General features: G+C 44.6%; 2 protein-coding genes across 2 annotated transcripts; both read right to left on the reverse strand.

The window, feature by feature from the left end:
• Positions 1-21458: 21458 nt before the first annotated feature.
• Positions 21459-27276, reverse strand: SCG2 (secretogranin II). Its single transcript, XM_071437491.1, has 2 exons — positions 27154-27276; positions 21459-23815 (listed from the first exon to the last, which is right to left on the reverse strand). Exon 2 carries the CDS (start codon positions 23799-23801, stop codon positions 21924-21926), a length of 1878 nt encoding a protein of 625 aa, XP_071293592.1. The 5' UTR covers positions 23802-23815; positions 27154-27276; the 3' UTR covers positions 21459-21923.
• A 36194-nt stretch (positions 27277-63470) lies between these two features.
• AP1S3 (adaptor related protein complex 1 subunit sigma 3) lies at positions 63471-70296 on the reverse strand. Its single transcript, XM_071437493.1, has 5 exons — positions 70027-70296; positions 67297-67475; positions 66001-66109; positions 64890-65027; positions 63471-63953 (listed from the first exon to the last, which is right to left on the reverse strand). Exons 1-5 carry the CDS (start codon positions 70192-70194, stop codon positions 63918-63920), a joined length of 630 nt encoding a protein of 209 aa, XP_071293594.1. The 5' UTR covers positions 70195-70296; the 3' UTR covers positions 63471-63917.
• Between the last annotated feature and the right edge of the window lie 1793 nt (positions 70297-72089).

The following is a 72089-nucleotide window of genomic DNA, read 5'->3' on the forward strand; positions in this document are numbered from 1 at the left end:
GGCTGTCTGCAAACTTCTGCCCATCTCCCAAGCAGCAGGAGCGGCTCCAGCTCCTGGGCTCTGCTGTTGCCATGGCTTTGCCCCGGTGTAAATGAGATCACAAACTGGCTCCCTGCCACTGCACATGGGTTTTGGTGAGAAATGAATTATGCTTGTCATTGTTTGCTTGGGTGTTTTTCCCCCAGCAAGCCTGAGAGTAGCACTGCTCAGATAATCCTCACCTTGAGGAAGATGCGGTGTTGATGTTTCTTTTAAAAGGGAAAACGAGAGGAACTAAAATGAATTAGGGAACCAAACTGTCCCTAAATTTGGGCACCATGTCTCAGGATGTATTTTCAGTGGTTTTGTCTTCAGTGACATGTCTAATAACTTTTGTTGGCACTTGGCTAAACAGAGGGCTGGGAGGCACAAAGTCCAAAATCAGCTCTCCAGATCTGCCACCAGTAATCTGGATAGATGGGGGTAAGTGGCTGAATCTTTTGATGCTGATGCTTCCCTTAAAAACAAAAACAAAAAAACCAAATAAACAAACAAGAAAAAACCTCTGGATGTAATTTTTCTATTTTGGCTCTTTAGATGATCTTGATGAGGCCCTGGTATGGCTCTGCAGCAGCCCTCTAGCAGGAACATCTTGGGCAAAAATCTGTCTGATATCTAAAGTGCTCAGGGTATGAGTGGAGGCAGGTGAAGTAGCTGTAGGCTCAGTTACAGGAGACATATTTGATGTGCAAAGAAATTTTTCTTTTCCCTTATCCACCTGGATTATGTCTGGGAATATTTTTCTAAAAAGGACTTTTCTATTTTGTTTTGTATAGTACTTATGTACTGTATGCAGTACATATCATATATGAACAACATTCAGAACTTGTAGGCTATGAAATAAATCATTGGATTGTCTGAACAAAAACTACTCCTTTTAATACATTGCAATGTCTTCTGAAAAAGTTAAAATTCAAATATATTCCTAAATGTTGCACCTCTAGAATTCTTTATGTGAGGATGTGTCTTCCTGTAAGAGAGTTATTTTTTATTTTCACCATCCTTTTACGGAGGTTTAAATTATCTTGAGTTATTCAATAAAACCCACAAAATTGCTCTTTACACAATTACTCAGAGAGAATGTTCCGTTATGTGACAGTCACAGAGCCACATAATATCCCTTTCATCATAACTTTCTGCTGCTTTTTCCCACTAAGTGTTTGAGAAAGTAAGACAAGTTCAAAATATTCCAGTGCTTGTGTGGCCTGGGTGCTGCTGATGCCAAGGGAGAAATTCTGGGTATTCCTGCCTGGTCCAGAGAAGCCTATTTATTAGGATAAATAATGTGGATGTGCCTCACCACCCTAACCAGGATTCTCTGACCCGACTTGCTTTCATAATTTCAAAGCATCTGATTTCCTTTCTATCCTGAGCACTTTCTTTCTGACTTTCATATGAAAAAGGTGATGATGCAGTGATGATGGCAAGCATTTGAGACAGACTTAAGTCTAAGGACTTGGTGGATTTTGAGGAACACTTAAAGGTGTGAGCTGGAGGGACTCAGGTTTGGGGTCTAGTCCTTATGGGTCCTGTAATTCTTGGATCAGACTCTTTGGTGTCTCTATGTCCAAGTTTTCAGCCTACAAAAGGAAGAAATTTCTCTGTTGTAGGGGGGTGCTGTGAGCATAAATGTTAAAAATCATGAAGCACTCTAATTCTGAGATAATGGAGGCTCTATAACAAGGATGGGCAGAGACCAAGAAAGCTTTTTACATGGAATCTAATGAGATGGAACAAAGTCCTTGATGGCAAAAGTCACAAGTTTCACTGATTCCTTGAGAATCAGCCTGGTTGTAAATTTTGCAGATGTTTCTATGCTTAGATCTTCCTAGATATGAGAGGAGGACTTTTCCTGTGTGAGCCTGAGCACAGTGCACCAGCAGTGGGAGGGTTTCAGAGCTGGTCTCCTCACCCTGGGTTCCTGCTGTGCCTGGTCAATAAGGGCTCAGGTATTTATTAAGCCTTGAAAAGCCCACAGGAAGGAAAAAAAGGTTGAATGTGTATCTACCCCTGAAAACAAATGGTATTTTATGATACATCAAAGTTTTCTTCATGGAAAATTCTGGTTTTACTTTCTATGTTTGCAGGCTGAATGCTTTTCTGCTCAAGATCCTTTAAAGGGTTTGTTGTGCTGATCTGGCTGAATGAATAGTTTAATGATAAACAGTCAAACATGGCAAGAAAATATGAAAAGCTGCAGCTGCAGGTCCCCCAGCAGGTCTCTTTGAAGTCAGACTCACTTCTGAAGTGCTCTTTAGGTTTTACTCTCACCTTGCAGAAACCCTCCTGGCAGGAAAGGAAGATTTTCTCTCTCAGAGCTGCTGGCAGGAGGGGATCTGCTCTTCCTTACCTATATCCATGATGCTGGATTTCTGATTCCTTTCTGCTACTCAGGGTTCCCCTGGGATCCCTGTTAAACTGTTTATTTGGTACTCAGGCTGTGGGCAAAGTGTGAACCACATGCATGGAAGCTGTAGGTTGCTGTGAATTTTTCTCACACTACTAATGGAAATTCAGTGCTTGAACCCAGTTGTGAAAGCTAATTTGGTTCCATAATTTTGGCAGAAAATAATGTGCTAGGAGAGCCAAGGTCACCTTGCCTCGTGATGAAGAAGTGTGTGAGGTCTGAGGAGGCAGTGGGGGATCTCTCCTGTCTTGCATGGTGACTCTGAGCCATCTGCTTGGGAGAGCTTGTCCTCTGCAGTGCTGCAACAGGGCACGGGCAAGATGAATGGGAATGGAGAAAAAATCACCTTGTTCCCCTTCCCCTGAGAAGATAAAGCTCCTCACAGCTGCACACCGGGGCACAAATGCCACTGGGGGTACCCTGGGGGCCTGTAAATTCAGGGAACTTAATAGCCATGGAGAAGGAAGCAACAACATAAAAGGAAAAGTTAGAACTCATAGAAGGGAAAATTATTTTCTCCTGAAAATTTACATGCAAAGCAGGAATTATTCCTTATTTGAACCAAAAATATGGGGAATGAAGTTGTAATGTGTTTTTTCTCTTATCAGAATAGAAAATAATTCCAAATGCACTTATAAAGAACGACACTTTTATTTATTTATTTATGTTTCTTGGAAGAAAAAGAAGGCATTTCCAGGTTTTTTTCATTCTGTAGCTAAGGCAGGTGTTTGGAGTTTTGCTGTCTGCAGAAAGCCAAGCTCTCTGTGCCCTGTGCTGCCTTTGCCTGGCTCCCTGCACTGGCACACCAGGCTCTGCAGGGCTCCTTCCCTTCCCTTTTCTCTCCAGAAACAAAGGCCTGCAGGGGTTCCCTGCTCCACAGAGGAGAGCCAGAGGCTTTGAGCCAGCCTTGAAGGAGGCTCCTCTTTCTTGAATTATTTGCACCTGAATGGAGCTACCTGAGCAGGTGCCAGTTCCTGGGAATTGGGCACTGCCCAGCCTTGGCACCTTAGCCTTATTGTTTAGCTGGTGCCTCTTTCTTAGGAGCAATGTTCACTTTGGCTTTGGGTTAAGAACATTCTTGAAGCTTTCTCTCTTTTATGGTGAAGGATATGTTATAGTTAGCTTTTAGTAAGTTTGATTTTTTCCATGAACTTTTTGTGTGCTATTACTCATAGCAGTGTGTGAGAATACTTGCATGTGTAATGAAAGCTATTTGGCTCCTTTATTTAATTCAATAAGCATTCATCTAAGAATTAAGATTTTTGTCTCTATATTTGAGAATCTGACTTCATAAATGGCAGCCTTTGATATAATCAATGTTTTCACATGTCTTCAAGATCAAACACATCAAATAAATCATGTAAGTCTGTATCTTGTTCCCCAGTTGGCTGTTGATTGAATGTGCTAAATCTAAGCCCTCTCAGGGCCAGAGTTTTGGTCAGAGGCATAAACAAATGCTTCCTCATCTAAGAGAAGAAATGTTTGTCACTGGATAAAAGTTAAAAAATATTAAAATGTGAAACCAAACTAGCAAACAAAACCAGAAAAATGTTTTCCTGTGTATGTAATTAGAGTTCTGCAGATTGTGGAACCCACCAAGATAAAAGTATTTGCTCCCACTGCACAAGACAGGCAGGACAAATTGGTTGTTCCCTGTTCCCTGCAAGCCAAGCCTGTGAATTCAGGCCAGCTGCCTTGTGTTAATTGTGTCCTGTGCTGACAGGTGAGCAGGGGAAAGGGGCTGGAGGTGCAGACCTCCTGGGCTCTCCCCAGAGATGATTGTCCCACAGGCAGCAGAGCAGATAATGAAAACCTGGCAGGGAGGGTTGGAAGTGAGAGCGGTGCAGGTTAACCAGTGAGTCACGGTGTAACGCTGGAAGCAGCAGGGAGTTTGCCAGCATGAGTCAGAGAATGGCAGGATAAAGGTTCCTGAGACTGGGAGTGGTGGTTAGTGGCTGCCTCAGTAGCTGAGACATGTCCTTGAGCTGGCTGTGCAGAGAGGAGGCAGCTGGGGAAGCCTTGCTTAGGACACTTGGCCTCCAAGGTGGCTGGATAGCAGCAGGATCACAGCAGAAGGGCTGTCACTGGCTTTAGCCTGACCTGAACTGAGATGTTTCCCTTGGTGAGATGTTTCCACTTCAGACTTGCTTTGCAGCATGGGGAGAGCTGACCTGCTCCTGTCTGCAGAGCCAAAGTCAGCTACTGCCCTGAAAGAAGTGGAAAATTCAGAGCAACGTGCTGCACACTTTATCTGCCTGCCAAAATAAAGCTCTTGGGAACAGAAAGGCACAAGCCTGGAGGAAGGATGATACAGAAGCAATAACAATGCTGTCTCTGATCCTTCACCACCTCTTTAACAGCCTGGATGCTGACTGATTAGGAATTTGAAGTGCTAGCTCTTCTTGCCCATGTTTCTCTTTGCCATGCCTCCTGGTGGTACAGGACTGAGGTGTTGCCCCTTGTCTCATGCAGCTCCTGATTTTCTCTTTACAGCATGCCTCCCATCAGAGAGGCAAATACTCATTTTTCTAGCCAGTAAAAGAAATAGAATCAAGTCAAGATACAGAAATGTGTGGCAGGAAAAACCCTAGAACATCTCAGATCCCACTACTGCCCATAGGCTCAGATACAGCAGAGACCTGCTGGCCAGTGAGGGTCACAAAGGATTGTGCAGGATGGGATTGTGCTCAGGATTTTTTTATCCACAGAGTTCTCAGGGCTGTTTTCAGTGCCCTGAGCTGCTCTATTTGTTCCACTTCAGCAGAGTGACTCCTGGGCCAATACTGAGGTGCTCCAGCTCTCATCCCCTCCCCACTTTCCTCTGGGTTCCTCTTGTCACCCCCTGTACCCATGGCCACAAACATCAGAAATCACCTTTGTCACTCCAGTGCTCAGTGGGTGCAGACTGCTTCCCTTGGCAGAGCTGGGTTCATAAACCAGGCCAAGGGAACTAAATCAAAAGTGGTCTCAAACAGTTTCCCAATGCAGCCCTTTGCCTGCTGACACACTCCTGATTCTGCTGGGGAGAAGGGTCTGAGGGGCACACAGAGGCTCCAGGGCTGCCCCATCAATGTCTCTGGCTGGAGGGGCTGCTGCTCTCCCTCCCTGTTGCTAAGGAAGGTTTCTATGGCAAAGACCCACCAAGAAAGTGAGAATTAGAGAGAGTTAATGCTCAAAAAGGATGAGCTTGATATTATGGGCAGCTGGCTTCTACAGGGGAAATAATCTGCTGGAAAGGAAGAGTGGCTGTCTCAGGTGCTGTGCAGAGCAGGAGGTGCAGCTGGTGTGTTTGTCAGGTTGGCTCATTTTAATGTTGGTAGCTTGTGGTAAATGCAAACCATTAAACGAAATATTGGCTGTGAGATATTCTCATTACAAGAGTGGTCTTGTAGGATGATAAGCTGCAAGCTCCAGCCACGCTTCAAAAACTCTTGCTGTCCTGTAGGTGTACCCCCATCAGCTGGAGTACAGGCAAATGGGACTTGAATCCCCTGAGTAAAAATGCTCCAGTTGAAGTGGAACTCTGACTGCACACAAGACATCAAAAAATCTTGGCATCCCTTAGGCTGGCCAATAGCTCAGAGCATCCTCCTTGGTGGCCTGGATTAGTCCCAGAGTGGTGCTGTATTTGCAGGGATCCTCATGGCAGGGAGGAATGGTGAATCTGACTCCATGTTCTCAGAAGGCTCATTTATTACTTTATGATACTATATTATATTAAAGAATACTAAACTGTACTAAAGAATACAGAAAGGATACTTACAGAAGGCTAAAAAGATAATAATGAAAACTCCTGGCTCTCTCCAGAGTCCTGACACAGCTTGGCCCTGATTGGCCAATGAGTGAAAACAACTCACAGCAGAATCCAATGGAACAATTACCTGTGGGTGAACAATCTCCAAACACATTCCACATGTGAGCACAACACAGGAGAAGTAAATGAGATAAGAATTGTTTTCCTTTTTCTCAGCTTCCCAGGAGAAAAATCCTGGGCAAAGGGATTTTTCAGAGAATGTGAATGTGACAGAGTGGTGCTGGTCTGTCTTCTGTGTGTGCTGCAGAAGGACTCATGTCCCATCCCTTCTCCTGTGGGCTGTCAGTGGTACCACCAGTGGTGCCACTGGGTTCTGAATCTGGTGTTTGGAGCACCCCACAGGAGTGACTCTCCCACCCCTGCACAGGTTTGAGCACAGAGAATTTCTTCTCAAGAGAGCATTTTCACCCTGTGCCAGCTGGAGGCACTCTGGGAGGCACAGAGCTCCTGCACTGGGACCATGCCCTGCCAGTGGAGGCAGGTCACTGGGGGAAGGTTACAGAGAACAAAAGGACACTGGTCCTTCTCCATGGTGGGCATCACATTCACCAGGGGTTTGCTTCACCTGAGACTGGACCTGTCTGCTGCAGTTGTAGCTCAGAGCAAGGACATGGTGGCTGATGGGCAGATGGGGACATGTGAAGTGGCTGCCTGGGACAGCAGGAGGACAGCAGCTTTGGTGCAGGAGGGATGCCCCAGTGCTGCAGCCACAGGGATATTTCACAGAGCTGCATGGGAGATCAGGGAGCAGGGTGAGCCCCAGCAGGGTCAGTGTGCTGCAGTGAGGGCCAGCAGAATGCCTGCTTATCAGATGTTATGTATGGAAAATCAGCAGATCTGGGTTCAGAAACAGGGCTTCAGCCAGCTGGGTGGCCCCTGCAGGCTGTGGCTAACCTTGTGTAAATGGACCATCATTTATAGTTTCTCACTGAAGTGGGACTTCTGAGATTGGGGATTGCTTCTTGACAGAAGGTATATGCAGAAAATCTCATATGACAGAAATCTCATGCTACTGAAACCAGTTTTCCTTCTTCAGCTGTTTCTCAGTACTGTTGGTCTCCCACTTTCAACAAGCTTTAAATTTACTGGGGGAAAAGGTATTATAAAATGGTATCTGCTATGTCCTGTGGCTGCTCTGATTGCCTGTAGCCTGCCTGCCCTTCCAGACAGCTCAGGATAAGCTGCCAGAAGTTCCTTTCCTTGTGTGGTACTGATTTTCTTTCCTTCTGCAAGCCTATGGATGGTGCTGCCACTTTACTGAAGACATGAACCTGGCCAGAGGCTGTCCCACTCCTTGCTCATGGAGGCAGAGTAAGAGGATTAAACTCTTGAGGTTAAATGAATGACCTGGCAGCTCTGCCCAGCATTTCCATCTTGCTCTGTGGTGAATAGATGGTGGCTGGCCTTTATGCAGCTGATTAGAAGAAAGTGGTTAGAGAAAAACCTACATTAAGGCCAGCTGCTATTTTTGGTGTGTGTGATGAGAGAAATACCAGCTCGGCCACTGTGCCTGCCCTTCACCCCTCCCAGCTGGAGGATGGAGGGAGGCAGGGGCAAGCAGAGCCACAGGGGTTTCCCCACCCACCCCCAGAGCCTGCAAATCCCCCAGATTGTCTGTGATCAGAAATGTCCCTGTGGCTGAGCCCCTCCTGTGCTGCTGTCCCTGCCCTGTGCTGCCAGACTGCACATTTGGGGTTGGAAGCCTTGAATCCCTCTGGTGCTCAGCCCAGGGGTCTCAGCACCATCCTGCAGACCCTGCTGGGCTGGAAGCATCTCCTGTCCCAGCTCAGTCTGTGCTGTGAGGGCTGCACTGCAGGGCAGGGGCTGGGGTGTCCCTGCCAGGGACAGGGGCTGCACCAGCACAGACCTGGCCAAAAGGAGGCACCTGCTTCTGCTCTCACTGAAATTTAGGGACAGATGTCCTGTAACTTCAACATTGGCCTTAGCAATTTGTAACTTGAAAGCTAGATGCACTTCAAAGCTAAACTGATTTAGCTCAATTCTTACATACCCTTGTACTGCTCAGAGGCTTTCTTTCACACACCTCTTGCACTGCTGCAGAAATGCCCACACATTCATGAGCATGGTCTCAGGGACACAGACCAAGGGCTTCTTCTTTGCTGTGGGGTCAGGAAAGAGATGTCACACTCATCTCACATTGCCTCAATGTTACCTTGCTACAAGATAAATAAATCCTTGTAGAGGAAATAATTTTCTCCAAGTTACAAAAGACTTTCTTCAAATGTGCATCCTACTGATTCCTCATGCTCTTGGATGCTCAGACTTGGAAAGGCTTAACTCAAATCCAAGTGGAAAGATTGTTGGTGGGAAGCACTTTTGCAGTGTGTTGGTTTTAAGAGGTGCAATAAACCACTGTAATGGTGTGCCAGTCCTCCACACTGCTCCATGGGATGAGGACAGGTACTGCATCTATGATCTGGGCTCCAATCTTTCTGACATCTTACCCAGACATGCTTACCACAACGAAGAGTTAGGATTTTTAATAGGCACTATTCATAGTTTAAAGCTGTAGCTTAAAGACATTTTACAGCCTGCTGCCAGAGCTGTGATGCATAATCTGCAGAGCTCTACCCCCCATTAGATATTACTGCAGAAATGACTTAAACCTCCTCCCCCAGTTAAACAATTCTCTAAATGTCATCACTGTTTACAGTATTAGCAGAGCACTCAGCAATGATGATGTGTGCTCTGACAGCCTGGGAGCCCCTACAAGCAGCAGCAGATTTACTCTTTGCTGAAAACTGCCTCATTATCTGCAGCAGCAAAACTCCTCTCATATATAGTCTGGGGTGCTCAAGCTGCAAATGGAGTGTGTGTAGCCTGTAATAAAATCTACATCCTGAATGCTCTCCTAGGTGTTTTAGCACTGATTTATTCTCCTGCCACACAGTGAGTGCTCCAGGTGGCAGCCAGAGGCTCTGGGCTGTGGTGCAGGCTGAGGAGCTGCACTGGGATGGGCTCATGGCTACACCAGGAGTGTCACAGAGAAAAGGGCTCAGGGCCACCACAGCAAAGCAGGGCCACTGTCCATCTCCTGAATGGGTCTGCAGCAAATTGGGTGCTCCAGGCACCTCCCAGCAGCCTTGCATCATGTCCACACACACACACACAAGGCTGTGAACTGCTAAGGCTGTTATTCTCGTTACACAAATTGTTCAGATTTCACCATGTCCTTCCCTGGATGCCCATTCAGAGAACTGAGTTCTTTGGTCTGATTATGTATTAGATGAAACAGTTTTTCCTTCCATCAGCTCTGTGTTTGCTGCTTTTCATTGATTGCTCGTGTGCTCTGAGATGGGAAGGACAGGACTTCCTGATCTGCCTTCTCTCTGTTCTTCCTCACCTGTTGTGCTTCAAGTTTGTTCTTTCTCTTCTGTTGTTTTTCTCCTTTTCTATTTTTTCCCCTTCGAGTTCCTGAGCTGGAAAAAAGCAGGCAGCAGAAAATGCAAGAGGGGGAAGATCAGTGTTGTTTACAAGAAGAACTAAAGCCTCTCTAGCATCAGCCACAGAGGGGTTTCCTGTGTAATTGAGGTAAATACAATTCCTTTGGGAGGGCTTTTTTCCTGTGAGATCCATTGCTTCTGGTTAGACTTGGCCTCTTCCAGTCTCCAAATGCTGAAACAGCCTCCAGTCCCTTCTGCAATGGGGATCTGCTGCCATGCCTTGTCCAGGTGGGACAAGGAGGTGGCAGAAAGTGCTGTGGCAGTGAGGCTGGGTGGGTACAGCAGGGACAGCCCATGACATGTGCTGGAGAGGCAGGGATGTGTGGGGCAGTGACAGGGTGTGCCAGGCCCTGTTTCCTGCCCTTCCTTCAAATGACCACCAGCCATGGCCCTGCCTTGGGCCAGCCCAGAGCTGTGTTGGTGTTCCTCCAGCTCTGGTGCCAGGGAAAATGCTTGGTTCCTGCCATGCTGGTCAGTGCTCCTGTGAAGGGGTTTGTGTGTGGAGCAGAAGACAGAGGTCCCAGCAATCATGCCTGGCTGAGCAGCACAGGCAGGCCCAAAAGCTCTCAGAGAGCCCCAGGGTGGGAAACCTCTCACCCAAGCAATTCAGAGTGGCACGAGTAGCCCTTGGAAAACAGCTCTAAAAGACAGAGGGAAGCTAGAAACACCTCTGTCTTTCCATGAGTACCATGAAACAGTCCCTGGTGTTTGCACAGCTTGGGTGCATTACAAATGAAACCCCTTTTGGCTGATGGGCTGTGCTGGGGAGAGCTGTGACCCCAAGGCCACCTCCCTGAACCAAGCAGTGCTGCACTGTGAGTGACTGGACACTTTTCCTTGTCCTTTTTTCCTGTGTGGGTGTGAGTGCATGGCACCAGAACCTTACAGCTGCTCTCACCCATTTACCAGCAAGGAGCTGCTGATAAAGCCAGAATACAGGGAGAAGGTTGGATACTTATGGAGAAGGGCTGGCCCTTGGCTCCATTGTTTGTGGCACAATGCTTTTCATTCAACAAGAAAGGCACAAACCAGTTACAGTTCAGCTAATCTTTCTGATCTTCTTTTAATTAATCCCTTTCAATGGAAGTTCATTTCCACTTGCACAATCAGCCTGGCAAAGGCAGATACTCCTGCAGGAAGAAATCACCTCAGCAGAAAAATCACTCTTGAGATCAGGGCTGGGAGACATGAGACAAACAAGCAGACCAGATGCACAGAGATAGCAAAATAGGAAATTGAAGAACAGTTTATGCTGCTGTCTCTCCTCAGTTGGCTCAGTTGTTTTGCCTGTGTGACTAATGTTGCAGAGGCAGCTGCTGCTGACAAGAGCCAGCATCCCAGCAGGACTGATGCAGCCCCAGCCAGACTCTGCACATGCTGGAAAACAGCAGGAGATGGAGATGGCTGCTGGGAGCCTCTGAAGTGACCACAGAGGCTGGGTGCTTTCAGCCCTGTTGCTTTCCAGTGAGCCTCTTTAGGCTGTACCTCCCTAGCTGCATGTGGAGCTGCTCCTGGGGCTGTGCTCTCTGATCAGCTCCCACATCTGTCCTGAAACAGCTACATTGGTTTTACTAAAAACTCCAACAATGTTTCTATTTTAAATATAGGAATATAACAAAATCCTTTCCAGGTTTTTGGAACAGGTTTGGAACTTAATGCTCAGTTAGGCAGATTTGAACACAAGATTTAAAAGCTTAGAAACAGCATTAGAAAAAGGAGGGGGCTTTAGAGCTTTGCCTTAGGGATGGGACATATTTCACAGACATGGTCTCCAAAGACCCATACAAGGTCTGGGAGATACTGATGGCAGTGGTGGACTCCCACTGAGCTCAGAGCAATCAGACTTTTGCCAATAATTTCTCTGTAGGCATTAACAGAGCACAGCTAGCAATGTGATAATGGACTCTGCTACAGCTCTGCAAAGGGTGAAACCAGAGTGTAGTAAAATTTCATATTTCTCAATAACAGCAAATACTCTGAATCGTGAGGATGCCATAGATATTGCAGAAACATTTGGTAACTAATTGGCCAGAATACTTGTGCATAGTTTTAGCATTTCCTCTGCTCAAAAGGGAACTGAAAAGGCCAAGGCTGATGCAGTTATAATCCCATTTCTGTATTTACTGTGTTCTATGACCTCAGGCAAGAGCAGATCAGCCAGTTCCTGACTGTGTGTGTTGCAAACCATCATCTCTCACTCAGCCTGCACCTCTGAGACATCTGCTGGGTCGGTGTGGGCTGCAGCACTGTGTTCAGGCAGACCAGGAACAGGCCTGGGTGCCTCCTGGGCTGCTGGGGACCCTTTGCAGCAGCCCCCAGACTCCCAGATGCCATTTCCTGATGGCCAGCACAGGCAGACAGGTGCAGGGAGCCCATGCTGAGATGGGGAGCAGCACTGGGGGTCCCAAGGTGTGGGTGAGAGGAGCTTTTACTCCTGGGGGACGTGGGGCACATGAAAAGCTGGCTTGGCAGTGCACAAAGCTCACCCCATGGGTTTGGGTTCATCTTGGGTGTGGCAAAGAAATCAGCAGTGGAAAAACCTCCAGAAATTTCTGGAAAGCCTCCAGCTATCTGTCTTTAAAGGTAACACAGCTGTTTCCTCTTTGCTGGCTCATGGTTGCTGCACTGCAAACTTGGCATTCTAAAGGCAGGTGAGGAAAGTGGGGACCAGGAACTGGACCAGGGACAGAGCAGGGACAGATGAAAACTCCCCAGGTCAGGGCAGCCCTGGCAAACATGCCACCACTCTGCTGGGGAGAGTGAGAGGGGATTCAGCTCTGGGCTTGGAGGAGCTGATCAAGTGCCCAGAAAGGGTCAACTCACCTGAAGGGGGCCATGGACTCACCTGAAGTGGTGAACTCACCTAAAGGGGTGAACTCAGCTAAAGGGGCCATGAATTCAGCTAAAGGATGAACTCAGCTAAAGGGGTGAACTCCCCTAAAGGAGGGAACTCCTTTAGTGGAAAGGAGCAGATAAAATGGGAGGCTTGTATCCCCCTTTGGTGGACCCAAAGCTCCAGCTGGTTGCTCCTCCAGCCCTGTGAGCACACAGGAGATGTTTCACCAGGAAGTCCCTTGGGAATTGCTTCCTCTGACAGATACCTGCACACACACACACACACACACACACACACACACAGATCTCCTGCTGCAGCTCTGGGTTACACTCAAGAACATTCTTTGCAGATGCAGTGACCTGACTCTGTGATTCATTTATCTCATGACTCTGTTAGCATCAGAGCTGCAGCAACTTCAGGTTTAAGGAAGATCCACCCTGTAAGTAAAAGAATAATTGACATTGAAGTAGCTAATTGGCACCTCAACACTTTAATATATCCACTTACAATTGCATTTGGTGTTAGAGAGCATTCTGTGAGGTAGCTAATGACACTGTCTTCCTTCCCCTTTCAGTTTTCTGCAATGGGCACAAAACCATGCTGCAATGAGAGGGCTGGTCTCTGTAAATTGCTTGCTAAATTGAACTGGATTCTCAAAATTAACTTTAAAAGTCCATTGAACTGCTCTCCCAGAAAAGCTGAAAATTATATCAAATTCTAAATTACATGTGAAGAAAGCAAACTGGCTAGTTCTGGGGAGCAGAACTACAGCTTTTATATGCTATTATCAGTAATGGTCCTTGACAGACTTCTCTGGAATAACAATACTTCCATGGATGGGAGGATACCTTATTCTGGATGCAGGATATTTTGCATCAGGCTGTAGTTGTGTCTCAACAAACTTATATGATATTTAATTCTTCACTAATTCCCTTGCCAGAAGGAATGCAGAAAGCCTCTTACAGGTGCTATTGATCACAGAAATGCTGAAAAGATCTTATTTTCTGCTTTCTAGCTTAAGAGAGGAGAATGATATTTTCTTTTCTTGAAACAAGATTTTTTTTATCCTGAGAAATGAAAGTCTCCTTTGAGTAAAGCAGTCTGCAGATTCCTGAACAGGTTAAAAACCCTTAGAAGCTAAACAAAAAGGGAATTTTCAGAAGAGGATAGAGTTCATTTTATGTTCAGATGATTCTTACCTCCAGTTTATACTTCATTTTTATAGAAGAGCTTTAAGAAAAACTTCAAGAGCTGTATAAAAATTTGTGTTGTGTGAAATGAAGTGTTTGGGGTTTGATAATGTTTGGATCCATCTAAGTGTTGGAAAGAATGCAGCATGGATAGACCATAGGTGTGTTTGTCCTTACAGGGCCCCAGCCACTGTCCCCTGTGCTCCCCAAGCTTGGGGACCAGGCTGATGAAGAAAAAAGCCTTTCAGAGCCTGCCCAAAGACAGTGCCTGGGGCAGGGGAGGGCAGGGGAGCAGCTCTGTCCCCTGGGAGGGCTCTGGCCAAGGTGCAGGCTGGCCCCAGGGTATCCCAGCTCCTGGGGCTGCAGGGGTGGCACAGGGCACTGGGGAGGTGTGTCCTGCCCATTCACAGCAGGTTTCCAGTGCTCAGGGTGGCTCACAGGAGCATATTCCTGTGGGGCCCTGGGAACCAGTGCTGGGTCTTCACAGAGACCTTGGACATTCTGTCCCTTGGATCTCCCCTTGCTTGGGCTGGGGAGGTGGTCCTGTCACAGCTGTGCTGCCACAGCTCTCAGTCCTCTGCTGCTGCCTGGGGCACAGGGAAGAGAGGCTCTGCTGGGCAGGGACTGCCAGGTGCTCTCCAGAGACCTGGCTGCACATGGAATTGTCACACACACAAACAGGACACAGACAGGGGATTCATTTGTCTCCATGTAATTACTGGTCTAGATGGCCAAACCTCTGTGTACAGACATATTTTATGAAAAATCCTTTCCTTAGGATTTTTTCTCCTGAGAAGCTGAGAGGCCTCAGGAACAAAATGTAAGCAATGGTTATCTGCTGCTGTGGAATGCAACAGGTGCATCTGGGATTGGGCTCATGTGGTTGTTTCTAATTAATGGCCAATCACAGTCAGCTGCCTCAGACTCTGATACAAGCTTTTGTTATTCATTCTTTCTTTTTCTATTCTTAGCCAGACTTCTGATAAAATCCTTTCTTCTATTCTTCTAGTACAGTTTTAATATAATATATATCATAAAATAATAAATCAAGCCTTCTGTAACATGGAGTCAGATCCTCGTCTCTTCCCTCATCCTCTGACCCCTGTGAACACAGTCACACCTCTGTACTCAATGAAGCCAGCAGGGCTGCAATAACTTACCCCAGTATAAGTTACCCCAGTACACAAATGTGGCTATTTATAAGGAAAAGCCAACCCCAACGTTTTCTTAGCTTTGCCAAGGCACAGCAGCTTGGAAAGATAAGCTGTTTTAATGTAGGTGCCCAGTTTTAGGCAGCCAAATTGTTTCAGTGCTCCAAAAGTCATAATATTTTTAGGAGAACAGCATACCTGGCTTTAGTTTCTTTTGCCAGAAAGTGGATAAGTAACAGACACTGGGGAGCTAAGGCTGGTGCCTTCCTTGTGAGAAAGTCAAGCTGAAGATCTGTCTCCAGCTGCCCAAGTCAGATCTGGTGGCAGAAATGGCCCCCCACACCTCATTCCTAACCTGTGAATGTCCAGCAGGGTCCTGCCTGCTCTCCTTCCATATTTTCTGCATCTGCTGCACTGTGCATCTCAGTAGCCTTTGCTGAAAAGGGGGGTAAATCACTGCAGTGCCTGTGCTCACCCAACAAGGCTTTAGAAAGCAGGGCACTCCTTCTCCTTAGGCTCTTGAAAGATGTAAAGTAAAAAGGTCAAGCTATAAATCCAACTTTGTACTCATAGGATATGTAGGAGGACAAATAATCATATCTTGTCAGGCTAATGACTCTTTGAATGATTTCCATCTCCACACATAGAAAGTCACAGCTACTGAAATGTACAGCTCAGTAGGTAAAATGTGCAGCAGCCCAGAATTGCAGTACATCTATTTTCAGGTGCCACAAAACACATGTTCATCAAGAAGGCTATTAAAAATTTCATTTCCTAAAGACATCAGCAGCAGGCTATGGAGGAGATCAAGTACTGGGTAATGAATTTCACAGGCAGCATAATGTGCACTATAAAAAGGTGAGCTATAGGCAAAGTCATTTCCTTAGGAAAAAGGCAAGTGTCTCAATGGTCTTGGCATAGAATAACTATATTCTACTTTATCTCTGCAGTTTGATATGTAAAGTGTGTACTTTTGAAAGGTCACTTCCTTTTTATATTTATAGAAAAGTCTGCTTTTGGCTGCTTCTTTGGAGAGGTGCTATAGGGCAGGAGTTAATTTTAAAAAATACCCAAGCCAAAGGTGAAGTTCCACTTTTTTTTTTTTTCCATTCTGAATATTTAAGCTGTAGGAGCTGGTCAGCAAGAACTTTATCCACAATGAAATAGATTCAGAATTTATAAAGAAGATGAAGCCAGGCTTACTGACTCATGCACTAAGATAAGTCAGGAGGATGGTAAATGGAAGAAAAGGAAATTACACAACCTGACTAACAAATGAGTTAGCCAAGAAAGTAACCACTGAGGTGTCAGCTCGAAGACAGAAGGCCCCCAAAGCCTGAGGTTGCCCAGGGGAATGCTGATCTTCAGGCAGTCTCCAGTCCCATTTTCCTCAGATGATTCCATTATTCTGCAGCATGGCCAGGATAAATCATCATTTATCTTCCCCATGGCACATGGTGGTAGGGAGTTACAGGGATGCGAGGGCTCCCCAGCTCATTCATCACCTGGCTTTGGAGAGCACTTCAGCAAGCATCCAGTATTAAGTTAAAAATGTAAATGTTTCCTTTAGCAGGGTTAATGAAATAAAGCTAATCACATTTTCTGGCTGCCTACTTGTGAATCAGATGGATGGGAAAAGGTGTTTGAGCAAGTATTGACTTTACTGAAATTTTCTTGGAAGGTTGTTGTCAAAATATTGTTCCTCATGAACTTGACCTGCCTGCCACAATTTATCTTTGCATATTTTTAATATCCAAATTACTTACCACCCCTTTTGTTTTCATATCTGTGCCTGAACAGTTTTCCTAAAAGCTCATGGGTTTGCACAGTAATATTTCCCTTGGCTAAATTACCCAGTAGAATATGGTGGTAGTTGCAGATTTACATACAGAATAAAATTTTCCAGTCTAGTGGGTTTTTTTTTTCCTTAGCCTCTTTCAGTGTGCTAGCATTATCAAAAAGTTTCTACCTTGTTGCATTCATGTTTGTAAGAAAAAAAATCAATTGATAGTGTGTTGAATCTGAGTAAATTTACCCTTGCAGAAAATAGTTTTCCTTTCAGATTATATTTCCATCCTAAAACTTACTTGCAGGGATTTAACATGTCTCCTGTTATGCTAAATGAATAACAAACAAGGAATGTTGGGGGTTTCCCCATTTAAAGATTTATCTTTGTTTTTACCTTTCTCTCTGTGTGTATGTGCTGTTCCTGGCCTGGCTCTTACACACTGAATAGGGGAGTACAAGAAGATTTAAGTGGTTTGTTGTGCTGCTATGACATTTGTCAGCAGGTGGCAAAACATGTAGCCATGGTAAAAAATGTGTTTCTTTGCAGAAATTATACGTTGCATCTCATCCAAGCAGTCTCATGCCTTCTCTTAGGTCAAAGAGGAGAGAGAAAAGTGGAGATGGGAGGTTTCTTTTTGTGTTCAGGCTCAAGATACATACAATGTGAAACTAAATAGTATCTAAAATTTGAGCTAGGCAAAAAGATCCACTTTAGGGATGTATGATTTGGGAAAGAGCTTTAATAGACAATAATGACCATATGTTTCACCTGAAGATCTCAACAGACAGATGTTGTGCCCCTCCTTTCTGTGTGTTGGCATGAGCTTAGAGCAAGAGGAAAATAACCCAACAAATGCTTTCCCAAGGTGACCCTGAGCAAAGTCCTGTCAGGGAAGGATCCCACTGTGTCCAGTAGATGAGGTGGCCCAATGGTAGTGACTGCAGAGCAGTAGGAAAAGTGCCCTGAAGTGGGTGACCCCCTTAAAAAACATGCTCAAATTTGCATTAACTCTTAGTTCTCATTAAACATTTAAATGGAGTGGCACAAAATGCACCTCACAGCTACACCTGAACGGATTTACTGTAACTTAAGCAAGAAGCCAAACAAACCCAGTGGACCCAGGTTTGCTGACATAACCAGGGAGACACAGAAATGGAATAAAGCTCATAATTTCTTTTAGATCCTGTCTTGGATCCTGCTCATGCAGCCCAGAGGACCTGGAGGCTTTGTGGCACTCCCACCAAGGCATTCCATGAGAGCCTGGCTCCTATGCCAGGACACAGCATGGGGCTCTGCTTTCAGGCTGATGCCAGGAAGGGTTTGGGGAGGATATCACTGAGCAGCAATTGTAGGGGCTGGGCAGTGGCCAAATAACCCCTTTTCAAGATCTCCTTGCCCAGGTGTGCAGGACCTGCCCTGCTCAGGGGCTGCAGGTTTTTGTCCTGGCAGAGCTCTGCACGTTGGACCATGTCATTGCACAGCAGATCTGCTGAGTGGCTGTGGGGAACTGCTGAAATAACTGTGCCATAGTTATTCACCAGGGTACATTACATTTGGAATCAGAGGTCACTTTCCTTTCTTTACAAGGGAAAACATTGTGAGTGAACCTGTAATTTTGAGTACACTAATTCCAAGACATTTGCAGATACCAAGTGGTTTCCTGGAATAACAGCCTCTCTCAAGAGAAACGTCAAATGCATTTAATCAGCCACATTTAGAGCTCTGCTACATCTACAAATGAATTATTAACGACCTCAAATGTTTTTGAATGATCCAAAAGTCAGGAATAACGTGGCCCTCCAGCTAATCAGCTCTGATTCAGGGCTTCTCCTTTCCACTTTATGCACTAGAGGCTCTGCACCTGCCTGCTGCTGCTAACTGGAGTTCCTGTAGCTCACATTAACCTCTTTGGAGGCAGCTGACATCCAGCTGTGTCTGTCTGGATTTGTGCATCATGGAGTAAATGGCCCTGGAGCCTGGGGGAGGGTGCAGGGTGCTCCAGGGAATGGGATGCTGCTCCCACACTGCACATCCCACAGGGCTCCTCTGCTCCTGTGGTGCCATGTGTGACCTGGCTGCTGGCAGATGGGCTGGCTCAGGTGTGTCTGGAGATGCAGGTTTGGATCATTAGTGTTTTTCTCATTAGTGACAGCAGGAGTGGCAGAGTGAAGCTGTGAGACAAAGCACAGCTCAGGCTGCCTGTGCTCCAGCCTTGGCTCCCCTTTGTCATGTTAAGAAAATCATGGCTTATGTCACTTCTCCTGCAGAACAAGTGTCTTGTAAAGTGCTTTGGGAAAGTTACAACTGTCACATTACATGCAGCTCAACCCCCTTCCACTGCACTGTGGAAATGCCCTTTTAGAAGGAAATAATTGCTACAATCTCATTTCTCCAGTCGAGGTAATTTGGTTACATTAATTTTGGAATCAACAAGTGTTCTCATTTAAGAGCTCCAGCTGACAAAATAATGGAATCATCAAGAGGCAGATGTAAACAAAGCACTTGCAGTAGCATCTGAATTAATGAAAAAAACAAAACAGCATTTACTCTTATGGGTACTAATAAATGAATTCTAGGGTATGTACAAAGAAAAGATAACTCAGATCCTGAGAAAGGTGTTCAATAGCTTGATATATTGGATCAGATACAGAATTTCTGTTTGATCTGTGTGCTGGGGAGGACCTTAAATATGAGGACACAATGAAGCACATTTTAGGAGGAAGATTTGAGCAGAAACATTTTCTTTGCTGGAGAAAAGCCACTGACACAGAGAGTATAAACCAGCTGCATCTGGGATGCTGTCAAATCATAACACAAAAAGGGAATTAAAAATCTGTTCCTCACTTTGCCTGAGTAAAAATTGCAGGGTGGTCACTTTATTTTGTATATAATTATAGTAATAAGCTTGATAGTGTATCTGTTATGGATTATGCAGTCTCTGTGCATTATTAACAACATGACTGTTTGTCCCACTGCACCCATAAGGAAAACACAAACCACAGACAAATGAAAGCAGAAGCAGCCATGGCTATTAGGAACAATTAAGTACTACACAGCCTCTCTGCAGGGGGAGACTCTGGAGTGGTTTAATGGAGCAGATCTCATGATGGGATGTACATTTGGATAATGCTGTCTTACATATTCAGGTATAACTATTGCTCTGCTGCAGGAGCCTTGGTTGCATAGCAAGAGGCAGCTACAGCTACCAGGAGAGTGCTGCCTATTTAATATTTTCTCATTTCATTTAATTCCAATATAGAGCTGGAGATGAGTTTGTTAGAAATAAAGCACATCATAGGGAAATTAGTTGTCTGCTTTCTGTGGCTTGAAGAGGGAAAAGTACTGGTGTAACTTCTTAGCTTGAAATCAGCTTGACACTTCCATATAGTTCTGCCAGACAAAGTTCTGTTATTTCAAGTACAACCCCTCCTTTTCTTATTTGTGAAGATGAACCACAAAGTCCCTGCTGGCTGGCACACACTGTGAGTGAGGTGTTCTTCTAAAAAGTGATGTAGCTACTCATGCCAAGATTAGGATTTTCCAAAGCTTATTTCTTCTTCCACACAGTGTCTGACTTATCTGTCCTTTAATGCATAGGTTTGTACCACTGGTTTCTTAGATCCAAAATCATTCTGGTATCCAAACTTGTCCTTGAGCTCTGCCTGAGCAAGAGCCTGGAGGCAATCAAGCACTTCCCCAGGGCTTTGGTCAGCTCAGGAGCCTGGGAAGCCCAGGGCAGGGGAGTGCTGCAGGCTATGGCAGGAGGGGAATGATGCTGAGACTCCCACCTGTCATGCCCACCACGTGTGACATCTCTTCCAGGTCCTACACATGCCTGGAAAAGCAGATATTTGATTGTCCTGTGTGTATTCAAGGAATAATGGCTGGAACAGGGGCTGAGCTCCTGTCTGCTGTGAATGCTCAGGGAATGGCAACACTAAAGATGAAGTTTTAGTTTTCTGCAGCCTTTGTACTTCATTAGACATTGCCAAAAATCCTCCCCACTCCACTTAGCTCAGATGAGCTGCTACAGAATACCACAGGGAAAACCACTTTTAAACTATAATCCTGGAAATGAGCTGTCCCAGTGAAAACCACCTCTGACTCACAGAGTTATGCAAGCACATTTCCTTCTGTAAAAGAGCCAGAACCTTTCCAGACCACCTACTGCAGGTCATAACAGGAGCTCAAGAGACATTTAAAATGCCCAGATAGTGTGCTGAATAGTAAAGGCTTTCTGTGTATTTATGTGACATGTAATGGTCATTTCATGGAGAAGGAAATAATATTTTATCAGACAAACCAATGCTGTTCCCCACAGGGGAGTTCCCTGCCTTGGAGCCTGCCTCTTTCTTTGTGGTTGTCACCATTACAGATGGAGGAGACTCGTCTGCAGAGCTTCCCAGAGCTCACCTTGGAAGGTTCCATTTTGTATTTTTTCAGAGCTTCATCATCAAGCCTGTCTAAGCTGGACAGATCATTTATGTTCCTCCTGCTGCCAAGAGGTACAGATGCTCTTAATTATGTGAAGCCAAATTTTCAGTTGTAGGTAATGCAGGTATTACACTGATTGACTTCAGCAAGCTCTTTAGGTACCCCCTGCTCTTAAGGGTAACACCAGTTGATGTTCTTATGGCCCAGAAAACCACAAGTTTATGCTTACAACTTAATTTGTAGGAAAAACAATATATTTCAGAAGAGTCATCTGTAGAAGTAAAAATATGTTTCCAATTAGTATGACTTTATCAACTGTCACAAAGAAACAAAGTCGATTGTCCAGAAATAATTTATTCATCAACAATAAAACACTGAATAGAAAAAGCCTTGTAAATAAAACTATATATATATATAATGCTTTATTTTTTTATTCGATACTGCACAAAAACCACTACAGACAGTAACAAAATAATCCAATTAATCTTAAAAATTTCAAATTATAATTGTCACTCTTCCTTTATCATGTTTTATTAACAATGCAAAGGTCATTTGTTTACATATTATACTTTTACTTGATATCATTAAATTGTTTCTTAAAACACTTGAAGCAATTTGTTGTTTGCCCCATAATTTATAACATATATCAATAAACAATATAACAGCTCTGAGAAAGATATGCAGACTGTTCAATGGTAAATAGTCTACCATAGGTTGTTTAGTGTGAGAGCAGGAATAAATCACAACTGAATTGGGATAGAAGTCAACACATTGAAGAGAAATAATGCTTGGGGAACAATTACATGTTTTCCATTGCTCGCTTGGTGATGTGATCTCTTTCAAGCTCTGATTTCTCCTGTTTTAGGTACTCCAGCACCTTTGCCAGCATATCCTCATCCAGGTACTGCCTGGTTTGTGTGTCATCAGCCTCCCCAGCCATGGAGAGCCTTTTGCTGAGCGAAGCCAGCTTGGCAGCCTCCTGTGGTCCCAGCTGGTTGAGGTGCTCTCGGATGGCCTGCTCCAGCTGCTCCTCTTCCTGCAGGTTGCTCTCAGAAGCTGCAGCAGGGACTCTTTTCATCTGGTTGGTATTGATCACCTCGGGGTATTTTGCCAGCACCTTTGCCAAGTAATCAGCCAGCTCTTCATCCTTTTCATTCAGCTTCTCGTACTCCGCTTGTCGCCTTTCCAAGTCGTTCATCCAGGCAGCTTTAGGGAACAGGTGCCCTTTCAATCTTCTGGGAATGTAAGACAGTCTTGGCAAGTCATTTTCTTGATTAAGACGATTTAGTAAGTAGGAGGGATTCTGGTTAGCTAAATTGTCATTTCCCAGAAGGCTGACAATATCTTCAATATTGAGGTCTTCGGGTAGATTTTCTGGAATAAGAGGCTGCTTCATGTACCCGTTTTTAGAGTTTATATTATTTTTAAATATATCACTCTGTCCTAGATTGGTTTCAGTTATCTCGTCAAGGTCTTCTGGGAATTCCATTTCCTGCTCAGCTTCCAACCTTTCACTCTGAAGCTGCTTTTTTTCTCCAGCTTTCAACATGTCTAACAAATCCTCAGGAGGAATTTGCAAATTCCTTGAGATTTCTATCAGCTGAGCTATAGCCTGAGGATCAAGTTGTTTATCCAAAAACATGGATGCTCTTTTTTCCTCAAGTTCTCCTCCAGTCCTTAATTTCCTATTCCCAGCACTACCCATCAGCCTCTTCAGGTAGTAATTCATTAGTTTTGAAACATCCTCTGACACTTGATCTTTATTTTCTCTTCTTATTTCATCCTCAAGGAAGCTGAGTTTTCCTGATCTTTTCATTTCGTCGTCAATCTCCTCTTCATGTTTATCAATTTCCTCTTTGCTGTCTTTTATCTCTTCCTGGGTTTGGCTTTCCACTTTTTCCTCTATGGGATTCCAGTCTTCTCCTCCAACCACATCTTCATACGCGATGTTATTCACTTTGTACACATCATCTTCATCATCTGTATACAACTTCTGGTCCTCATCCAGCCTTTCTTTCTTGTGGTTACTGGGCCCTGCCATCTTGCCCAGCTCCTGGAACACGGACTCCAGGGTGGCGAGGCTCTGGGGGGTGTACTGCTCCTCCACGATCTCGTTGGTACGCTTGAAGGGACTGTCTCTGGAACCCTCTTCATAGTGCCCAAGTGGCATCTTGAGGTACTTCTGCCACCTCTCAGGCCACTTGTAAGCCTCGTAATCATCAGTTACTCCAGCTGGAAAGTTGTTATCTGAGCCCAGACCGTAGGGTTTATTCTCCTTTGGGCCAGCTTTTGACTCCTTCTCAGCTTGCCGCAAGGCTTCCAGCATCACTTTAACCCACTGGGACTCATCTTCAGTCAAAGAATCCCTCACGTTATCTGGGAGGTGAAGCTGGTCCTTGCTTTCTCTCTGTGGGAGGAGGTAGGGGAGACTTTGATAAGAGTTGTAGTCAGGGCTGCCTTCTCCCTTGTTGGTTTGCTTGCGAAGGTCCTCTATGTATTCCAGCGCTTTGATCATGTCGGGATTTGGGAGCCTTTGTAGGTTTTTCATTGCATAGTCTGGGTCTTTCTGAAGCAGCTGGTGCTGCTGGAAGGAGGCTGCATCAACCCAATAGATTAGGACAAAGAAAAAGGTGAGAGCACAGGCTGCTCCAGGCTGGAAGGTTTTACTTTCTGCCATGTTTAAAATATTTCCTTTAAATAAAGAAGAAGAAGAAGAAGAAGAAAAAAAAGAAGCTGTTAACATATGGAAACAGGCTTAGGAAACAGAGCTATGCAAGAAATTTCTTATCTCTATGCTCCGAGTACTTTATGAACATTAATTGTCCAATGGCAGCACCAAAGTACAAAATACCAGCCCTATATAACTCATGAAATGCCCATAGACACACCCAGATGTCATTTTGATCATGAGAACAAAGCACCTAAATGACAAAATTGGTGTATCCATACATTTAAATGCTGCTCAAAATACTAATATTAAAGCGACAGACAGAAATATTTTGTGAGATTTCTCCATAGGGCATCTAATTTCATGCCAAGACTGCTGAATGGTGCTATATATTGCTAACTGTAATAAAATTATTGGGATGAAGTGAACTTGACATATAAAATTACTTGCAAGTTTATTTCTGTCATTACTGATAGTACTGAAGCTATTATTTCCTTTATTTTGCTCTTCCATATTAAAAAATTATTTGTATTACAATGGAATATCAGTTAATGATTCTATGACTCATCTTCCTGGGGCAATGATCTCTTATATGAGAGGAAAAATATAATTTATCCTAAAGGTATAAAATAATTTTACTGAATCCTTGAAAGCCCATCTTAGAAACAAGCTCGAGTAGGTAGGTTCTGAGTGGTGATTTCATTCATTTGCTTATTCATTCACTCCAGGAGAAATCGAATCAGGTCCCAGGACAGGCAGAAACATGACCACTGGCAAATTTGGTTAGAATAGATCGGTAGAAGCCCGTGTCTGCCCAGCTTACACCAGACAAAAATAAACTCTGGAACAGAACCGGGAAAAATATGCTTCTGACAGAATGAAGATGATTACAGCATCGCTGTGCATGAGGATACAGGGGCAAAAGCCCAGCCTTGCAGGGAGCTGGGCACCCTCCCCACAGCACAGGGGAAATGGCCATCAGTCATTCCCCAGGACACTCTCAGGCACTGGCACACTGGGGCCACAGGACAGATTGGACTCTTTTCTGACCCACTTGCATTAACAAATAAAGTACAATAATGAGAAAGGAATTATAAAGATATCAACTGCTTTGATTAATTGACCTATTTTGCTTCCTTTAGTTTTTGGCTTGGTAAATCATCCTGCTGAGACTCTGGTGGTTCATGAGAGCCCGAAAGAGCTGTGTACACCCATGTTTACCCACTGCTGGAAGCAGAAAGTGAGCATGAATGCGTTCATTTCAGCTCACTTGTAGAGTTTTCCACTCCATTTTTGTCCTTGACATAATGTGACTTAACTAAATAATTAAAGCCCTATCAGTTCAGAGAGCTGCTTATTTCCCCCCTTCAGTATGCATGAGCAGGCTAACAGGCATAATGGCAAACAATTTCCCCAAACATTTCTGACTTCGAGCCTGGATACATTTGAGCATTATTTCACAAATGATTAGTTCAACAGCTAATTAGACAGTCCCACCCTCCGGATTTGTGTTTGCCCTGAGTCAAAGCCAACACAATTGCTTCATTTTCTGTCACAGAAAAGGCATTAGCCCTGGACATAAATGTATATTAAAAAACCCCAAACAAACAAACAAAAAAAAACCCAAACAACCCCCCCCCCCCAACCAAACATCACCTAATTTTCTATTTCTGTTGCAAATAAGTGAAATTAAGGCTTTCTTTTCAGCAGACTGGTCATTAACAGAGTTCGTTTGATCAGCACATGAGAAACTGTCCTTTCCAAGGGATGGGGGAAGGGAGAGTCCTATAATCATCTGCCAAGCACCTCCCACTCACAAAGACCAGGAACTCACCCTCCTTCTCTGCACACAATTTGGATTGTTACAGCCTTTGCAAGGGCTGTCAGCATCCCACTAAAATCAAAATGTGTGCAGCCAGGCAAAGTTTAGTTTAGTGTTTGTTCCACAAGGATGTTGCTCAATTGGGTATTTCCTTTGCAGGAATAACAGATCATTGGCTCCTCTCTGCACATTTTCTGTGCATTTGCCTCTAGGTCAATTTTTACTTCCAATTTATTGGTAGATGATGTTTGAAAGCCTTGTCAAACAGATTTGGGAATGATTTCTTTTACAAGCTATCAGTTCAGGTCGGAAATCTTGTCGTTAAATATACTGCGCTATCCAAGGTAAGAGGATTCCTCCCCAGTCTTTCAGACTTTAATTCCACATTTGTTTTTAAAATAGGACATTTTAGCCTATCTTTAGGAAATATTGAAAACATTCTCTTCTGTGCCTCTCAAAGGACAATATGCTAAAACAGCTCTGTTGTCTTCAGATCGATAACTGTGAAGCCAGTCTAGATGGAGAGCATATTTGCTCCTCTATTAGAACCTAACAAACAGGAAAATCGTCTTTTAGCCAACAAATAAAGATGAAGAAGCTCCTCTTTACAAAATGAGGCAACCATGACCAAAATTTAACACATACAAAGGCAATACAGACTGCAAAAAGTTCCCTGAAAAACAGACACAGAAAATATCTTGTTTCTGGGATGTTTCCATGGTAGCAGTAATTTTCTCTCTCATTCTCCTGGCAGTTGTTTCTGATGTGACTCTAATGTTTCCAGTGAAATTTAGCTATGAAAACTCATAGGTTTTTCCTATAGATGTGTCCCTGCTCTGACAGCCTTAGGTGAAACATAAGAGCAGTTTTCCATAGGGAAAATAAATATACCATGCACTCTTCCTCCCATTTCTTTTTTGCAATAAATAACACGACTGCAGCAAATGTGCCTTGTTTATAAGCGTCTCTAACCTTTTACCCTGTGGAAGGAACTAAAAACACAAACAAAACAGCAATGAAGGGTAAAATCCCAAACCCACGGCAGTCCTAGTGACGAGAAGGACTGTTTGCATGCGGATCCATCTGGGAAGAGGCTCGGAAGGTGTTTGATCCGAGGGAACCCCCCGCCCATCCCTGAAGCGCCGTGAGCGGGCATGGCTGAGCCCGCCGCTCCCGGGAGCGCTCCCGCTCCGCTGCCCGCCCGAGCCCGGCCGGCGCTGACAGCGCACGGACACAACACATCCGCATTTACACACACATACATGCATCTTTATATGTGTACAATACACATAGTGACAGGGGCTATGTGTTATATTTTATAGAGGTGTGTTCCCTTGCAAGCCCAGCCCCGGCACCGCCAGCTCTCGGTGCGACTTCACCGCTCTCTCAGTGTCGGATCCTCCTGCGCAGCCCTGGGGTCCCCGCATCCTACATCCCAATCTACATCGCTACATCCCAATCTACATCGCTACATCCCAGTCTGCATCCCTGCATCCCTGCATCCCAGCATCCTAGAGCCCGACGGCCCTGCAGCCCTACCTGCGCTGCCGCCGCGCCGCCGCTCCGCCGCCTTCAGCACCAGGACAGCGCCCGCTTATACCGCCCCGGCCGCGCGTCACGGCCCCGCCCCGCCCGGCCCCGCCCGCTTCGGCACCGCCCGGCCCCGCCCCGGTCCCCGCGGGGCTCTCCGCGACCCCCAGCCCGGGCACGTCCAACCGGCAGCGGGAAAAGGAGGGGATGGAAAAAACGGAGAAAAGTTTAAAAATACAGAGGGGAAAAAGGACGAGGAGAGAAAGGGAGAAAGCAAAGCAAGGAAGAAAGAAGAGGGAAAGGGGAAAAGATTTTAAAATAAAAAAGAAAGAAAAAGGCAGACGTGATACAGCCAGTGCCTTCTGCTTCTCAGGCTGGGAGGAAGGACTCGATAAACCCGACCCAGACCCCGTGGGGTGGGTGCAGAGCAAACCAGCATCAGGAGCACATGGAATGAACCCCGAGGTGGGTGCAGCCCAGCTGTGAGGATGACTCTGCACCCCAGGGTCAGTGTGAGTGTGCCTGGCTGTGCCCGTGCCTTGGCAGGAGGCGGCCTTTCAACAGCTATGGCCAGCAGGGGTTTTTTATTTTTTTTCTCTTTAGTTCATTGAGCTATTGTGGCACATTTCTGGCTTTGTCACAGGGCAGGGATAGTTCATGGCCTTGTCATCAGTTGTAGGAGGCTCTGGAGCTCTGGACCAACAGAGATGGATGCTCCTGAGGGAGGGGCTGAGGGGGAAGGACACCCCTCCATTGTTTGTCTGAGGTAGATGGAAAGACTGAAGCACACTGGGGAAATAGAAGGCAGAAGGTTCCTCCTGCTCCAGCAGCCCCCATCCCAGCCTGTGTGCCCTGGCTGTGGTGGCTGTGACAAGGGACAGGGGCCAGGCTGGCACTGCTCTGGATGGGGATGGAGCCAGAGAGATGGCACTGCCCATCCCTGGGGCACTGCCAGGTGCTGCTGAAAAGGCCCTCAAGGTTTTACCTCCATTTTCAGCACTCAAAAAGGGCAGCACTTGCATGCCTGGATCAGTGGGGTAAGTAAATACCACCATGCCATAAATCACAAAACCCAAGATGTTTCTTGTGTTTCAGAGTTTTAGCTTGCTCCTTCTGCTTCCTTTCTATTACAGAAAGGTTTTCCTGCTTTGACTTTTAAATAAGGATTCCTTTTCCCCCAAAATAAATCTTTCTTGACAATTTTGACCTTTTACAGCACAAAATGCAAAAAAAACCTAGGATGAATGTACCTTCCAAGCCAATAAACATTACAAAATTAAATTATTGTAAGAACAGTAAGCTAGAAATAATTGTAGCCATGAACAGACAACAAGAAAATCCTGGCTGCATTTTCTGCAGCTGACACAGAGATCTGGAAATAGAGATCTTGTTTCACCTCATGTAGTTTTATGAGTAAAATACAGTATCAGTTTTTGTGCTGAAACTCTTCAGCAGCAGCTTTATTCTGGCCCCAGATTCCATCCAACACACACATTTTCATTACCAGACCCAGGAAGAAAAGAGCCCAAGAATTCCTGCATCAGGGCCTGTGCTGGCAGCCCTGAGGAAGGGGAACAAAGGCGCTGCTGCAGTGAGCCGAGGGCAAGGTCCAGGTGCCTGTGAGCAGCTGTCCTGCATTGCTGAGCAGCACATCCCCTTCAGCAGGGCTCTGAGAGCCCACAAACAGCTCTGCACACACTGCTGCCACTGGTGCACCTTAGCCCATGGACACAGTGCTCCATGCAATCAAAACCAAAACAAAATAATAACAAAAAACACCCAGCAGACAATTACTCCGTTCAGACTTTCAGGAATTTTCTTGTGCTTCTGCAGGTGTTCCCAACAGGCTCTTGTGCATTCAGTCCCCAAATGACTCATACTCATGGTGCAAATTCTTTCCCATGAAATTATCCTTTTGAACCCCATCCATCCATCCCTGATCTTCTGCATTAGAGCACATTTCAGACAACCCAAATTATTTGGCATATTAGGGAGATTCCATCCTCCTTAGCCACTCACCTCAGATTTACAGCATATAAAGTCAGCCAGACACTTGGCTTAGGTCTCTGCTGTGGCTATTCTGGGTTCAGTGGATAAAATTTTCCAAAGGCTCTCTACAATCCATCTGTCAATTTTACTCCATATCAAAAAATGTTGCCTGGACTTTGTGCTTATGATTGGCTGCATCCACACAGTCCTATAAGGAGGAGCCCTAAAAGTACATTACTGAATGTACTTTTTTTGGTCATATTAAATGTACAGCATTCTTTTCCTCAGAATGAGTCATGCAACTGAAAATTGGATCTGTTCTGTCATCAGAAGTTCCATGGCATTTTATACAAGAGTAAGATCACATCACAGCATCTCTCAATTTTAGGAAACTGCATTAGAATTAGCTCAATACCAACTGCTTAAGCAAAGGAGCGGGGTAATCTTGTTTTTCTGAGTGAATTTTGACCATGTGCACCCTTTTGTGCATCCTGGGAGCAGCCCAGCTCTATCTGCAGTGATTTCTCTGAACAGCTTGCCTTGCCACACGCTCTCCCTCACCTAGTCATGCATCATGAGAAGATAAAAGTTAATCAACCCTGCACCTTGCAGCAAAAGCCTTTTCTTTCATTTCATGCAAGAGAGAGGGCATGGGGCTGGGAGGGGAACTTCACTGCAGCAAACAGAGGCTGGAGGGTTCCATCCCACTCTGGTTTGTCATACCCCAGCTGGAATATCCTCATCCCTACAGTCAGTGGGGAAGGAAAAGCCAGGAAACTTGTCTTGAGGAGGAAGCATGGTCTGGCAAAGGGCCTTGGGGCCACTGTCCTTGTGCCCAGGCCCCAGGACACACCAGAACCACAGCAGCTCATGGACCATGGGCTCCCACCACACCTGCCCAGCTCCAGCAAGGATGGAACGAGGATCTTGCTGGGATAACCATCCCAGCAGAAGCAGGAGGCAGACATTTGCCTTTTCTAAACCCCAGAGTGGTTTCTGCTTCTGCAGCTCTGGCTCTCTCCTCCTCTAATTGGTGCCACCAGGATCAGCACTGCTTAAAAATAAAGCAGGGTTGTGTCAATATTGATTATTTCCCTCCCTTCTTCTGTTTCTAGTGGCAACTAAAAATAATTTACAATTCATTACAGACATGACATCTCCTGCAGAATAAATGCCATTGTCACATTTAAAATTCAGTCCATATCTGACTTGAATATCTTCATTTACTCTGAATATAATGAGAAAGAGGAGGTTTTCTTTCCTCAGAAAAAGCTCATCTGCCATCATAGATACAGATTCATTTAAATTATTTTAATTTTAAAATACTTGAACTCTGCTTGTATCAACATCAGACTCGTCATTTTCTGCTCATTTTGCATGCTTGAAAGATCAATCATATTTGTATGCAAATATTTTTGGCCTCCCTAAATTTAGTGCACAATAAATGGCTCAAATTTCATTTCCAAAGCCATAAGGGGAAGGATAAATACAGCATTGTAAGGAAAAAAATAAGGGTTTTGCAGTTTTTAACCACGGTCCTTTAAAAGCAGGAATGTCAAGGCAAGCATCCATTGGCTGTAGATCACTGGGCTTTATTCAACACTCAACAAGATTAAGCAGGTTTAACACCAGCCTGCCCTACACACCTCCCTGAGGGGACATTTCAAGAACAGGAAAAGCTAAGGAAAAACAAAAAACCCCAAATCTGGACTTTTATCCAACATTTACGAGCTCAGGATTTCAGGCTGCCTGCCTATAAAACAATAACTAAAGAGGAGCCTTAGGCAAGGCTTGGCTGCCCCCTGCACACGGGGATCATCCCTTCACTCCAGGGCTGGGCTCAGCTGTGCCACCCCTGCTCAGAGCCCTTCCCTAGGGCTGTGTCACCCCCCAGTGCCTCCCCAGTGCCTGCAGGAGGAGCCCAGCCCTGCTGCCTCACTGCTGCTACCTGCCCAGTGACCTACACTTCCTATGGGATGCCTGGAGCTCGGGATAATCTCTCCACCCCATAGGAGAGACCCGCTGCTCATGGGATCTACCAGCTCAGCCAGGGCCAGAGGGGCAGAGAAGCCTGGGCTGGAAGAGCAGCAAAAGCAGCAGATGAATCAACAGGGAAAGAGTTTGCTGCTACACTTGTTCCAGTATAGCAGCCTCCACTTTGAGTACCCTGCACGGGAATAGCAAAACACCAACGGATTAAGGAATAGATGCCTTCTCATAGAAGCACAGAATTATTTTTATCTCCAGGCCTCCCACACACATACTCACATATTTTCTCCCATGGAGTTTCAAGGCTTTTCACAAGCCTGTGACATCTGCTTACCAACATTTGGTGTAAAAATATCGATATCTGCTCTGCATAGCTGTTCTGAGTGCTACATTTACCAGCCAGTAAAGATCAGGAGTCTCCTGGGAGCTGGCTGGATCAAACTGTCATGATTTCAGCACTGCTTTGCGTCAGACAGCAGAATTTAAAGTCAAAACACAGATAGTTCAGGGAGGAAGACAATGTGAAGCCCTGAGTCATACCCTGCTGAGGGTGAGGAGAACGGATTAATAGACAGCAAACATGAATGAAACTGAAGGGCTCATTTAGTCATGCGGCTGCTTCTGAAACCCAAAATAGGATTTATTTTTAGTCGTCGGGCATGAAAAGAGGATTTCTTTGCACTTTGCCAAGGAGAAGTTGAGAAAAGAGTTTTAATTAGCATGGGGCAGGCTCCCCTTTGCCTTGACACCCCGAGGGCTCAGCTGCAGGACTGGCTGTGCTCAGGCAGGGGCTGCTGCTCTCAGCCTGCTCTAACAATTCGTCATCCAGGGCATGCTGCATGACCCAGCAACTCTCAGCATCATTCACATATGGAAGAGGCAGCTTTTACTCCAGCCCCAGCCCACTCTGCTAAAGTTGAGGCAAAATAGTCTGCTTGTAGCCAGGGGGGTTTGTCTGGGGAGCTGCTCTGCTCCCCACTCATGGCTCTTGGGGAAAGGAGGCAAAGCAGCCCTGTCGTGGCAGTTGCAGAATGACCCCAAATCATTGGAGATTACGTAACTGAAACCCTTCAGAGCAGCAGCAGCCAGCAAAACCAGTTTGCCTGTTCCTTCCCAGTGCATGCCACCTGCTCCTGTCAAGATCCTCAGCTGGTGTGCGTGCCCAGCCTGGGGTGTTGGCCACCTTGGGGTACCCGGCTCAGCCAGGATTGCCCTTCAGTGATGGTTTCTCATGAGAGAACACAAAACTTTTACATGGGAGGGAAAAAAGTTTGCACAGCAGTGATCTGTACACACATTTATGTGAATTTTCATTTTAAACAAACAGAGAGAAGTGCTTTCACAGCTGTGCATAAGATTAGGTCCATTATTTAGTCCTCTGCTAGTCATTCAGCAATTCTGCTCTGCAGAAACTTCATGATCTTGGGGCTAAGTCATTTCTATTCCTTATTTACATTAAACCCCCATTAATTTTTACATTAATCACTCATAAACATGAAGAAGCTCAGTGATTTTGGATCTCTGTGTCTCTGGCAGAAAAGCGTTAATTTTGTTATCTGCTGCCTTGTCTGACAACACAGAATGGGGGTTAGAGGAGCAAAATTGCCACTCCAAATTAACTCTTCTGTGCTTCCTCTTTTTTTTGAGTCCAGCCATTCCCAAAGCACGAGCCAGCATGCTGCCATTACTGCACGTGGGCAAAGGTTCTTCCATCCCCAAGCCATTAGGGCAACAGGTGCCTTATCAATGGAGCATGTGAGAGTTGATGTGCTGATTCTAGGAGGGCAAAAAGCCATGCTCTGCTCTGTGCCATAAAACATTATCACCATTTTCTCGTGCATTGGTCTTGTCAGGGTCATTTGTTTCCCTGGTTTCATCACAACCCATTTTGTGGCCATAGGTTTGTCCTTTGCTCAGTACCTATGTGTGTGAATTCCAACCCTATTGCTACAGTAATTTGTACAGATCTGGGTCAAAATCAAATGCAGTATTTGGTCAAGAATGTGACAAAAATAGGTGAAAGAGACTCAGGGCAAGGCACAGCACAGAGACAGTGTTATAGAATTCCCTCCTTCTACAAGGAAAGAGGAAACAATTTGATTTGTTAGCTTGTGTGGACAAGGCAAAAACCACTTCATGCCATGCCCTTTTTAAAAAATATATACTAAATTAAAAGTTTAGTCAACATAATTATAAGTGATTGCATCAAGAAGAGAGCACAAATTCATGTCCTTCCACGTGGTTATGGCTATTAGCATTTGTCACATCAGCATCAAAGCAGAAATCTTGTTGTTTTAGGGTTTGGCTGTGCTGACTTTGAATTTCAGGATATAGACCCAGGGAGAGCTGGCTGCCTTCAATGGCAGCTTCCCCACCTCAGTGGAATGAAGGCAGGTCCAGAGTCTCGGTGCAAAAAGCAGAACAGAAGCAGGTTAATCATTTACCCCCCTGCTGCAGGCTGTACTCAGGAGTGAGCACAGAACCAGCACAGCCCACTGACCCACTGACACCCACTCCTGGGTGCTGAGGGTTTAATGCCATCAAACAGATGTGCAGGAGGCAGATTGTGGGCAGCAGGAGACAGAAATCAAACAATGATCTGAGAGCTGCACAATTCCTCAATGGACAAGTGTACATGGAAAGGCACCATGCTGGGCACAACATGGCATCCGCCCACTGCAATATTAAGAGCTCTGTTAACATCTACAATTTGCTTTTTCTTATCACTCAGTCATGAAAAGGTCTCTTGAGGCAGGAAAAGACTGATAGGCAGGCTGCTCCCTTCTCTGGCAAAAGTCAAAATACAAGTGGGACGTTGTTTCTCCAATCTACAGGACAACTACTAACATTTCTGCAAGCTGGGAAGAACATTTGTTTGGATGTCCAAACTGTTTTAGATAGCAGTCTCACATCTCTCTCAGCTATAAGAGTCTTGACTGGCAAGTAAAATCCATATAATCAGGTGAAAATGCTGTGATTTTCCCCTAAGGTAAATACTTTTCTGTCTTCCATACCTCATGGTAAGTGCCTGGGATGGGCTGAGTGCCCTTCCCAGCCCTGAGGCTCCTGCTTGGGAGGATACATTTTTCAGAATTGTAGCTGGTGCCTTTATTTTGAAGCAGTTCTGGTGCTGCCACTGTGCTGCAAAATACCATCCCAGGTCCATCCCACCAGCAGCAGGGCTGCAAAACCCCAAAAGCACAGCCCAGGAGCTGCTCACAGATGCAACCTGCATCCCCAAGGACTCAGGGGCCATCTTCCAAAAACACACCAGGTATCATCTGCTCCTCCTGCATTCAGCATGATGCTGCATCTCATAGAAGTGTTCTGCTCTCCCAGAATAAATGGTTTAAAATTCGAGGCAAAAGCAATTCATTGCAGCTGTTTAAAATCAGGTCACAAAGCCCTCAATGAATTGCTGTCAGCATCACCCCAGTGTGGCTCACAGGAGCTCCTGTGTGGACCTGGGGTCACAGGGAGCCCTTTGGCTGCCTCTGGGCTTCCACCAGAGCACCTCAAAGATGGACCAAGGGGCCAGATGCTCTGCCTGGCACTGGAGATCTTGTCTGAAGAACGAAATGGATTACTTGTCCATGCCAGGAGGTTTTCACCATCTGTTGCAGATGTAATATTGATGAGGTTCTCAATTGTACATAACCATTGCAGGATGCTATTGTATGAAAAGCACACAAACAAACCCAAACCCAGCCATTCCAGGTTGCTGATGCTTGCTTTGGATCAGGGAGCCATGACCAATCTGTTTGCTGAGGTGCTCTCCTCAGTTTCCCCCATTGTGATGGTGCCTGTTGGTGCAGAAGCTTTGTGGAGCCCCTGCTGGCTGGTTCTCACCCTGATGCATCAAAGTCCCTTCCTCACTCATCTTCTCTCTTCTGCAAGGACCTGGAGTGTGACATTGACATTCTCTGAGCAGAGAGAGACTTAATTATCTCTCTCAGCTCTTTTTCTTGGAGGAGCACAGAGAGAAGCAAGAAAAAACAATTCTCATCTCTACTTGCTGCTCCTGTTGTTTTTGCACATGTGGAATGTGTCAAGGAGATTTTTTACCTGAAGTGATTGGGCAATTAGATTCTGCTGAGGATTGTTTTGTTTCCTTGGCCAGTTGGAAAAAGCTGTGTCCTGGCTGTCTGGAGACAGTCAAGAGTTTTCTTTAGTATGTAATTATAGTGTAGTATAGTTTAGTATCTTTATGGTATAGTTTAATATCTTTATAGTATAGTTTAGTATCTTTATGGTATAGTTTAGTATCAGTATAGTATAGTATCTTTTTAATATAGTAATAACATAATATACTAATAATATAATATAGTAATTAATAATATATTATGTAATAATATAATATGATATAATATTATATATTATATAATATTATATAAATGATATAGTAATGTAATATAATATGGTTTCAGTAAAGCAATTGTTCAGTATCCTGAATCAATGGAGTCAGATGCCAATCATTCCCTGCATCAGGGGCACCCTGTATTCCTGTGCCTGGTGGTCCTGGCAGGCACAGACTCAGTCCTGTGCACAAGCAGAGCCCCCTGAGCTCCTGGGAAGGACATCAAGCCTATTTTATGATATTTTTCGAAGCATGGAGGTGTTTTGTATGGGACAGGAAGAAATGGGAAGGAAGATGTGTCAGGTGAGGAGGAGACACAGCAGGAGCTGGTGAGTGAAGGCAGCAGGCAGCTGCCAGGGATGCAGCTGCAGTGCCTGAGCCAGCAGAGCACAGACCAAACCTCCTCTGGAAACCACAGACACAGGCTGGAGCTGGCAGGAGCAGATGGTGCAGGAGCTGAGGCAGGAATTCTGAGCCTCTCTTTGAGGGTCTGTGCCAAGGAGGTGGGACCAAAGGGTAATTAGGCTGATGAGCAGTGATATTAAATGTATTAAATGAGGCTTAAATGTAAGAGAAATCGTAGGAAAAATCAATTGAAGGGAAAAGCATAACAGAGTAAATCTCAGCACAGGGAAGCAGAAATACAGAACCTGCTCCCAAAAGTAAATCCATATAAACACTCGTTATATTTCTTGATTTTTACCTACCAAGCACATATATGAATTCCAGCCATTTATTTGCTTTTAAAAAGCAGTAAACCCACAGGATTCAAAGTATATGCTTCAGTTGTAATGAGACTAAATATATTTGGAATATGCACAAAATTAAAAACATATCTAAGAGCTTTGAGCAGCAGTCAGTGTTTGCTGAATGAGAGCCCTTAACCATGATTTTTAATTAGTATTGACAAAAACCTTAACACTAAGTTTATGTTGTTACTCCTCACAGCTGCACAGACAGCCAGGGCTCAGAGATCATCTATCCACAGCAACACCCAGACAGCATTAACTTGGAAACCAAACACAACTGCAGAGGCTTCTCTGTGCCAGTGGCATCAGAGAAAACCAAACAAACCAAACAAAACCAAACAAACCTAACCAAACCTCTTTTCATAATTATTTTGAGTAAGTCCACCCATTCTTTTTACAAAACAGTGACACTTCAGGAGAAGAAAGCCAAAAAAAACCACAAGCAAGCAAAAAATTTTCAGGCAGACAGATAATAAGACAAGCATGCAAGTTTGATTGCTCTGTTGATCATCAAAAGCAACACCTACAAAGCTGCCTACAATCCACTGGTATCTTCCCATGGCTATATTGCATATTAGCTTGAGACTACTCTGACCTAGAGTAGCTGTTGAATTCATACTTTGCATTGTGCTGAAGTCTTAAATTCATAAAGCAGCATGAATTTTAATAATGCTGACATATCAGCTGCATTATCTTAAAAAAGATGGATCACCAAATACAATGGTAGATAACCACATATGCAGAAAATTGTACACACCCCAATGAGGTGGTTTGATCAGGGTTTTTAGGCAGAAAACAATGCAAAGCAAAGCAATTCAGGCTACATAGTTTTGAGTCCCTAAATCCTTACATAGCACAGACAAAAGTTCTGAGATGACCCTGTGCCTTAATGAGGTCTCCAAGTACTTCAGGTGCTGTGAATCATTCCTCTCCAAAACTTAGTTTCAATTGTCTTGTGAGTACAGACGTTTGCAAAGTAGTTGCCATTCCTATACATTTCTTGCTGCTTCATTTAGAAGCTACCAAGATACCTTAAAATAATCTGGAACAGCTGTGATATTGAAACAACTACAGCTGCAAAATAGCAAAAAGAACCTAGAAAGAACCAGGAGTGCTTCTTGTGCTGGGTGACAGCAAGGATATGCACTCTTTTGCCCAGACAGAGAAGGCAGACATGACTCTAAATAAGAGCAAGTGCAGCACTTGCAGGGGACAGAAGTGGAGATGGTTAAATTAACCTTTCACAGACCACTTCAATGCTGACACATTCTAACATTTGTTTTTTTCTGCAATCTTGCCTCTCCTTCATCACATTTCTGGGCATTCTCTACTGTGTCTAACCCAATGAAACCCTGGCTGGGACCAGCAGAATCTGCCATGAATGGTTTGTATTCCAGTACAGCTGTTTGTGAGGATTAAATCTCATTATACCAGTCTGGGGGAACATACAGCATTTTCTTCTGTCTAACTGAGTTCAGGTTAAAAAACCTTTATATCTAAGTAGGAATCTGTCCCTCTGTTTCTTTCATCCTGGTTTGCAGTATTTAACAATATCCTACTACAGTGGAGTGTAACTCCTACAGAACAACTGGCAGAACAGAAAAGAAAGCAGCTTCCATTGCATCCACTGCACTTTTCTTACCAAACTTTCCATAATCTTCCTGCAGACTTTCTTGTAGCAGTCCAGGGCAGTCAAAGCCTTGGTGGCCTTGCTGCTGAATAACAGTAACCTGTGACCATTCCATTTAATGTTATGTGAAGAAAAGTTCTGTAAGTTATTTGCCAATATTTGTTATTTAGAGGCATTTTAAATAGCCACCTTCACAGGAAGTCATATCACAAAGAGACAAGAATGTTTCCTTGACCAATTGTTTGCTATTCTCTGGTGCAACCCTGAAATATTTTGAAGTGGTTTGCTTATGACTCAAGAAAGGAAAAAATAAGCAAATAAATAAGGAAAGATCAAAGATTTTGCAGTTGATGCATTCAGCTGACATTCACGACCTCTTGTACTATTTAAAACTAGACTGAAGGTGCAGAAGGCAAAGGCAGAGTAGCAGATAACTTGGAAGACTGACGAGGGAAAGAGAAGTTTCCAAAACTGCACTGTGGTACTGGCACCAGTCAGGCAGACAGAGAGCTTTCATCTAAAGCAGCAATATTAGCATGCAGTACCTGACTACATTTTCATTTGAAGCTGAGCAAGGCAGGCTCATTCTCTCCAGCAAGTCAGGCTGATGCATTCTCCCAAGAATCATGTCTTACAGAAAAATAACCATGAAATATTAATCATTTCCTATTTAGAGCTACAACTGTCACAAATGATGTAGCTCTCTCATGTACAACCTCTTGCTGAAGAACTGCATATGGAGCACAGCAAAGGTCCCCTGCTTCCTGGGCAGAGGAAAAGCCTGGAGTGTGTGAGCAGGAGCAGGGATGGTGCTGAGTCCTGTGGCCAGAGCCAGCCCAGAGCATCCCCTGCCAGGTCAGCCCAGCTCCCTGCACCGTGTGCCACGAGTTTAGAGCCAAGGAAATGCTGCCAGAACCTGCTCAGAGTTCTGCACAGAGAGGCTCAGGATTGCCCCACACAGCAGGGAGCACTGCCATCCCTGGCCAGCAATGAACTCTGTCACAATTCAGGACATCCCTCTGGCTGCCCTGGATGGCTCAAACCCTGCCGGGGGCTCAGAGACCTTGGCACAGAGCCCAAGACACCTGTGCCTTTGATTTTGACCCATGGAAAAAATTACCAACCTTAAATGAGGATCTATAAGCCACAAAAGTTTAAGTAGAATAATAGTTTGTCATGGGGTGAAAAATAGATTTTTGGAGTTTTTAGAATGGGAGCTCGGGGTCCCAAGATGGAGGAATTTGGGCATGCCTTGTCCTTCTTTCTCCTTCTTCCTAGCCTCCATCTTCTGGGTGGCATTTTTGGATTGGTTTAGGGTAGAGATGGACTGTCTAACATAGGTGATAGTTATCAGAAAATAATTGTAAATAATGTACACATAGTGTTTAGTATAAAAGACAACACCACCCTGAGGGTGGGCAGTGTGCCACTGACTGACCTGCTGAATGGACCTCAGCAGGTCAGGGAAAGAATGTTACAGATAACAGAAAATAAACAACCCTGAGAACCAGAACAGAAGAATCCTGACTCCTTCTTCGGCTGCCAAGCTGGGAAAGAGACTCTGACACATCCTGGGGTCATCCTGACCACAGAGACCCCCAAGAGAACACAGCAATGAGCAGGAGGAGGGCACAGAAATGCCCCTGTGTAGGAGGGTTTGTGCTCAGAGCACACCCATGGCACTGCTGGAGGATCATCCTGGAAGCTCCATGTGAGCTTGAGAGCTGCTCATTCAGGGCTCAGTGAGTTGCAAGGACTGTCATCCAGGCAGAGCTGCAAATGATGAGAAATAATGTCTCTGCATAGCTGATAGGCAATCCAGAGCATGGAGCCATTTGCATAAAACACTCATTGTCATTTCACACATGCAGATCTCTGGCAGTCAAAACCTCACAGCAGATCATTCAGGCATCAAGGGAGAGAAATTAAATCAGCTGTTTGCTACAAATAACTCATCCAGTTGTGTCTGACAGGACACTGCCTCATCACTAGACACTGTCAGTGCTCCAAGGCATGACCTGTGCCCAGGATCTCAGGGCATCCAACTCTGTGTGACATCTGAACACACACGCTTGGCTGTTGCAGGCTGCTGCAAATGGGCCAGGAAGATGAAATTTTTCATATGGGTCAGGGGGAAAAAGCACTCCCAAAATAAAGGTGTTTACCAGACAGAATTGGGTGCTCTAGACCACAAGAAATTAATGTCTGTAATTGAATGTTTGTAACTGGGACACTTTTGGGTTTGATGATAATTTTTTCCTATTATCAAATATACTTTCAGTCACATATTTAGTGGGTTTCTTCTGATCTTTCTCAATAACAACTACATTTTTATCTGAAATAGAGCCTCCTTTTCACACTATAGCATTTGTTACATATGCAATTTCTTGAAGCTATGTGATTCTGTAGCACTTTTCCCCTCCTGATACAATGGAAATTTGTTTTTAGACAGAATCAAAACATCCAACTCTTACCTCTGTTACCAGGAACTTCTTGGAGACAGAGAGGGAAGCCATTTCAATGGAGCTGGCTTCTCCCTGTTCCCAGCTTCTGTCCCTGCAGAACAGACAGCTTTCCCTGCCCATCCCAGCCTGAACATTAAGCATTCAAGACTGAGAGGCCCCTTTAATATAAAAAAAAGGCACAAAATTTCAGCAGGTTTTAAGGGGGGTATGAAGGCAAACAACTCACAGGATAGAAAACTGCTCAAAATAAATCACATGAAAAGAGAAATGTGACATAACAGCCCTTGTACTGTGAGTGAAATCAACTGTCTGCAGCTTTGTACAGAAGTTACCTGCAAAAATTTCTGTATTCTACAGCATTGTGGCATTATAGCAGGCTTTAGCTCTGAAGCACAATGAATTTAACACAATTTAAAATATAGTTGTTTACAGCCTAACTAAAGAACTTTTAATAATCTTACATCACAGGCTTTACATTTCAAGCTATACCACTAGAATCCAGTGGTGAGAACAAAAAGGCCAGGTTCAGCTCTTCAGAGCAGTGAATCTTTTTTTCCTGATGTGCCATACACTGAAAGGCATCAACACTGTAACAAATATTAAGAAATCTGTCACTTGCTATCATCCAGCTGGAAAGAACAAATTCCCCAGGGCTCACTCTTGACAGCACTGAAAGAAAGAGCCTCACCTGGAATCACACTTTATTTCATCTCAGGGAATGCTTCAGTGTGCAGCCCTTCCCCTTCAGATATGGGCAACTGGCTATTTTCTGCACTAATTAAAGGATGTTAAAGTGAAATCAGACACTTCTTATTGCCTGTCTCACATTTTGTGTTCACAGGCGTGTTGAAGCACAGCTAGGGGTGGCTAAATATTAACCATGAACAGCTGGAAAAAGAAAATCAATAATTTCTAGATTAGTTGCCTTTTATTTCCCCATTCTAGTGGCTAGAATTTCATATGCCATTTACTTATTTACAATTCACATGGCTGAAGCACCCCTGGAACTAATGAATAAGCACACATCCAGATTTCCCCCCTAGACTGAAGGATTGATGGGAAATGGAGCACTGGATCCCTGTGGGCAGGTACATGTGTATTTGCTGGCAGCAATCCATGCTGGAACTAGCAGAGCTCTGGGGATGCAGGGCTGACCTGGGCTCACCCCAGCAGGGTGCACAGCAGGCAGGGCAGCTCCCTGTGAGCATGGGCCCACTGTGAATGTCCCCCTGGCTCACTCCCAGGGTGCTTGGGCTTTCTCTGCACCACACTGCTCCTTTCCTGGTGCAGCACAGGAGGGAGGGACGGGACAGGACAGGGCTTTACACACAGCCAGGGCTCCACTGTGAGCCTCAGCCCCAGGTACCAGGGTGCTCACACATTGTGGGGGGCCCCAGAGCCAAATCAAGGCTGCCTGAGCCCATAGAAATACCTGAGCCCCTGCCCCACCCAGCCCCAGCACCCTCCATGTGCAGTTACATTTCACTGTCAAAGTTCATCACAGCCTATCCACAGACCAGGCTCTCCTCCAGAGACAAAGCCACACCAGACCTGAGTCAGAACAGGAACAAGAAATGCCAAGAATTTCCCCAAGGGCAACCAGACTCATGCACACACCTTCCTTTGCTCTGGCCGTCCTGCCTACACAAATGCCAGCTCGGTTTGTTCCTGCCAGGAGCATCTAATGAAGCCCCAGAGTCTCAGCTCTGTGACCCCCAGAGGCAGAGATGGGGGCACAGGGACATTGGGGGTGCAGCCAGGGCAGGGCCCATGGGGGGAGCCCAGCAGCACTGGGCAGTGCCAGGGAGCAGGCATGGACAGGGAGAGCAGCATTGCCTCTCTCAGGGCTCAGCAGAGAGCTCAGGGCTCTGCTGCCTCAGCCCTGCCCCTCCCCAGCACCAGGAGTATCAAAGAAATTTTGCCCAATTGGTGGGAGGAATGATGAGCAGGACTCCATGATATCAGAAGGCTAATTAATTACTTTATTATACTGTATTATTCTGTACTATATTACACTGCATCTAAACTGAAACTACACAAGCACTCACCTGCACAAAATCCTGTCACTGCCTCCTGACTGACAGTCTGGCCCTGACAGGCCAAGGAAACAAAGCCCCATCACTCTGGGTAAACAATCTCCACATTGCATTCGACTTTGGCACAACACAGGAGCAGCCAATGAGATAAGGATTGTTTGGATCATTCTCTTCTCTGCTTCTCTCAGGTTCAGAGAATGTGAATCCCACACAGGAGAGCCCTGCTGTGCTTGCTCCCCCTCTGGAGCACTGAGCTGGCTGCTGGACCTCTCTGTCCACAGCACTGATGCAAGGTTTCCTCTGCTCAGGCAGCACTGGGAGCCCCAGTGCAGGATCACTTGCTCAGAAAACCACCACAGCTGGCGTGATTAAGGCCTGCCAGGGAGGGACAGAGCAGGGTGATAATGCATGCTGTCCCCACTGTGTGACAGGCCAGCCAGCACAGCACAGACAGATGGCTGCTGCCTCTGACAGGCGCCACCAGAAACCGTATTTCAGACAAGTCAAATCCATCCATTCTAGCTAAACACCCAAACATCCCAGCTCGGCAGCTTCATCTCCTTACTGACAACACTGAAAGAAAACAGCTCAGATATCAGTCACACAAGTTTCTTTTTGCTGTTGGCAAGTTAAGAGAGCGTGTTCAAAACAACAGTAAATAATCTGCCTAACAATATAGAGAAAATATCTGCATTGTTTTGTGCCTCTGTTACAGCATTAATCTCCCTGGAGATCCTTCAGTGGCATGGACTCACTCAAAAAGCAGTAGTGCAAAACCCCACATGGCACACAGTCAGCTTGTTTGTCACACAGGCTGCTCTCTGGAGCCCAAGGTCTGAATTGCATCAGGGTAAGACAGGAAACAAGATCAGCAGCAGTGTCTGCATCTGCCTGATAGCAGCACACAGAATAAGCACAAATTAAGAAACACAGGGCCTGCACTTGGCTATGGCACAGCAAAGGTTATCTTCGTGCCTACTTGTCACCTGGATTGATTCTAATGCCTTGTAAGTCTCTGCTAAGGGCACAGAGTTACCCATCTGCAAACAGCAGAGAACACTATCTCAACATTCCCAGGTACAAAATGGTTCTGGCTCAGGTGGTTTTCCCTGCTGATGAAGCTGAGCCACACAGGTGCTGGGGGTGCACACAGGCCCTTGTACATGGCAGCTGCTCTCAGCCCCCAGCTCCTCTCAAGTTACCAGAGCTGAGAGTCAATAGTCACAGAAACTTCTTGCTGCTGCTGGAGCTCCTCGAGGGGGAGAGGTGAAACCAAGAGTGTTTCCTGCTCCAGGGGAATTCTTGCCTTTATTACCAACTAAAATCACAGAGAGTGACCATTGCAATTTAAAATCCTCTCTCTATGCTTTAACTTCTGTCCCCACGGGGGATTTTCCCACTGCTGCAGTGGAAGACCACATTGCTCTGCCACTGTTGTCCAGCAGCACACTGAACACTGGGAAGCCATCCTTGTGAAGATGACACTCCTCAGACACCCCTCCAGGCTGGGCTCCTCTCACCCAGCACTCTCTGGGGCTGCAGTCAATGCTCTTTCCAGGCTGCTTCAAAAGAGGGCAAACCCTGGCAGCCCAGCCCACCAAGGGGCAGTTTGAGAGAGGTGAGAGCTGCTCCTCTTGCTCTGGCTGTCCACAGCTCACCTGACTGCACAGTTCACATTAAGAGAGCTCAACCTGCATAAGGTGAGCACCATCCAAAGTGATCACATTTTGAAAAGATCAGCCCAAGTGCTGGAACACATTAGTGACACTGTGTGGAAGCATTCTGCTCTGTAGTATCTGCAAAAGGTGACACCAGGTAAAGCCCAACCTACCCACCACACCCACACATTCCTGCTTATCAGCTCATGCTCAATTTCAGGCACCATTCAAACAAGAGAACAGAATGTTTTCATCAACAGAAAAGATCAATTATATTTTTAATTAAAAGGACTGCTTTCAGATTGAAATAGCCTTTATAATGTCTCTGTTGCTTTGGAAAGGGATGAGAGGTGAGGAGCTTCCCTAACTGCTGCTGGTACTGAACTCTGCTTCAAGGTGCTCCATGCAAGAGTAATGACAAAGCATGGGCTCAGCCTTTAAATTCAGCTGAAATTTTACAAGTACCTGAGTTCATATGAAGAAATAGCAGCAGTGGCAATGACCACCATCAGTCCCAAAATAGTTTTAATCATTTCTAGCACCTTTACTGTAATTAGATGAGCCTTCCTTTGCAATAATTCCACGTCATACCAGGGACAGATGGCTTTGGATTTAGTGATCTCCTTCAGTAACTAATGGTAAGATTAAGACAGTCCTTCATTAAACATTAATGATTAATACATCAATACATCTAATAGCTAAAGATATTACAGTAGTTTCTTCATATTCAATTATTGTCCAGAATGATGGCTCAGGAGGGCTTCCATAGGGATATGGGGAGTTCTGGGAAGGGGTTAATCATCCCTCATGAGTCGCTAAGCAACACTGTTCTGCTCCTGTGGCACGTTCTGCCAGCCAGAGCCTTGCAATGATGCAACCTCTCTGCATCTCATCCAGAGAGTTGGCTGAAAACTTGCCTGCCCAAATAGCAAACCCCTGGGCTGCTCACAGACTTAAATTTAGCTTCTGGTAGCTATTGGTTTTCAGATTGATTTATAGCATTTAATTTTCTGTTCCAAAACATACTGTTTTTTAATATGAGTTAAATGATGGAGAAGAGGTCTAACTAAAATGCAGCTGTAGAACTAAGAACAAAGAACCACTAATATTCCTCAATATTCATATCCCACTAATAAGCCACTTCAAGAGACATGAAGTCAAATATAACAAATAAAAGCAAACTTGAAAGACTCCAGAAATTCAGAAGCCAGGTTCAGGCTTCAGAACAGTCTCTTCTCCCTCTCAAAGGGAAAAGAGAGGTACAAGGAGGGTACAAACAGCTTCAAGCAGCTGCTCTGGAGGTGCAACCCAAACCACACCAAGACTGCATCAATCATGAAGAATTACTGAGGGCTGGTAACTCATAAATCAGTCTTATTTATTTGTGTTCATCTGGAAACACATAGCTCATAAAGACCATAATCAGAGGGAAGGATGCCTCCTATAATGAGCAAGGCCAAAAAAACAGGGACCTAGGAAATACATTTCCAGCCTTTGAAAGTTAATTTTCAGGGACTCATTTCTGCACAGATTTGGGGAACATTTAAAACCACACATGAACACCAAGATTGTGTCAGGCACAGCACATGCAAATCCTTGCTCAGCCTCAGTCACTATCAGCCAACCTCTGTGAAACAGCACCAAATCTCTGTGCTGCCAGCATTCACTGGCAAAAACTACTAATCAGATTTCATGGAGCCAGGTTTTGCTTTGTTTCCTGCTAATTTCCTTGCTGCCTTATATAACACAGTGAGACCTGCTTACAGTGATATTCTGCTCTGTGCTGGGCACAGGGGCTGTACCTCAGTGATATTCTGCTGTGTGATGGGCACAGGGGCTGTACCTCAGTGATATTCTGCTCTGGGCTGGGCACAGGGGCTGTACCTCAGTGATATTCTGCTCTGGGCTGGGCACAGGGGCTGTACCTCAGTGATATTCTGCTCTGTGATGGGCAAAGGGGCTGTACCTCAGTGATATTCTGCTCTGTTTTGGGCACAGGGGCTGTATCCTCAGTGATATTCTGCTCTGGGCTGGGCACAGGGGCTGTATCCTCAGTGATATTCTGCTGTGTGATGGGCACAGGGGCTGTATCCTCAGTGATATTCTGCTCTGTTTTGGGCACAGGGGCTGTACCTCAGTGATATTCTGCTCTGTGATGGGCACAGGGGCTGTACCTCAGTGATATTCTGCTCTTTGTTGGGCACAGGGGCTGTACCTCAGTGATATTCTGCTGTGTGATGGGCACAGGGGCTGTACCTCAGTGATATTCTGCTGTGTGATGGGCACAGGGGCTGTACCTCAGTGATATTCTGCTCTGTTTTAGGCACAGGGGCTGTACCACAGTGATATTCTGCTCTTTGTTGGGCACAGGGGCTGTACCTCAGTGATATTCTGCTCTGGGCTGTGCACAGGGGCTGTACCTCAGTGATATTCTGCTGTGTGATGGGCACAGGGGCTGTACCTCAGTGATATTCTGCTCTGGGCTGGGCACAGGGGCTGTACCTCAGTGATATTCTGCTCTGGGCTGGGCACAGGGGCTGTACCTCAGTGATATTCTGCTCTTTGTTGGGCACAGGGGCTGTACCTCAGTGATATTCTGCTCTTTGTTGGGCACAGGGGCTGTACCTCAGTGATATTCTGCTCTGTTTTTGGCACAGGGGCTGTATCCTCAGTGATATTCTGCTGTGTTTTGGGCACAGGGGCTGTACCTCAGTGATATTCTGCTGTGTGATGGGCACAGGGGCTGTACCTCAGTGATATTCTGCTCTGTTTTGGGCACAGGGGCTGTACCTCAGTGATATTCTGCTCTGGGCTGGGCACAGGGGCTGTACCTCAGTGATATTCTGCTCTGTGATGGGCACAGGGGCTGTACCTCAGTGATATTCTGCTCATGCTGGGCACAGGGGCTGTACCTCAGTGATATTCTGCTCATGCTGGGCACAGGGACTGTATCCTCAGTGATATTCTGCTCTGGGCTGTGCACAGGGGCTGTACCTCAGTGATATTCTGCTGTGTGCTGGGCACAGGGACTGTATCCTCAGTGATATTCTGCTCTGTGATGGGCACAGGGGCTGTACCTCGCTGGGGCAGGAAGGTCCCAGCCCAGCTCCAGGTTGCTGCCACAGGATCTGTGCAGGAGTCAGACACAACCCCAGGGCTGGGGAGGCAGCCAGCAGCTCTGCAGGTGCTCTGACCCCCCTCTGGTCACTTCACTGATCACTGGGTCTCAGCAAAGTAAAAATCCCCAGAGCTGCTCTGGACTAACAGCTGGGTTGATAGAGGAAAGTGTCTGGAGAGGGTCAACAGCCCTCATGAGCAAGAACTTTTACTTGGGAGCAGAAAAGATGTCTCTGTAAAGCAGGTCTCTGAATAGTGCTGAATTAACTTTGCCTTCTGGAAGGATGCTCCAAGCAGGCTGGAAGGTCTCCTTTGGAAGTACTGAAACTGAAGGCAAGGTCTGTGTGAAGGAATGTTACATTATATTGCCTTGCTACATAATTAGTGCCTTAGGCAGCAAAAATCAAAAGAAAAATAATGAAAACCTGTGGATTTGGGGAGCTGGGTAGCCCAAATTCACTGAGAAATAAATGATGGATCTAGCTTTATTTCAGTCTCAATGCTGATGCTGGTATTTATTCTCTACATTTTGTAAAGACATTTAAACAAGTGAGCATTTTTATAAGAATTCTGGAATATAGTGTGTTAAATTAGTTTTCATCTAAATTTCTTAAAACAGGATGACTTCAATATTGATGAAGAACAAAAAACTTTTAAGTGGAGAAAGACAAAATTCTTTAAACATACACAAGTGCTTGTTTCAGAAAATTCTCTATTTGGTCATGAATTGGATTTGCTTGTAAAATACCTTCATCTCTTGCCATGTGAGGATGGATTGTGTGAGGAGAGGCTGAGCAGGCTCACACCTAAGACCACATCAGCTTCTGGACTTGCAGCTGGACCAGGGAGACCTGTGGGATGCAGTCACCATGGCAAACCTGACTGGAAAGACAAAAGTGTGGGGAGCTGGCAGCATTTCTGGAAGCAGAACCAGCAGATGAAAAAAAGAGCTCAAAAGAGAGAAGGAAACACAAGAAGAGGAAAGCTGAGGCAGGCTGGAGGTGTTCCTGATGGTTATTCCCCTCCTGCTCAGACCCAGGAGCTCAAAGGCTCATAAATATGGCTGGGCACTCAGTCAAGGTCCTTCCTTCACTGCACACTTGAGCTTGGTGCTTGACTTGCAAGGCTGATGATATTTAAAATCCTCATTGGAGTTTGTTTCTGCCCTGGAAACTTGCCCAAGCTGTGAAAAAGAAATTCAGCTCTGGCTAAGGTGTGAGCCCCTTTGAAGTCCTTGTGGCTGTGTTTCAGTCCTTGTTCACCTATGACCTACCAGCCAAAGGAAACCTGAACACTTCTAAGCCAGGCTTTCAAACACACTTGCTAATCTCTACAGTTGATGGTGTTTCAGAAGGGACAACAAGCTCCCCTGTCTCTGAGTGAACTCCCTCCAGTTCACTGAAGCCAGGTAGACTCCAAGTGCCCAGGAATGCAGTCAGACCCTTTCAGGTATTCCAGCAGCAGGGATGGACAGTGACTCAGTGCACAGAAGTGGAAATGAGTCATGAAGCAGCATTTCCCCTAGCTGAGCCAGGGCCTCTGAACACCAACCAGATTACATTCGATTTCTGCTGCTTTTTCTGAAAAAGCTAATAAAGAGCTAAAGCTGGAGAGGAGAGCTCTGAATGCCCCTCTTGGAAAGGCAGAGCTCCTCATGCCATCAAGGCCACTCTCTCACACAGGAGTAAAACACCCTGCAGCAGGGACCTGCACTGCTTTTCTAGCAATATGAAAATAGAGCTGGAATGGGCCTCTGAAGGCTCCCTCCTGCACAGCAGTATTAGAAACAATTAATTAATTGCCTAAATTACTTCTATAGGACCAGGAAATGCATATGGACACCCTGAAAAAACAGGAAATCTCAAGTAGTGCTCAAATGCATGAATAAGACATGCACTCCCCCTACACCCTCCCCAAGCATGCTGCAGTACAGTCAGACAAGAATCTGGGGCACAATTATTCTCTCTATTTTGAAAAAAACAAGGAAAACTGACAGCAGCATGCATTTCCTTGGAAACAGTAAGGTAGACTTTCTGTGTGCCATTAATTCACTTGTACCTTTTCCAGCCTCATAACCCACACTTCCCCATCAATCTCCAGTTTCAGTATCCAGATCAGATCTGGTTTAGCTCACATTTTCACAGAACTCAACAAACCCTCACTCCACTGGGGCAGATGGCTCAGAATATATCAAACTCTTCTCGTGCAGTTGCTCCCAGGCATCTTTCACTGAAAACCTTCCCCAGGGGAAACTGGGCTAACCTGTCACCTCTTATTTTAACTTATTTTAAAGGATGACTATTGAAGATAAAGAAAACTAGTTACTTATTATAAGTGCTGACTGATTTTTTGGGAAAAAATAATAATTTCTTCAGCAGCTCTAAATTCTCATAACCCTACAACTCATTGCTATACTTATAGCTCCACATATAGCTACATTTGATATTTATGTCTAGTCAGGCTCCATTTAGCCAGGGAAATGCCACTCCATGGAAGGAAGCCATCTGTTCCCAAACAATCAGGTTGACCTTGTTTTCCAGCAGGCTGGATCTAAAAGAAGGACGTGTCTTTGTCTCTCTGAGGACACAAGGTGCCATGCTCTCAAAATTCAGAGCAGATTCACAGCAGAATCCTGCCACAAAGTCCAGAAGGATGTGACAAGCAAGATCAGGCTGCCAGAGCAGGGGGTACAACAGGAATTTCCATCTTCAGGGGCATGGACTGAAGGCAGGAGGGATGCTGAGCATCCTGCTGGTGTCTCCTGGGAAGCAGGGAGCAGCTCATCCCTGCACCAGAGTCTGAGCTGCTCATCTGCCTTTGGAACCTGTGAGAACAGCTCCTGCCTGATGCACTGGAGCCATCTGATGTGCTGGCTTCCATGGGACAGGGCCCTCTGAAAATCCCACAGTGCCTGATCAAGGATGGAAGATGAAAGAGAAACTCATTTCTCACCTTAGAAGAAAAGAAACTCTTCCCCTCAGGCAGAGGAGAATAGGCACCTCTGAAAAGTTTTAAACTTTTAAAATTTAACTTCTGAAGCTCTTCTTTTTATTATAAAAGAAACATAGAACAGAACTCTCAGAATCCCATCTCTGAGTGCTCTGTCAATAATTAATGACGACACACCTAATGAAACCAGCTCTGGCATTACAAGAACTCCCTGATGCTTTGCTGTGTGGGTAAGGCATGGACTGCAGCCCTGGGGCAGAGCCTTGGCCAGCTCTCCCAAGCACAAACTGAGGGGCCAGGAGTGAGTACAGAAATCTGATGATCTGACCAGCAAACTGTGGTGCCTTTTCCTGCACAACACTGTGATCACTAATGAGCACCAAGGCAGGCAGCAGCCAGGATGTGCTCAGATGAGAGGGCCTGAGGGAGGGAACACCCACCCTCCAATGCCACAGGGCTCAGGCTTGGACACTGATTTGTGCCAAAGACACTGATTTGTGCCAAAGACACTGATTTGTGCCAAACCTGCTGGACAATCTCTGGGTACTGTTGACTTGGGCTGGGGAAAGATTCCTGAACCCATCCTTTAATCCCAGTTTGTTTTGGTCCTTTGTGTTAATCTTTCTCCAATTATTATTTTTCCAGACAAACTCACATTTTTTGCTGAGTACAGAGAGCAAAAGATTAAATGGCTGGCTGAATCAGTCATTAAAAAAAAACCCCAATAGCCTATACTTGCTTTGCAATTAAGAGAAAAAAATGTGTCTGGAGAATCGGGAAAAATTTCCGACTTGTTTTTAAACCTTTCCAGCCCTTCCCACAGAGAGTGCTTCCAGTAATAGAAATGTCAGAGCAAAGGCCATCAGCTGTCCTCATCCACAAGGCAGGGACTCCAGGGAGGGAGCTCAGAGGCTCCCAGGTGCTCAGGATTATGTGCAGACCCAGGCTTTGGTGTCCCAGAGGATTTCTTGTTGCTGATGGCTTCTCAGTGTTGTAATACACTTCACATGGCCATTTTCTCTGGGTGGCTTTTAAAAACCTCTTCAGAATTTTTTCTTTCTTGCACCTACATCTTTCCAGAAATCCTTCTCTATTTTTAATATGATATTTGACTACACAATGCATCTGACTTCCCAGGGAACAATAGCTCTTCGGGAGGACTCTTTTTAATGAGCAACTAAAAAAAAAAGCATCTTCTGTAGAACCAACATTTGAGACGAAAAGTATTGATTCCAGAAACGGTACTCAGTTTAGATTTTAACTGGTTTCCTGATTTTCTTTTATTCCCACACTTCCTAAGCTCCTGTTTGATTTCCCCTATTTTCAATATTCCTCTGTTTTTGCTGGTGTGAGACCTTCGTTATTATTGCATGTCATAAAATGTATGCTCCATCTGCAAGCAACACTATTTGCTTTGCTGACACCTTTTCCCCTTCTGTATAAATAACCACTCTGAGCTCTGATATCCAAACTGGGCTCTATCCCACAAGATGGAGTGGGATATCTGTCTAGGCTCAGTGCCTTGTGATGCTGAAGAATCCGAATCTCACAATAACAGGAGTTATTAATAAAGCCAGGTATACTTATAATGTCATTTACTTATTAGAATCACATCTTTCAATATGCAAGTCTCTCCAGGGCCTGAAATTAATAAGAATTTGAACATAGGAATCTCAAAAGCTCAGAAGGCAAACATGAAAAGTTCCAGAAAAGATGTGCCACAGGACCAAAGTTACAGATCACCCATCCTCAGACACCCTTTTTCTCAGGTTTTGATTCTGTGGGGCACACAGTCACTTGGTTTATGGTCTCCAATTGCTTGTGACAGGGTACATACAGAACCTCTCACTGCTGACATCTGTAAATTGAGTTCTACCACTGCCAAAATCAGTGCAAACCTCATTTCCTTCTGATCACACCTTCCACGGGGGTTTGACAATGCTCCCCACTCACTAGAGCATGGCAATGATCTGGGAAGGTACAACCCTCATAAGTAGAACTGCTCTCCCATCCTTCTGGCTCTGGTTTCCCCACCCAGGACAGTCAGATGTTGCTGGCATCCCATCCCAGATTTCACCATTCCAACGAACCCCCCTGCTCCCCTCCATAAGACTGCATGCATCATCTCTGCTGGGCCCTTTGCTGTTACCCCTAAATACCCAAACAGCCACCCCACCAGGAGGCCTGGCCCTGCTCAAGGAGCAAGGCCAGCTCTTCTGAAAGGCTCCAGACTGGCCATTGTATCTGCAGACTGAAAAGTGGGCTCTGGAAATCATCTCATTGCAGAAATGGCAAATCATCAGCTATTGCAGCTCCAGGACAACTCTCTTCCACAGGGATGGTATCTGGTTTCATCTGCCAGGATTTTTTTATCTATCAAGAATAACTCAGCCCATTGAATGAGCACATTTTAGGAAGCTGTAGAAGTTGGGGCTAATGTGGGTATGGAGGAGCTGATATGATCAGTTAAACTTTGCACGAATCAATTCAAGATAGCAAACCCACAGTAAATTTGCCACAGTGCTGAAGGATGAAAAACATAGCCAGTTTTCAACAAATCATTTCAAAGTTTCTCTTTCAAGAGCTCTAGTTAATTAGGTTCTGCCTACATATCCCTGGGCTTTCACAGGTCCATGAAAACAATGCCCCAAGACAGAAAGGTTCATCAGACTCAAATGGTTTTGTTATGTGGGCTCTCTCTTATTTGTCTGACAGGCAGAACAACAATTTCCTCATCACATTGTACAGATAATTAAAGTCAGACTTTGTAAGCACTCCTACACTCCCCATGGTCCCAGCACTCCACCTGTGTAGGCAAAGCTAAACCTCATATTTTGTCAAGACCAAGCATCATCCTTCTGTTCTAAGGAAGCTTCAACTGACTACCAAGGGGTTGGGATTGCTTTGGGAGTAACACTGCCCATCTTGTTCTACCTCTGGGTAAAAGGCAGCAGCTCTTGCCCAAGACATTTAAAACTAGAGAGGAAAAGTTCAGCACTGAATAATTCAGTATTTAGGAATTTATCCAGTTTTGACCTTGTCTGAAATAAAAGTCCTACTCACCCAAAACAGAATCCAATGAATTCTTTGATCATGGCATGTTGGCAGCTGAAGTTTAAAGCTCATCACAACAAGTGCAACATCTCTTGTCATGACACCAATTTAGCAGCAGCTCTAAATGATCCAGTCACCCCCAGAAGACATTTATGAACAGAAGAACTATCAGTGAACAAACCTGGACAACTCTGAGGGGGGATAGAATGTAAGAGGATAGAGGTAGTGCAGAAGGCAGTCTCACCCCTGAGGAGCTGCAGCTGTGCTAATCACCAAAGATTAGGAACAGGCCTGCCCTTAACAGGCCACAGCTGTGGCCAATAAGGATCAGTGCTATAGAAGAGTGGGTGAGCTGGGTGAGGAGGGAGCTGGAGTTAGTTGGCTGTGCTGTGAGGATGAGAAAGCACTGAGAAGATATGGAAGTTTTACAGTAAAATGACAACACAACTCTGCTTTCTTTGAGAATACACAACTTTAGGCTATGAGATACATACAGAGACCCAGCCTTCCAGTAAAATCCATGCCTTGCCCTATCAAGGGCATTTGCTTCCCTAAGAGCTCTCTTCTAGAAAACATAAATATGGTTGAAGTGGTTGTGGCAAGTGAGATGTAGATGATGGTCAACTATATTACATAAGCTTTACATGAAATTGTTAAGTCATGCCTATGCTTTACTGATACCAATGACTATCTAAAAGCTATTTACAGTGGTATCAACAAATCAGTGAGATCATTGTCCTCTTCCCTCACTTCCCAATACCTGGATTCTAGCAGATCCAGGTAAATCAACTGCGTCTTCATAATGAAAACAGAAATTTAATTATTCACAAGCATTCCCCTTGAGCTTTCTCTGGGCTTTTTGTGAATGATTAACAGAGCAGCTGCTGCAGACAGCACTCTCAATCCCTGCTTGCTGGCCTGTTAACAGCAGTGACTCATCAGCACATGACGTCAAAGCCTCCTCTCCTCTGAAATGGCAGGAAGGAGGTTTCATTAAAAAGATAAAAAAAGGTATCAACATAACAGCCTGAACTTCCTCCCAAACACAGGGCTTTGGTCAGGGGTCATCTCTGCTGTGGCTGCCTGAGCATGTACCCACAGCACCTTCCAAGTGTAAACTTTTCTGTTGAGACCATGAACATACTTCTTCAGGGACTCTGATTTATCAGATACTGACTGAGAAATGAAAACAAACCTCCCAGCCCTAGGCCTTCTGCTAAGCCCTGCTTGTGCACTCTGCTGGGCAGGGCAGTGAGTGCACGCCCTGTCCTGGCCCTCCCCATGCTCATGGCAAGGTGGGAGTGCCTCAGGAGATGCTGACACAGCCCAGTGCAGCTGTCCATCAGTCCTTGGAGTGCCCCAGGGATGCTGCCCATAACACCTGATGAGGGTGCCCAAGCAGACTGGAAGAGAAGCATCAACAAATCCAGTGCTACCAAACTGCAGAGCCTCTGTCCTCTGTGCCTTGCTAAGGCCATGTGAAATGTGAAGACATGGAAAAGTCACACTTGAACACAGCCCTGAATTTGTGAAACAAATGGGACTGAGAGTTAAAAGCAGAAACAACCTAGAAAGGGGCTATTTCTATGTAGTTAGAACTCAGATTTTTACTTGAGACTGCAAGGCCTGTTAGATGGACCTTGGCATTTTACCCAGAAAACCTTCAAAGTGATGGAGATGGGAACAAGCTGGGTAACTTGAGATTTAGCTCTTAAATAGATTAATTACTAACACCTGTGATATATATTTTCTCTGCTAGCTTTAGGCAGCACAGCCAAGCCCCAGCCTCCTGTGAGCCCAGGCAGCACTCTCACTGCTCAGCTGGGAATGGCAAGGCAGGGGATATATTTAGCTGCAATCCTGCCTGCCTGGAGGGCAGCATCACTTACAGCTCCTGAATCCTGACCTCCCCAGCACGGTGTTGGAAGCAGAAATGCTGCTGTTAGCTCCATCTCTTCACCAAAGTCAGTCAGTTAGGGAGCAAAGTGGAGGTTTGGAAAGTGCATGGGGCAATGTGGGGCTGGCCACACACAGGGGGTTTCTGCAGACATGGAAAAGGCTGCTGGGGTAGGGCTGTGCTCCCACCTGAGCTCCTTCCCCTAGGCCTGCCCAGGCTACAGCCACAGAATGAAAGGCAAGGATGACTGAAATGCTAGACCAAACATGTAACAGAAAAGGTGCAGAAAAAACTGTCACACACAGGCCAAGGGTTGCCATGACACCGGCCTCCACCCAACACACTTTTCTATTTAAAAATAATCAACAAAATCAACACCATCTTTCTGTCATTTTGGTGTGAAATGCATGTCCTGTCTGATCTTTTGGCTCTGTTAGCATTCTTAGCCTTGGCTTGGTTTAACTGCTTGCTTTTCTGTGGGGTCTCTGTTTACCTGCATTCCAAATCAGTTTTCTCAAACAGATCTGCAGCAGAGATGGAAAGTTCACAGCAAAAATGTCCTCTGGGTGTCTGAGTTAACTCTGGACAACTAACACGCTAAAATGTGAGTGAAAAAACTCTTGTTGCTCATCTTTCTAGTATTGATTAGCAATGAAGTCTAAAAAATTTTCCATATGGCTCTTAATCTCATATTTGGACTCTAAATAACATTCCAGTTTGGAAAAGCACCAAGCTGCCATCTGATCTAGTAGCAGAAACACCCAATGCAAAGCATCACAAACTGCAAAACCCACCTGAGCTAGACCGAGATCTGCAGTTACTCAGGGGGAGAAATGGGAAATTCAACACCAGAAATGTGATCATTCCTCAAACAAGGCCTTCCAACAGACTTTGCATTCTTGGCAGAAGCTCACACAGAAAGGAGACAAGAGAGAAAGGTGGTGGAAGTGCCATCAGCAGGAGCTGAGGGTGAGCAGAACACGGGTCCCAGGCTCCGCTGCTCTGCTGTCCCTGCAGACACAGAGCCTTGCCTTCCCTCTGTGGAAAATCAGTTCAAAATGAGTAGAGAGGAAGAGACAGGAGGTAAAGGAGAATTTATGCAACACTAGACATCAGGAAAAGGAAAGGAAGGAACCGGGTTAGACAATACAAGGAAAGTTTACAAAAAATAAGGTTGGTAAAGAGAATGGGGGCAGCAGTGATGCAGAAAGAGAGCAGGATGAGGGAAAGCTGTGGATGACACCACCAAAATGGCATGGAGACTGCACCTGAAGGCCTCCTGCCCAATCCTCCCCCTTGCAAAAGCCCCTCCTTGCCCTGCCCCTGCAGGGATGCTGGCAGCAGGGCCGTCTGCCTCTGCTCCCACCAGCTGCCGCTGGGCACCTCTTGAAGCTCTTGGCTGCCCTCCCTGGCTAAGAGATTTCCTGCTTCCCCAGCCTGTGCCAAGGGGAAGCTGAGTGCCAGAGACCTGGGGACCTCCCTCCTGCTCCTGGCTGGGATCACCTTGGAGCAGAAGGGGAACAGGAAGCATTTTCACTCCTCTTGACTTGTGCCACAGTGTTACTGCTTGGCCTCACACACACAGCCCTCAGCAGCTACACTAAGTCATTACCAGAAGAAATGGCAGAAACCCCTCAACAACCATCAGTACAAGAATAAACAAATTTTATGTTTTCATTAAGGAACAGAAGGCAAATGGAGGTTCTCTCTCTCTAAGAATCCATTTGCTTTTCTGTTAGTTTTTCCTTTTACCAAAGTAATTGCAGATATTTAGAGTCCCAGATTTTTGGATGCTCCAAGATGGCTATTATGACAACTTTCTTTGCACATGACACACAGGCTTCTCTGCCTGTTAATGCATGGCAGGACAAGCCAACCAACAGCAAACCCTTGTGTCTCGCTCCAGCTCCTCAAGTCCTTCTGCTGTCCCAAAGGATTTCATTTCCCATTTCCTCTCCAAGCCAACACATCTTGGGACACTGTTAGGGCACTTACCTCCTGAACAGGACTAACCTGGCCACCACTGTCAGAAACCAGCTGTCCATGGGTGCTCTTAGCCCTCCTTTCCACAGGCACCAGGCTGCAGCTGTGCCCCAGCACCCCACAGGAGGAGCCAGACAGCCAGAAATATCCCTTCTGACATTTCTTCTTTCACTGTCTGCCTTCCAACCATACCCCATTTCATGTTTTAAGTTTCCTGCCATCCAGAAAAGCTCTGCCTTTTAGGGGTGAGATCTTCTGCTGCTTCCCAGCTGGAAAATTACATGTGGGAACCTCACACCCACAGCCAGAACCTGCAGAATTTTAACAAGCTTTATTTCTCATTAATTTTATCCTAAAACATGACTTCAGTGATAGCAGTGAAAAGAAATCCCCTTTTCCTACACCTGGAAAGAAACAGCTGTTTCCTCAGTGCTGAGCCAGCCAGGGTAAATTAAACTCAAAAACACAGGTTCCCCTTTAAAGCAGTCTGAAATTTCTACCATGTTTGTAACAGGGTAGAAAGTATTTGCTGAATCCAGACCTCATGCTCAGCTGTTTTGAGCAGTTAAAGTGTGAGAAAACAGGAGAAAGGAATGATGCTCCCGCTCTTAATTGGTTTAGTTGCTAATTACATTTTCTGACCAGCTACTCATCACCACCACTGAATGCAGTTCAAGAGGATGGAGGTTAACACCACCCAAGAGCCCATTCTGAATGCACAGCCAGCCCTGTGCTCCCCTGCTCCTGAGCATTACCTGGGAGCTGGACAGCAGAACAGAGAGCCCTTAAAGGGCAGCTGCAGGGAAATGGAATGGAGCCTTTTCTTTATCTCTGCATGGTATCACAAGCTGTACTGAGCTTATGTTGCAGTAAAGGAGCTGTAAAGAAAAGCATTTCATCTCAGAAGGGGAGTTTAGTTTAAGGGCAGATGCTTCAGGAATGTTCTGAAATGTCCACCACAGGCTGATTTGAAGAAGTTACAAAAACATCACTCAGAATTTAAGAGCAGCTGATCCTGCCTGAAGGATGAACAAGATTTCTTAGGCTTTACACTCTTGTGCCAGACTTAAACATAAATATTAGAATATACATTGGGACATAGCCTTTTTGACAATTAATTTTTTTCATCATCATTCAGACAGAGCTGTCGTGCTAAATGTTGATGTTTCTTCTGTATTAACCCAAGCAGAATGAATCAATGCTTTACTACTGTATTTTAAAATAACTTATGCTATTTCATTGCTCTCTGTGGTACCTTTTTGCCAGCAGAACATTCTTGTCATTGCCAGCATAACCCTGTGTCAGCCTTTGCCAAGCAAGAACTCATTATCCAAGCCAGTTTTCCCTCTGAGAACAAGCAAGGACCACCTTGTCCTTGACAGCAGACACCAGAAAAAGCCCTCCTTCACCCCAGTGTAGCTGTTAGTTTCCAAACCCAGCCAGCTCCTTGTGCATTTTCTCAGAATATTTCCTTCTTGCTACATTGTCAGATTGTGCCTTCAGAGCTGTTATCCAGTGTAATATTCACCTAGAACCCCACCCTAAGCCCTCTGGAGAAATAAAAATGTTCTTTCACCTGAAACTTCTGTGAAGATGCTCCCCTGTGACTTGTCATTGTTGGCTCAGCCCAGCTAAGGCTGACCCCTCACTGTGAGCTTGGAGGAGGGCCCTGAATTGTGATCTCCACAAGGCAGGGAGACTTAGAGCTGCTGGTAATTTATTCATGCAAGATCCTGGTCCAGAGGGCAGCTGAAATTCACAGCAAGTTCTAATGAATTTGTCACCCTGTGTAAACTAGAGATTCTACATTCAGCGCTGTTTTTACAGCAGACACACAAATTCACTTCTGCAGGAGAAGAACATTCTATTCCCCATGGCAGAATCTGGTGTGTAATGATAGAAACTGGGTTTGGAAGGAACTCCAGAAGAAAGAAGTCTCAGTGGGAATTCTAAGAGGAGATGGCAGAAGGGTATCACCAACTTCAAAACATCTTTTCTATGTTTCCCTCAATGTTTCCTTTCAGCATTACAGAATAGCAATCTTACCACACCAGTACACAGGAGTAACCAGATTTCTCCAAATGGCTTAGTGCACAGAAATGTTCCCTACCTCATACTCCTGGACTCTTTGAAACCTGCCACTACAGTCAAAAGGCAAAAGTCCTCAGCTAAACTGCTACTGTCCCCTGGCATTCCAGACCAGCCTCAAGTTTGCCTTCAGTGTGTGCTTTCCACAAAAGTTGAACAAATTTTGTAGTGTACTGGGAGTGCAAGTAACATGCTATTTCTTTCTAGTCAGCCAGAGGATTAACTTTGCACAAAAGCGTGGTTATAAGAGCTGTTGAATAAGTAAATTAGAAGACAAGGTTAAGTGAACTAGACAACAGAATCTGAAATAACTAAAATTCATAGTATTGTATGCTGCTGGTCTTGCTTAGGGTTTGCTGAACACTAATTTCAATAGCTTCTCCCTTTCCCTTAGCCTGTGTCATTAATCATGTTCCAAGGCAACAGGTTTCCATGACAGCAAACATTAACTCTCCTGCAGCACAGCCTGTTATTTCTGCTACAAACACAAAGCTTTCACTCATATACTGTAACCCAGCCCAGCCACCCTCATGAAAAAAGATCCCTGAAATATGCTAACAGACATTTAAATCAACAGCTCTATTTCCTTTGTACTGTGATCCTGCCTAGGAACACACACACTACTGAATTGAACAGGAATGCTGTCAGCTCCCCCAGAAGGACACTGCTACCTGGTCTGAGCTCAGAGCTCTGCCAGCCCTCTAAATCCAGTGATGCAGGAGGATGATGCAGACTCCTCATACGCTCATAAAGACACTGGATAAAGGCAATGAAAACCCCCCCATACAGATCAGCTGCAGAACTGAGACCTTTGGGTTTAGTCATCTCAGGCAGGGTGAGAGCAACTCCCCCTCACAAGAGCTGTGCTGACAGAAATAAATTCCTTCACACGCACTTCCAGGGGAGCAGAGCGTCAGGGACAGGCAGGGATGAGAGCCCTCTCTCTGGGAGCTGCCTTGTTATTTTGAGGGGACTGTGGACTGAACAGCTCTATCTTTGAAAGCCCCACTCACACTCTGATCTCCCCTTAGAAGCCTGCCCCACCCAACACCTCACATATGCATTCTGCATGCTCCATTACTCCAATGCAGCACTTACCCCTCCTAAGCAGAGGATAAAAAAATATGTTTTCTATTGAAAGGGCTGTGAAATAAAGGGAAAAAAAATTCACTCTTTTGTAAATACATTATTCTGTCCAAGGAAAATTCAGATGCAGAATCACACCTGAACTTTACCTTGAGTTTCCCACTGGGATTTCTGAAAGCACAGGTGGGTTGCAGGAGCAGTTGGAGAAGGTATTGAAGACATTCAGAGGCTTTTGGTTAAACAAATCTGATAGGAGGCAACCTAAATGTCAGTTTTCTTAAATTATTTTAAGGAACTGACACCTTTTAATGAACACTCAGAAATTTACAATGAAAAAAGAAACAAAAATTATAAAAATTCATGAATCCTGTGCAATCCTGCTGCTCTTGCCTCTCACTCAACATGATTTGTCACATTTCTTTTACTTTGGACACTATTACATTTATTTTTATCCCAGTCTAATGTTTGTCTCTTCTGCCAGGATATGTTCAGAGGTGTCTCTGAACTTATGTGCTGCAAATAGTTGCATGACAGAGAAGCAGCTCTGTCCCAACCACTGAGCAGCAAGATCACACTAAGAATCCTCCAGGCAGGGATGCTCACATGAAAATCAAGCAGCTTTTTGTTACATGCAGCTGGTGAGAGCAAGGAAGGGAATCTAGGCTAGCACCATGACTGTGATTAATGGTTATTTTAGTAAATGCAATTTTGCAAACTAGGACGTGTGCTGGAAGCTTGTCAGCAAGGTGAGAGTTTAGGTAATGGCAAAAGATTATCAGGTGAGGAATATTTAAGGACCTTGCTAATAGTTTTTTGGATAATAATTTCATAAAGTTTCTCAGAAAACTTGACATTGAGCATTGCCTAGGATAGTCAGGCAAGCTGGAAAGAGAAACATCAAGAGCAAATATAAATGGCAATGCTTCAGAGATTAGTGAATACGTACAAGACATATGCACCTCCTGCTCCAAGAAAAATCAAGGAACTAAGACATCAGGAGACACAAATCTTCTGATGAGCTAGGCACTGCAGTGCACCAATCTGTGTAGGGTTCAGTTAGGGGCAATGAAGTTCACAAAGATGGGAACACGTGCAGTCTGACAGCAATCTAAAGGTGACCCGACAACTGGGCTTCATTTGGGCTTCTTCCCTTTGGAGAAAGACTTGAGGTGAACTGAATTCCATTACAACATTACTTATCTGAGTGATCCCTTTCTCATTGAAGGTTCTAAGAAGTTTAAATACAAGTTTTATGTTTCAAACCCACCTGCTTTTAAGTATGCAGGCAAAGTGACATCAGGTAAGGCTCACCTCCTGCTTTGTGGAGCTCTCCTACACACAAAAGCAGCAGGAGTCTGTAGAAGTTTCTTGAAGCATGAACATAATTCAGCAGTTCTTTTAGAGTACTTAACATGCTTTCCATTCATGTTTGTAGCACAGAGGCAGCTGGCACAACAGGCACACCATATTCCAAGGAATTTCTGCACTAGGGTAAGGAAAGCACACTAATTCCTTCACACTTACCAGACTTACTCCTTCACACTTCTCAAGCTGCCACTGGATACACCAGTTTGGCAATGCTGTTTACTTCAGATGCTACACTGAGATGGCTGGTATAAGTACCTCTACCCAGTCCATTATTTTCTTCCATCAGGAATTCTCTTCAACTTGAAAATGATGGAGCAAGAAGCCTTCTAGCTCTTCTTAAAATGACTGAAAAGACAGGCTCTTGTACCAAGAAATCTTTTTGATACTCCTATTTTGATCTAATTCAGAATTCAACCAACATGACAGCTGTTAAGAGTCAGAGAATCACAGCATGGCTCCAAAAGGGAGTAAAATCAAACTACTGATGATTTCAGTTAGTAGAAGTCATTTATAAAGGGAAAGAGCAGAAGGAGCCTCTTTGCACATTCTGAAGTGATTTCTTAATCAATTAAACACTGTACTTTAAAAAACTTAATTTCAAACCATGAGAAAATAATATACAAATAATACCATTTCATTAATTTACTATTAAATCGATTGGCTTCAGAGCTATTAAAGGCCCTTCAGAAATTTTCACTGTCTTTTCCAGGCTGAAAGTATGCTTTTGACATCAATACAGAGAAAACAGATGGATAAAATAATTATAAAAAAGAGCAACGTGATGCTATGAACCAGTTTGTCACAGTTTTACTAACAGACAGGAAAGCACAGGCAGAATAGTGGGCTGACAACCAGCAAAGTTGTGTTGTGTGAAAGTGCCCCCACTCTCCAAAAAACCCCAGTGTCCCTTCTGTAGGAATATACAAACTGATGAGGAAGGAAGGAGCAATACCAAAATCAGAATAAGCATTCAGGACATTTAAAGATTAGAAAGACCTCTGAAAGAAAATATTGACTGTACATCCCAGAAATCAAGGGGAATGTTGAAGGGAAATGCAACAATTCTTGCATCATTCTGGCATATTTGTCTGATAACTTCCCTAATTTTTGTGTAGAGTAATTTCATTATTTGACAGAAACAAAACATCTAGCTGAGAGTTATGGGTTCAGATAAACAGAATTTCTCTGAGCTTTGGATTCTGTTAAAGGAGGACAATCTCTCTAAGGGAGCCAGTTCAATCAGTTTATAGAGTCTGAACTGCACTGAAAGGCAAGTTAGCACACCTGGCTCCACACACACTCTGCTGCAATGGCTTGTAACACACAGCCCAGCTGACTCCTCTCTACTATGTTATCCTTTTCACAGCTTGCAGAGTTATAAAAAGCTGATTAAATTGCTCAACCTTCAAAAACCAGGGCATCTTCAACTACTAGAAAGCTGATTATCCCAACAGGTGCATGAATTTGAGACTGGAAAACTCTACTGGGAAATACAGGTTTGGGATACCAAAAGATATAAAAGATTATCTTCCAAAGGCTGATTTTTTTTTCTTCAGGTTTTCTCCTGCACTCACGCTGCACAATTTCAAAGTCTGGAGCCTTTGGAGAGGTCCAGGGGATCTAGGAAGGGGATAGGAAAATGAAGAGAAAGACAGAAACAGGCCATCTGCATGCAGCAGCATATAGAGGATTCATTAAACTCAGGAGAAGCCTACCTTCAAACAGTCTTCCAGATTAAAAGGAGGCATGGAGTGCACTCTAGGAGCAGTTGGAGCAATCTATTAGCAGACTAGAGCAGAAAAGAGAAGAAAGACAGTGAAAGAAAGGAGCTGCTCCAAAGAGATGCATATTTCCTCATATACTTCAACAGTTAATCTTGTCACAAGTTTGTGAAATCAGGGCCCACAACAATTTGGCTTTTAGAAAAAAATTATTATTACAGCAGAATAACCATTACATTCAAAATAATGGACATTTGTACAAAAGTAGAGTCATACAGTCAGCAGTGAACAAAACTAGTAAAAATACCTCTTCAAAGTACTGTCAGAGGAGCATTTTGTGATGACAAAACCCGTAGCTAAAAGACGTGGTACAAAACAAGAGTTGAGTCCAGCAACAAGAGGAGAAACTAGACTGGGGCAATAACAACTCTGAGAAACTCATGTACAGAGTAATGCAAAGCACAGAATTGTTAAACCCTTTGCTACATTAGCTGACCTTCATCTTCACCATTATACAAACAAACCCCTTCAGTTATTGGTTTTTGGTATTTCTCTGAAGATCTGGCACATTGGGAAGAATTTCAGGAAGTGCACTTTGGAGGTGCATACAGCAGTTTTCTCTCCAGGTAGTTTAACATTAAAATGCAGGCTTGTTCATGTATTCTTCCACTGTCTAGAAAACAAAAACAAAAAAAACAAAACAAAACAAACAAAAAAACCCCCAACAAAACAAAACAAAAAAGAAACATCTGATTCATTATGGAATGGTACAGTAATATTCAGAGAAATCCTTTTGTCCTCTTTGAGGACAGCTGTAGTTTTGCAGGAAATTATCTAAAATAAATCATGCCATAGCATAGCTGTGGCCAAACTCATCATTCACCATGCCAGTGGCCTTTGCACACACTGGCTGAGTTCCATGTGCACAGGGCAGAGCAGGTGAAACCTGCTCAACTCCCACAGCACAGCCCAAGCCAGTTCTACCACTGTGCTGCTCCCTTGAGGATTGTGATGGATCCTTCACTACCAAGGTAAAAAAATGAATGAAACCCATCACATGCAACTGGTTTTGCCATTTCTGCCTCAATGTTACTCATTACATTCCAAGTTACAAGAGAATTCCTGCAGGGCTCTGAATAAGGGTTACATATCTGTGCCCTACAGAAAAACTACACAGGTGCTTCTGAATGAAAGCAGAGTTTGCCAGCAAATACTCTTTCCAATTTTAAATGTTAATAGTAGGTCACGTTTCCAATGCTATTAGTGAAATAGAAGAGATTTTCTGTATTTACATATGCATACATAAAATATAACCTTAGATTATGTTCTTATATTAGAGAAATATCTCAGATACATCTTAAACTATTTCTTAATAAACTCTAGCAGTTAAGCTGCAAGAGAGCAACAGCTTTATATAAAGACCCTCCAGATGATACCAAAAGGGTTGAACTGAAAGCTTATGTATCTGCACTGTTGTACCTGTTGAAACTGAATGTAAGACACACTTGGATAATTAAGTACCAGAAGTGCTTAGCTGTGTTTTCATCTCCTGTCAAATAAGGAAGATTAGGAAGATGAGGTGTTTGCCTTTTGTCCTCCTCTGCCTTACCTCCTGCAACATGTCAGAGTCTTCTATGGCTTTCACTGCAGTCTTCTTTGAAGTCTCTTGTACTTCTCCACCAATTATAAACTCATCAAGAATAAAATAAGCTTTTTCAAAATTGAAGATAATATCCAGCTCGCACACCTGCCAGAACAAGAGGCGAGAGGCACATTTAAACCACTTTGACAGTATTATAAGCACTACTAGGCCAAGAGCTGTTGTGATGATCAAATATCCTCAGCATAAGCACCCCTGTGCAGGTAGCAGGGTGAAGAAACAAACTGCATGTAATGTAATATTGAAGCTTCTGCACACCTTCTCTCCACATATACAGACTTAGAGCAGAGATATTCCACTTATTATTAACTTCATGCTGGCTGTCAGAAATACAAGCTGACTTCCTGGCCCACTAACCTTATCACAGGCCCTACACAGCCCTTGTGGTATGGGTTACCTGGCTTCACAGAGCAAGAAAATTCCCTGCCCAGCAGGAGCCACCAACTGCTTTTTAGTTTTGAGGAAGTACAGACATGTCATGGCACACTGATTTAACTAAGATATGAATTAAGGTAGAAAGGATCATTTCAAAAATATTCAGACAAAAGATGGGCCTCTTGTATTCTCTAAAGACTTACTGAAAGACTTGTTTGGACCTTCTCTAAGTCTTTTCTTTAAAAACACACTGATTTTATCTTTTGCCTCTATGTCCTTAATTGTTACACAGTATTATGAGACAAACAAAACCAGTGCATCTGAAAATGTCAGGAGAGAGAATTAAACCAAACAAATCAAACAAAATTCAAACAAACAAAACAAATCAAAACCAAACCTATTTTGAGTTTTTAAAATAATTTTTCCTGAAGTTTTCCCTTCAAATTCTATACCAAGACACATACAAAGCATCAAGATTAATTCTGGGTGAGTGGAAAAAGGATGAGAAAACAATCTTATGACCATTTCAGCACTGTTTTAAAAAACACTCTAATAATTAATTTCAATCTGGATTGAGAGCTCCTGCAGGGCAAGTGCAGTAGATGGAACACAAAGCAAATCAGCTCCACATAATTTTGTTTATCAGACAGACAGGAACGAGTTCATGGGAGAAAGTGAAACCTACATTTCCAAAGTATCTGTCCAGGAGCTCCACGTATCGATGAACGACCTCTAGTGTCAGCAGCTCATTGTCCTGGTCTTCTATTGCACAGCAGAAATACAAACTAGCATACCTGGGGAAACACAGGCAAACACATGGCAGTCAACAGCTGGGACCTCAGTGCTCTGCTCATCTCTTACAGGTCATTCATATGACGGTTAGTTCTTATCTAGTCTCTAAAGTAAACATTTTCTGTCACTCTTATAGTGTCCCAGAGAACACTTTCATAGATCAGACGATTTAAACAAATTATTATTTTAGTTAAAAGAACCAACTTCACTCTTGGTAAAGTGGGACACCTGTAACACTGAAACAGGCAATAAATCAGTAGTAAGTAGTTCCTTCAGGTCTCTTCCTCCTGCTGCAATAGCACTGCAGTGAGTGGGGTTAATTAGACTGTAGGAGAAGCCACCCCTTCTAATTAAAAAATATAAATAAGGCAAAAGTGAAAGAAGTTACATCTCAGCATTTGTCATCTGCTGGCTGTCAAATGACAGTGTTTTACAGAGGGCCAGAATGCATGAAGCTGCTTAGATCAAAGAAGCTTTGTAGCTAGCTTGCACCAAAACTTTATGTTTAAACCAACCCAAGATCTATTCAGCTTGCTGATACTGTGGCTGGAGGCCACTTTGTCACAGCTTCTGATCAGATGTTTATATGCTTCCCATCACAGTATGGAACTCAGTTTTTGCTAAATGGGAGATGATTAATTTACCCAGTGTACTACACATTAAGGCTACATTTGCTTGCTACAGCTGTAGGAGAACAAACAGGCAGTTAACATTAGGCATTGTGGAATGGGGATCAGTGATTTCTTTGGAAAATGAAATGAGAATTAACACTTTCCAGAGCAACAAATATTTCAAAAACAAAATTTGACAGAATTATGGAAGTGCCTTGGAACAATTCCTCCAATCTCCACAGCTAATAAAATCCAGCACACACATCTCAGCCAGGCTACCCTGTGGAATTTGAAGGGGCAGTGAGGTCTAATCCCTCTAAACACCAATACCTATTACATTACTCGTGTTTTTCTCATTTGACAGACTGTACAAGTATTTTGCACCCCACAATGACCCTGCTGGTGTGTCCAGGGACACTGCCTTGTTGTACCCAGATTGCCAATGGCAGGCTCCTAACTCAGCCCAGCTCTACGAGTGTTGTTTGCTGCTTTTCCTTAGGCGAGCCTTTGTTTTTCCTCTTCTAGCATGTGTTACTCATATGAACAGTGATTATACGTTCTTACAAAATTACTCACACCTTTTGTAAACAAGCTTGAGGTCTTTCCAGTCAACAAAACTACTTGTTTTTTGATTGCGAGACAAAATAATCTGAATAATTTCTCGAATGATCTTTTTCTTCTCTTTATCAGGTAGCGTCGTGTACCATTTCTGAAGCCTTAACTTCCCCTGCCGACTGAACAGCAGTATAAAGTGTATCTAGAGTAAACAAAGCAACATGGTTAACACCAGGGCCAAGGCCAGGGAAGAGCATTCCTCTGCCTGGCACCAGAAATCCCAGAAATCCAAGTCCTGGTCGCACACCTCCAACCCTGGCATGATGGTTGGACACGGTGTCAGTGAGGTCTGGGGGAGGCTCAGCATGGGAAAGATCTCTCCTCTCTCCTGTTTCTTTCCCAGGCAGCTCTCCCCTCCCTGTGGCACATCTTCCCTAGGTAAACCCTTCACATCCTCTCCTACCCATCCTCCTTACCTTGTGCAAACAGCAGCTTTGCTTCCTTTTCTGCCCCTGCCTTGGGGAACAGGAGGAGCATCACCACTTTGCAGTGGTGACAAGAGGGCACCACCCCCTCCTCCAGCAAAATCAGACACCTCAGTGAAGGGAATAAAGACATCCACAACAGTAGTAGGGAAATCAGGATCAGTGTGGCAGAAAGCTAGAAATATGAAGACTGAGATGGTAATCATAATCACTAACAACTCTGATATTGCACTATTTCAGATTACAAAACAGCAGGTTCCTAGAAGAGGCAATAAGGGGCAGAAGAAACCTACTTTGGAAAGGAAGCTTGACTGGTTTTATTGAAGAAATTGGGATATTATAAAACTCAGACAACTGTAATGATGAAAGACAGACCTCAGTGAGTGATACTGTATTAAGTAAAGGACAGTATCTATACTGTTCAAAAATTCCCACTTTGAAGCTAGTCATAACTTTACAAGGTTTGACCTATGATTGTTTCCTGTCTAGCATAAACAGTATTACTGAAATACACAAGAGCCAGCTTTTAAATGCCTTGGGAGAAAAGTATCAATTCACATTTATATAAAGAGTACTATTAGCAGGTTAAAATAACTGACCATAGTGTATATTAGCAATACAGTATCCCATTCACCCAGAGCATGAAAATGGCTTTAAGAATGCAAGACATCAATTTGAGTACAACATCCTTCTCCAACAGGACACCTGCTGAATGGGAAAAAACCCCTACAAACCCACTGGGGGGTGGGGGGGTAGATGGAGATGTGTTTAATGGCTGAAGACATCTGAAGTGCCCTGCTCTCGCCAGGCATCCTGACTGGGCTCTCAGCAGTACCAGTACCAGCCCCAGGTGTCTGCAGGAAGGGTGGCTGTAGCTGTATCCCTGTGTGTGACAGGTACACTGCCAGCTGTCCATACATCCCTGTGTGTGACAGGTACACTGCCAGCTGTCCATACATCCCTGTGTGTGACAGGTACACTGCCAGCTGTCCATACATCCCTGTGTGTGACAGGTACACTGCCAGCTGTCCATACACCCATGTGTGTGACAGGTACACTGCCAGCTGTCCATACATCCCTGTGTGTGACAGGTACACTGCCAGCTGTCCATACATCCCTGTGTGTGACAGGTACACTGCCAGCTGTCCATACATCCCTGTGTGTGACAGGTACACTGCCAGCTGTCCATACATCCCTGTGTGTGACAGGTACACTGCCAGCTGTCCATACATCCCTGTGTGTGACAGGTACACTGCCAGCTGTCCATACATCCCTGTGTGTGACAGGTACGCTGCCAGCTGTCCATACATCCCTGTGTGTGACAGGTACACTGCCAGCTGTCCATACACCCATGTGTGTGACAGGTACACTGCCAGCTGTCCATACACCCATGTGTGTGACAGGTACACTGCCAGCTGTCCATACACTGACTGGTGCCTTCCCCTGATCCTGGGGGGACCAGGGAGAAGCATAGGAGCCTCATATTCCTCACTTGCTCCCAGCCTTTGCAAAGCCCTCATCCAGCAGGTCTCTCAGCACATCCCTCACCATTAGCCTAATCATGTAAAAACCCTAGAGGTTTTTCAATCTCTACCCTAATCTCTTCTGCTCCTTGCTTCCTGTTCCAGTTTATTGCTGTACCTATAGTTCATCACACTTCCAAGTGAGGATTACAAAGTTAATGTTCACAATCACTATTAAGATTACAATGCAGATTTCTGTGAAGATATTCCACAATCATTCCACACTGGTAAAGTCTGGGCAGCGAAGTCAGAGAAGTTTCTACACCAAAAAAAAAAAAAAAGAAAAAGAAAAGCTACTGGATTTTAAACAAAGCATTCATTCATAATTCAGAAGCATTCTCTAGCTATTGAGTTGCATAGTTGAGTAATCTGGAGATAAGAGTTCTGCCTATACTGAGAAAGACTTCAAATGTGGGATCATTTTAGGGAAAGGAGGAAGGTTTAAGCCATGTGTGTCTTTGGCAGGACCTACTGCTGGATATAAGGATATAAGGCTCTTGCCATTGTTAGTCCAATGTGCTTGATAAAATTGCAAGGATTTTGTAGCCGCATTCTGTTGAGTCCTATAATATTATCCAGACAAGCTTGCTAAATAAAACCAAGTCTGCTGCTGGCCTGATTACAGTGAAGAGCAAAGCACCATGGTTTTGCCTTTCTCTGTTCATACTACCAGCTGGGTTTTAACATGGCAATCTTCCAGCTGCCAGGGTTACCCCTTCCCAGGTGATGTAGGGACAGCACTCACTGTCCACACACTTGCACACTGAGAGAAGCTGGATGAACAAAAGGCTGTTTTGCTTGCTGCACAGCACATTAACTCCAAAGCCCTTGTAAAGATGAGGGTGTTTTGAAAATAGAGCATAGGTTCCACAGATAAGAGCAGCAGGTCAGCAGAAGTCCATCTATAAGCCATTGGGTAGAGGTAGCAGCTATTTGATAAACAAATTTCTAAAAATATGGTGAACCATCAGATAGGAGAGGATGATCAGATTTGACTGAAAATGCAGGGAATGAGTCAATGAACCTCAATCAAAAGCTGACAGCATGTTCAGCATAAGGCTGTGAGCTTTGTGGCATCCTTTGCCTGCAGTGCTTCAATAGGAAAAGAAAATTAAAAGGTATTCTGGTTTAGGGTCAGCTGTTGGATCCAAGAGACCTTAAACTAGAGTGCCTGCATGTAATATACATCTCTGTCTGCAGAACTGCAATCTTATGCCTCTAAAAGATTAAATACCAACAAACCAGGGAATCACTGTGAATATTACCACCACTTAGTATTAGACAATTAGTTACTGCAGGATGTTATGCTTCACCCATAGAAAGTGAGCTGCTCTCCACTTAAAACTGCTTTGAGAACTCCACTGTTTCTTCTACACATGCAGTTGATGTCTCACCACCATTTTTATGAGCTGAGGCAATGCTCTTTGCAATCAGAAAATATCCATTAATGTTCCTAAATGCATAAATGTTCATAGACAAGCTCCAAAAATCTCATTGTTTGGGTCTCCTGTCCCACACTGTTTCATATGCAGACTAACTGCATACCTCACATGGCAATTTAATTATTACAGTAATATATACAGCTAGAAAATAGAACCTTTAGCAAAATTTAAATTTTACAGTCTGCAGCAAAATAGTGCACACTCAAGCCTAGGTACATATCACTGGCCAGCTAAGAATTACTGTAACAAAACAACTTATTAGAAAGCTGCAGGTACTTAGAAGCAAAAATATCCCCTTCCATTTGGGGAACTCTGTAGGAGGTAAATAATACATTCTTAAAAGGTTAAATGGTTTTCAGCATTTTCAATTTCAACATCCAGTGCTGCTCCATTCAGTTCAGCTTTGCTCTGCCCAGCCCCAGTGTCAGGACACAACACATTCCTCACTCTCATTGCTCTGTTCATTACATCCCACTGGAAAGACTCTGATGCATCAATAAACCTGCTAATATTGAAGCACTGCACAAACACAGATCTAACAGCTCATCTGTTCCTTGCTCCTTGACTGTGAAAATATATTTGCTTTCCTGTAGTGCTGATGACAAGACAGATGTTGATTAAGAAATGTTTGGTTCGTTTTCAGCAGCCAAACTGCAAAGAGAAGTAGATTATCCTGCAATGCTTTACTCATCTTTAAAAGTCCTAATTCCAGAGGAAAACACAGGTAAATGACTTGCTACAAGCAGAATATCTTCAAAAGCAGAGTGCTTGGGTCCCTTTCTTACCATCCCAGGGCATGCTGGCTGTGACTAACAATCACCAGACCCAGGGCTGATGCCAGAGGGAATTTTTAGGTCCAAGACTGAGTGGGTTGGGATGAAGAGTATAGTTCCTAAGAGAGCATTAGCTTACTTCACATGTGGAGTCTGTGGAGACAAGCTTGGTCTGGGAGCTGAGACTAATTTTATTAGCTTGTTTTACTGAATCAGACCCAACCACCCACAGCACTGTGCAAAATGACCTCCATAAACGTCAGTAAGTAATCCAAATGACTGCATTTTTTATTTGTAGGCTATTGGAAAAATTGTTGGGGTATTTTTTATATCAAACATTTAAACCATGGAACTCTACCCCCTTCTCATGCATCTATGAATCAATTGCAGCAGTAAGTTACTTAACAGACTGGAAAGTTATGGCCCTCTGTTCTATCAAGATTTGCACAACTGTACCAGGATAAAAACCAACACCCTTAGTTTCAGGGCTACAAAAAGAAAATCAAATTCTAGACTTTGACATGAAATAACTTACCAATAAATAGAACGGACATCAAAAAGGCAAAATACAGAAGGTTTGCATATTCATGAAC

The sequence above is a fragment of the Agelaius tricolor genome, unplaced genomic scaffold (genome assembly GCF_023055355.1).
Source record: "Agelaius tricolor isolate 1412-34295 unplaced genomic scaffold, bAgeTri1.0.p SCAF_12, whole genome shotgun sequence".
NCBI classification, from domain to species: domain Eukaryota; kingdom Metazoa; phylum Chordata; class Aves; order Passeriformes; family Icteridae; genus Agelaius; species Agelaius tricolor.

Coding starts and splice junctions, on each gene's coding strand:
- AP1S3 (XM_071437493.1), bottom strand. CDS start 70,194: ATGGCTTATAGATGGACTTCTGCTGACCTGCTGCTCTTATCTGTGGAA. Junction 66,110..67,296: donor CTCAAGCTTGTTTACAAAAG/GTGTGAGTAATT, acceptor GTGTTTCCCCAG/GTATGCTAGTTTGTATTTCT. Junction 65,028..66,000: donor TGGACAGATACTTTGGAAAT/GTAGGTTTCACT, acceptor TTGTTCTGGCAG/GTGTGCGAGCTGGATATTAT.
- SCG2 (XM_071437491.1), bottom strand. CDS start 23,801: ATGGCAGAAAGTAAAACCTTCCAGCCTGGAGCAGCCTGTGCTCTCACC.